The sequence below is a fragment of the Quercus robur genome, chromosome 8, assembly GCF_932294415.1.
Source record: "Quercus robur chromosome 8, dhQueRobu3.1, whole genome shotgun sequence".
NCBI lineage: Eukaryota > Viridiplantae > Streptophyta > Magnoliopsida > Fagales > Fagaceae > Quercus > Quercus robur.
In genome coordinates, this window is record NC_065541.1 from 29,409,637 (window position 1) to 29,481,725 (window position 72,089).

Below are 72,089 nucleotides of genomic sequence, written 5' to 3' on the forward strand. Positions count from 1 at the left end.
GTGGAACTCGAGTTCCATGTGGATTTTTTTCCATGTCAGATTACTACTACTTGCAACTCGAGTTTTAGAAATTTGAGTTCCATCTTTGAACTTGAGGTTTAGATACTCGAGATGCTAGAGGGAATTTGCAGACTAGCATAGTGAGGAGAAATAATATCATAAGTTAACATGCAGTTGAATGAAAATTGCAAACTAGCATCTTGAGCTTCATAGACTCGATTTCAGTCTAAAACTCGAGGATTAAAGACTCGATTCCCACTTGGTGAGGTGGAAATATGATGCCAGATAGATTTCGAGTCTTATAGACTTGAGTTATAAGAAGCAAAACTGAGTCTCTGAGACTCAATTTTGGTACTTGAAGAACAACAGACCTGAAGAAGAACAGGAAGAACAATCTAACGAAGAATAGAGGAAGAATAGATCTGAAAGGGGAACGATAAACAGACGAACAACGAAGAACGCTGGAGCTCCGATTGGACGATTGAACGAAGACCTAAAGAAGAACAGGAAGAACCAATGACAGACCTACAGTAGGGCAGGGGGGCCATTGGCCCCCCCCCCCCCCCCCAAAAAAAAGGTAGTATATGAAATTTTCGTCCTAATAGAGCCCCCCCCCCCCTCCCCCCCAATTAAAAAAAAAAAAAGACTACTGGTATACAAATCAATCTAAAAAAATCACCAACAAACTCTCATACAAAAAAAAAAAAAAAAAAAAAACCGACAAACTAAAAACTACAAAATAAAAAATAAATATGGATTGAAAACCTAAATTACAATTCTCAAATTTTTACCCTAATCTCACTCTTCCTCCACTCAACCTCATCAAGCATCATCACCTCAACAAAAAAAAAAAAAAAAAAAAAAAAAAAAAAAAAAAAAAAAAAAACCTCATCAAGCATCAACGCCTCTTCCATCACTGCTGCTGCTGCTATTCTTTTCCTCAGATCATATTCGGAATGTTGGTACTGTTGCTCCTCCGCTCCTCAGATCCTTAGGGTCTGTTTGGATAGAACTTATTTTGCTGAAACTGAAAACTGAAAACACTGTAGCAAAATAATTTTTAAATGTGTGAATAGTATCGTGGGACCCATTTTTAATGAAAAAAGTTGTTAAAAAGTGAAATTTGTGGGTCCATGAACAGTGCACGAATGCACTGTTCACTGACAAAAAGTCAACAAGTGTGGCTACCCAAAAAAAAAAAAAAAAAAAAAAAGAGCTAAAACGCGTTGTGAACAAAACGTAGACGCAGGCAGCTGAATCCAAACAGCTAGTTAATCACAGTCACACATGGTAATCTAAGAAATTTCTCTCCTCTCTCAAGTTCTTATTTTTGTTCTTTTGTCTTTGCTATATTACTCTGCCCCTCTGCGTTTTTTTATGAACTGTGGTGGTTGTGTTAGCTGTTGTATTTGTGAGTTGTGGCTTTTTATGGACTGATGTGTTGTGTTATGTGTGGACTGTAGACTAGTGTAGCTTTGTATTGACTACTGTGTAATTGTTTATGGCTTTTTGTGATTGTGTGGATCGATTTAATTGTATTGATTATTGTGTAATTGTTTGTGGCTTTTTGTGATTGTGTGGATCGGTTTAATTGTATTGACTACTATGTAATTGTTTGTGGCTTTTTGTGATTGTGTGGATTGGTTTAATTGTTTATGGCTTTTTGTGATTGTATTGACTGCTGTGTAATTGTTTGTAACTTTTTTTTTTTTTTTTTTTTGTTTTGGTTTTATCTATAAAAAAACATAGTGGGACTAGGATAGTAGGATGTGAGTATTGTATTGTGATAGTGAATTTGTAAGAGTAGTTTTTGTTAGTCACCGTTTTGTCATTTGTGAGTACTGTTAACTATGAAGACTAGTCTTTGGTAAGTCATAAGACTTTTTTGTGAGACCAATTGACTAAGAAACACCTATTTTATATGTAGTATTTTGTTGAATATGAAATAGGTGTTAATTTTTATTTTCATTAAAAAAAAAAATTGTTTTAAGCTTTGGCCCCCCCCAGGTTCAAATCCTAGTTCCGTCCCTGGGAAGAAAGATCTGACGAAGAACAGAGACGAAGAACAGATTTGAAGAGGAATGATGAACAGAGGAAGAATGAAGAACGTTGGAGCTCCGATTGGACGATTGAATGCCGGGTGGGCGATTGGACGATCTGGTTTTTAGATCTGCACGAAGAAGAACGCTGGTTTAGAAGAACACAAGGAAGAAGAAGGAAAATAAAATGGTGAAACTCTAGTTCCACATGGATTTTTTTCCACGTCATATGCCACCACTTACAAATTGAGACTTAGAAACTCGAGTTTTATCTTGGAACTCGAGATGCTAGTTTCTCGCATTGTTTTGAAACGTGACAACTAACTAAATTTTTTTATATTTAAGGTTATTTGGAAAAGAAATTCTGAGATGCTAGTTTGTTGACTAGTTTCGCAAACTTGACATATAATGGCATAATAAGGAGGCAAATGGATGAGAACTGAGAAAGAATGGAACATCGACCGTAATTTATACCCGCCTTATATCCACGCACAACGGTACTAGCTCCTCAATTCAGAGAGCAGAAGAAGCCTCTAGACTCTAGAGAGTAAAGAGTAGAGTGTAGAGTTTTATTTTTATTTTTTTAATTAAAAAAAAAAGGAAAAGAAAATGGCATTACTACTACGAATACCATTAATAGTACCACCACGTCAGTTGGGCATAATTCCTTCTCGCATAACAACACTACGCTTAGCACACCGCAATAGTAATACAATCCCTTCTTCTTCTTCTCTCCACAACAATCGCTTATTCGTCTCCGTTTCACCGACCATGGCTTCCACTGCTCAAAAAGTAAAAAACACATTTCAAACATTCTCAATTAATTTGTTGTTGTTGATTCAGTTTTTTGTTTGTTTGTTTGTTTATAGGTTCTGGTTCCAGTTGCGAATGGCACTGAACCTATGGAGGCGGTGATTACCATTGACGTTCTGCGACGAGCTGGAGCTGATGTTACTGTGGGTTCAGTGGAGAATCAACCCCGCGTCGATGCTGCCCACGCTGTCAACATCCTCGCCGATGCTTTGGTTTCCGATTGCGCCAACACAGTCTTCGATCTCATCGCTCTGCCCGTACATCTCTGTCTCTCTCTCTCTCTAGCATTTTATCAAACACATGATTTGCATTGACCAATAAAACAAACACTTGGTTATTTATTTATTATTCTTTCCAACAACAATTATTACTGTCGATTTCATAGGGTTTTGGTTTGCAAATGATTAAGGGCGCGTTTCACCATTCCATTGAAAATTATATGATTTCTTTTTTTTTCTTTTTTCTTCTTTTAACTTGAGATCAGTTTAGCTGTCATTTGTTTTGATGGCTGCTAAGCTCTTTGATGATCCCTGTTGGCAAGATAATGAAGTAAATGATGTGCTAATGCAATGGACTAATGGGCCTCTTTTTTTTTTCATTGGGCTTAAATTTTTCTCATAACCATTGGGAGATTCCAATTGAGACTTCAATATAAGATATTGGGACGCCACTTAGCTTTAAAGCTAAAGCTTTTGGCCTCAAATCTTTGTTTGAATAGATGTCATTGTTAGGATTTTTTTTTTTTTCCCTTTTCGACCGTTTTTGATTTGATTGATTATTGCACCCTAGTCACTTTGTCGCTGCAAAATCTTTTGGCAAACTCCAAAACACAATTTATAATAAAAAAAGTAGTAAAAAGCAATGTTCAACTTGAAGGATATGGTCGGCTGTAGATTCTTACATACATTGTTTTATATTAATTTCATAGGAATGGGGGGTGCTCTTGGCACGGCATTGTTTGTTATGTTTCACTAGAACCCTCCTTTTGGAGCTTAATTTTGATGTACCCACAGAGCATACATTCTAAATACTTGGGCTGCATGCCTTTTTGATTTACTAAAAAATGTTATTTATTTATTTTCTTGAAATTGCTTTTATCTGTCTGCTCCACCTTTTTTCTAGTTACCAAGTAGAGGGTTACCTATTTCTAGTGGGTTACTCTAAGTCAAAATATATTGACAGGTGGAAGTGTTTTCATTCCTTTCTCCCTCTGCTTGTATAAGCCATTCACTCTTTACAAGGTTCTACTAACGCTGTAAATTGATTAATCTTCGAGTTTTGTGGAAGCTTATTGATATTTTCAATTATTTTGTTTATTATGCTATAGGGGGGCATGCCAGGTGCTACCAATCTTAGAGATTGTGCTGTTCTGGAAAGCTTGGTGAAGAAGCAGGCAGCAGACGGGAGGCTTTATGCGGCAGTATGTGCTTCACCTGCAGTGGCGCTTGGGCCATGGGGTGTGCTGAAGGGCTTGAAAGTAAGTTAGCTAACCACTTGCTACAGTTTCATTCTCAGCAGTTACATTATCTATTTGTAACTAGTTATCAGTGTTGATGGTTATGTTCTTGCTTAGAATGACTTAAGTTGGAAGGTTTGGGTATGTTGGTTTTGATAGGCAACCTGTTATCCATCATTTATGGAGCAATTAGCTCCTACTGCAACTGCTGTTGAATCAAGAGTGCAAGTGGATGGCAGAGTTGTAACAAGTCGGGGACCTGGCACTACCATGGAGTTTGCTGTTGCATTGGTTGAGCAATTGTACGGGAAAGAGAAAGCTAAAGAAGTTTCTGTGCCATTGGTATTTACTTTTTCTCCAGTACATACATTTTTTTCAGTTAATATCTCCCTCCTTTTTCTTTAATGGAAAGGGAATGCATTGATTTTTATTCAAAAACAGTTGACTAGGGTAGCTGATCAAAGTTTGATATGCTCCGCATTTATTGTAATGGAAACTTATACCTGTCATAAATTTACTCTTAAGACATTTGCATTAGCTAGTTATTTTTCTTCTGGGTTTAAATGTAATGAGATTGAATAGAGGTTGATTATAAAAATAAATAAATAAAGGTTGATGACTGTCCTCTTGTTGAGGAAGTAATACCCTTTGAGATCAAAAGGAATAATCATGAAGAATGAGGATGGCATTATCTGGAGCAAAGTCTTTGGATCCATTTTAAAGAATGGCTAAAGAGATTATTGGGGAAGCTGACAAAAAGATTATTTGCAGGCATCAACTTCATGGAGGAGCACTAAAATTTGAGTGCCATTAGCAAGTGGCCTAGAATGCTGGATTCAGTTTTGATGCGGAAAATATCAAGTCTGAATTTGGTTAAAGAATCTCTTATATATTTAAAGAAAGCTGATGAGTGGAGCATAAGGCCTGATGGTTTGTAATTTATAGCTACATGTTGGTACTAGAGGAAACTATCAATTAAGAGTTGGGGCAAAACACTATATTAGTTTGTAGTGAGGGAAACTCCATTAATATTAATGATAATTAGTTTATTGATGGACTAACAGATCTGGATGGGTTATTAACCAAGACAGAAGGCAAGCAGAAGAGAATGGATATGGATCACACCCCCCCCCCCCCCCCCCCCCCAAAAAAAACGAGAGAATAAACAATGGATTCTTGAATTTATCCATGTCTCTGTTCTATACTTTTTAGTGTAGCAGGGTCCCCTTGATGATTTCTTTACTTACATGACAAGCACATATAAATATTTTGGGTAGAAGAAAGCCTAGTACATTTAATGTTACATGGCTGAAAGACATCTTTGAGTCAGCCGAATCACAAACTTAGTTGTGATCTTTACATATGCTCTGTACTCTTCTTCTTTCAGTTACTCTTTTATCAATCTGAGTGGCTTATTTTCTTAAGCTCCATGATTAGTGTTTTTATTTAACGAATATAAGTCTTAGTTTCCATTATTAGTTACAAACATATTTATTTCAATATGTTATCCAAAGAGGATCCAAGAGGTTGGCTACAGCTACATTTTGCTTATAGGTTGATGAATTTGTGATCAAGTAAAACATATATGGTTGAGTTATGTGGACCACGTTGTCATAATATTAGTTTATTATTTATTCCTAGAATAAAGACAGGTCAATTAAGTGTTACCTGCATGCTATAACAGTAATCAACTCAAAATACAGCCTCTATGGGATGGAAAATTGACAGGACAAAATCAAAATTTGATGCAACACGAAAATTAAAGAACAAAAACAATATAACATCACCTAGGGCTAGGAGTCGGCACTTAGGATTGCTTGGAGTCAGCACCTAGTGGGATTGAAAATCTAGGAGTCAACCTAGGTTGGTTGGACTTTACACCAGATCATTGGAAAATTTTAAGAGAAATTTTATTAGCCAATCAAACTGTAAATTATCTCCATAGGAGTACAATATTGTGCTTATATAAACTAGGACTTAATCCTAATTAACTTGGGAAATTCTAATTATTGAATTACAAAAATAACTTGAATCTAGGAAATAAAATAAAATATTGATTAACCTAATTAACTAATAAGACCTAAAATAAAATACAATGGACTTCCAACTTTTTAAATAAGTAATAGCTGACTTCCAAAATTAAAATAAATATTTCTTTATGCGTCACCCATAAAAATGCTTCCCATTTTCCTTCTTTTTTTCATGCAGCAAAAATTTCTTAGTTGTTGACTCTTGTAAATTTTGAAAAATGCTATGGTGCTTGTGCATTTTTTGAACTTCATGCTTTGGCTGTTTTAAAGAACTTCTTGTTTTAGTTCTCTTTTTGCATTATGATACCTCTCCCCCTCTTTTTCCTTCTTTGGGCTTGTGTTTCACTGTTCTCTCACATTCAGGTTATGCGTTCCAACCATGGGGATGAATATGCCATAACTGAGCTAAATCCAGTGGAGTGGACGTTTGATGATTGCCCCAAGGTGAAGCTTTGGCTTTGATGTATACCTCTAGCTGTCTCTTTAAGACAGTACATGTTTCTAGTTACTTCTCTCTCACTTGCTCTTTTCAATTTATACTTGTGCTCTTTATATAATATTAGCATTGATTACAGGTAACATTTTAGACAAGATTTGCATAGCTATATTATCAGGTCCTGTGGGGTAAGATGGAATTATGAAGAGATGTTTTAAGATAATTTTAACCTTAAATAGACATTTATATTGATATAAATTCAAGGATTTTTATGGCTAACAAAATTGTAAATATGACTCTATTTGCCTCCAAATAATAAAATAATATGCTACAGTAGTGGTCCTAGGAATTCTTGTTAGGGTGGTTATTAAGAAATTTAAATTATACAAAATTAAATAAAGTGATAACTTGAATATTTGTTACAACTATGAGTCGAGTCGCTAAGGAGGGCAAAATTTTTGCACCTGCAAAGCCAAAAAGAGCATAACTGTTGTCATTATCAAGAACTCACAATCACAATATTTTTCTTGGTACCATTTTCTTAGGAAAAATGAAATTAAAGATTATATTTATTAAATAGGTTGAACAAGCTACAAATTTGAATGATTAGCGATTTTTATCTTTTTGTTTTGTAATAGGCTTTTTGTTGAATAATTTGTTGACTTGTTATTTGGTCTTTTTTTTTTTTTTGGTTTGGTTTATGTTTGTTATTATTTGGGCCAATATATTATTGTTGTTATTTAAGCTTTATTTATGTATTTATTTATAAAAGGGATTAAGGATTATATTTCGAGGTAGAATTAATTTTGGAGTAATAATATGTCTACAACATTTTTACAATAAATCTTATGAAAAAAGCTGTTATTGGGGGTTAAAAAAATAATATCAGTATTGGGCTCAAATTAGAATCAGTAACAGCTTATCACATTGGATTTGTTGTGAAATTATTTTGAAAATTAAGAGTGTGCATGAGTTGGGTTGAGGAGTTTTTTCAACCCAACCCACCATGGTGGGTTTAAAAAAAATCCAATCCAACCCAACCCATCACAGGGGTCTAACCCAATGCATGTGGATCGGTTCGGTTGGACCCATGGATTGGATAGTTTTTTTTTTTTTTTTAATTACTATTATTATTATTAAATTGAACATTAGAACAACACCATTACAAATAAGAGCAAATTTATAATTAAATAATCATGAGCATAATACCAAAGAAACACAGACTATATGAGGAGAACTTAACTTAGGGTTTGAGTTTTATTTAGGAAGAGGGGCAAAAAAGTAAATAAAAAATTTGTATAATATATATCTTTAATATATTTTTAAAATTTTAAATATATATAAAATATAGGTGAGTCGGGTTGGGTTAGGTGAATTTGTGAATCTTATGACCTGAACCCAACCCAACCTACTATTAAAAAAAAATTCATAAACCAAGCCAGCCCACCAACCCTTAAAAACCAACCCAACCCGCTGGGTTGGGTTGGATCAGGTTGGTGGGTTTGCTGTATACTCCTATTGAAAATTTTGTGAATATAGCATTACTCTTATTTATGTTGAAGTTGAACCCAAATTTTTGTAATTCTCAAGTCGGGTGTTCAACATTTTTATTAGGGTGATCACAATAGGTTAGTTTAGCCTATAGTATTTTTTTTGGGAAGTGTATACATTTTTTTGTGCAAGTCAGGGTGGTCTTGTGACCACCCTGGCTTGCATGTGGAGCCACCAGTGATATGCTATATAATTAAGAAAGCAAAGAAATTAGATGTTGGTGCGTAGAACTGGCAATTGCAACTGTGAGTGACTAGATGTGCAAATATATCTGAAACTAAGTTTGATTCCATGCAATCAACCCGAGCTACTTATTGTAGTTGTATCACTTGACCTTGTAATATGAGTTGTGTTATATTCTAATAAATTTTTAATTAAGTGTCCTTTTAGAAAAAATTAAAGTGTAATTTGAACATCAATTTGGTTGGATTACCAATTAATTAATGGTAGGGATCCAACTTTCCTTTTGTCATAATCCTCCCATTTACAGTCAACTTATTGAGCATGTGGGGTAGATGGAAATTTATTCCCTCCTGCGATTGTTTGAGGTTTTCACATAGTAAAAATCAAACTTGTAAAGCATTTTTGTATTTAGTAGTTTTAATATATTTAAGTAATGACTCTATCCTTGTTTGCAGTTTCCTTGTTATAATCCCTTGCCCTTAATAATGCAGAGAACTTGGTTGAGATATTTCTTTATAAAAGCACTGATATCTTGTCTCTCATATCTTGTCTTTACGAAGAATTTGTGATGTGCCTTATTGCTTGCATCTTTCTTTTTAAAATCTTGTTAGGAAAAATGTTTTTGACGAATTATGAGCATCTGCATTTGCTTTTTGTTTCAGATTCTTGTACCTATTGCTAATGGCACTGAGGAAATGGAAGCTGTGATGATCATTGATATTCTTCGACGAGCGAAAGCAAATGTTGTGGTGGCCTCTGTTGAGGATAAACTAGAAATTCTTGCTTCTCGTAATGTAAAACTAGTGGCAGATGTGCTCCTTGATGAGGCTGCTAATCTTTCATATGATCTAATAGTCTTGCCAGTAAGTTGGAGGATTTAGATTCTAATTGGCAATAAACAATTGTTTAGCATAACTACATTCTGCATATTTGTAGGGTGGACTTGGTGGTGCTCAAGCATTTGCAAACTCTGAAAAACTGACGAACCTGCTAAAGCAGCAGAGGGAATCAAATAGACCTTATGGAGCAATATGTGCCTCCCCAGCTTTAGTCCTGGAGCCCCTTGGCTTACTCAAGGTATTGCCTTTAAGGTGTCTGGATCAAACTTACCTTATTATCCAAACCACTTTCTCTACAATGTCAAAGAAAGATAATAAATTTTGCAAATAATATGCATGACTCTATCTATGTTGCACAACCTGATATTATCTTATGCAATCAAATAACACATTTATTCTTTTTCTTTTTTTTTTTGAGAAACAAATAACACATTTATTCAATTACAAGATTTGGAAGCAAATTATTTACTTGAATAAGTGCCGCTGTATAGACCGTAAAGCCCAAGTTCATCAGAAACACTAATCCCTATATCGTTATTGAATTTCCTGTGATCTATATTGTGATCCAATGCCTTTTTAATGATATCACCTACATGTTTCTTCCATTCATATTTTCTGCATTTTGGTGCTTACTACTTTGATCCAGGGTAAAAAGGCTACAGCTTTTCCTGCATTGTGCAACAAGCTGTCAGATCAGAGTGAAGTTGAAAACAGGGTTGTGGTTGATGGCAATCTCATCACGAGCCGAGGTCCAGGAACTGCCATGGAATTTGCACTTGGAATTGTGGAGAAGCTATTTGGGCGCGAGAAAGCACTAGAGCTTGCAAGAGCAATGCTTTTCATTCGCCCATAGACCTTGTGCAAGTGTATGTTGTCTGTACTTGTATTAACGTCTGCAGAGACAAAATATGGTGAGATGAATTCATATATATATATATATATATATATATATATATTTTTTTTTTTTTTTTTCAGAACCCAGACTTGAAAGCCTGGAAAAGATGAATTCATATTTGAATATGAATTCACTTTGCAGTTATGTACGGCAGTTTTGTGTATAAATAAAAATATGAATTCACTTTGCAGTTATGTACGGCAGTTTTGTGTATGAATAAATGAGTTTCCTATGGCATTCGTTATAAGAATGGGAAACCCAACGTTGTCGAACCACTTTTTCTTGAAAGTTTAGTCAAAAATTAAGTTCATATTTTAATTTACTTTTGCTCCCTCTGTTACTTCCCATGCAGGTGGGATTTAATTGATGCTTCTTTAACTAATGATGCCTAAGTAAGGACACCGGTTAACAAAAGCTTGCTTTGGTTATGTTTCCATAACAGCATCCCAGTTAAGAAAGTCCTTGAATAGAGGGGTATTATTCTTGATGCTTGCTGCCCCTTATGTAGAAATCATGAGGAATCTATCTTACACACTCTAAGGGACTGCCCGATTGCTATGAATTTTTGGCAAAAGTTTTGAACTCCCCAAAGCATGTCCAATTTCATGCATCTGAGCTTAACAGATTGGTTAAGCACAAACTGTTTGGACAGCAAGCTGAACCGAATCAATGGAATTCCTTGGTCCATTATTTTTCCTTTGGCTGTGTGGAATTTGTGGAAACATAGAAATAGCATGGTTTTCCAAAACTCTCCTTTAAATCTAAACCTCCATTCCCTCTGTATGAAAGTTGCCACTGAATATTTTTGTTGTGTGGGAAAAGGGCCGGCTTCCAAAAGGCATTTTGTCATTCCAGTTTGTTGGGATAAGCCACAAGAAGGGTGGTTTAAACTCAATTCAGATGGTGCTTCTTCCTTGGGCAATCCAGGGAAGGCAGGAGGGGGAGGGTTCATACGTGACTCCTGTGGCAGATGGATTAAAGGATATATGAGATATATTGGTATTAGTACAAGCATTGTTGCTGAATTTTGGGCTCTTAGGGATGGTCTCACGCTTGCCTCACAGCTAGGAATCACACACTTGGCTGTGGAGTTGGATGCCAAGGTGGATGTGGATCTTATCCTCTCAAACAGATCATATACATCACTCCTTAATGACTGCAGGTACTTACTCGGGCAGTTTCAGTAGACCGTGATCAGGCATGTGTTTAGGGAGGTTAACAGAGGAGCATACAACCTTGCTAAAGGAGCTTGTTCCTTAACTTCTGATTTTGTTGTACTTGATGTTCCCCCTACCCCTGATCTAAATGTAATTGTAAATTCGGATGCAAATGGTTTGTACTCCTTAAGGCGGCCAAAATGGCCAACTAGCCCTAAAATCGTAAGTATATAGTTAGTTGGCTTTGTTTAGAAACATAATAGCATACTAGCATCTCGAGTCTAAAAGACTCGATTTTGGCGTTCAAAATCGAGTCTTTCAGACTCGGTTTGCAGCTTGGATCAACTCTGATGTGGCAGAGCTGCCACCTGGCATCCACATGGAAATCGAGTCTCTAAGACTCGATTTCCAATCCAAAATTTTTTAAAAAAATTCTAAGTCTGTACATGCCAGAAATACCCAAAACAAATTTAACAAACTTTGCCACTACGCAGATCAGAGGGAGAGAAAGAGAAACTCACCGCTACTCAGATCAGATCAGAGGGAGAGAAAGAGAGAACCTCACCAGCGCGACCTGGGGCTCGCGCCGGCCAGCGCCGCGCGCGGCCCGGGGCTCGCGCGAGCCCCAGGCCGCGCGCGAGCCCCTGGCCGCGCGCGACCCAGGCTCGCGCGAGACCCAGGCGGTTTCTGTTTCTGGTCATGCCGCGCGCCTGGTTCTCCGATCTCGATCTTCTCTCCCTTTCTGTTTCTGATTTTCTTTTCTTTTTTTCTTTTCTCTGGTTTTTCTCTGATGCTCTTCTTTTTTTTCTCTGGGTTTTTCCTCTTATGCTCTGGTGTTTGGTCTGAGTTGGTGCTATTTGTAGGCGTTAGAAATCGAGTCTTAGAGACTCGATTTCCATGTGGATGCCAAGTCTCGCCTTTGCCACATCAGAGCTGATCCAAGCTACAAACCGAGTCTGAAAGACTCGATTTTGAACGCCAAAATCGAGTCTTTTAGACACGAGATGCTAGTATGCTATTATGTTTCTAAACAAAACCAACTAACTATATACTTACGATTTTAGGGCTAGTTGGCCATTTTGGCCCCTTAAGGCTGATAGCGAATACTTCACCTTTTGTGGCTAGCTAATATATTATCTCCTCTATTGACAAAAAAAAAAAAAAAAAAAAAAAAAAACTTGCTTTCAAAGAGTAGCCATTTACCATTTCTGATTAATGTTATTTTCGTTATGTACTCTTCCTAATCCATTTACCATTTCTGTCACATCACGCGGTCGGCACTTATTTAATTTTAATAGGACATAGCAATCAGTACCTGATTTTTAAAATAAACAGCAAGGTACCCAGGAAGGTTTCATTTGATAGACATAGACATAGGGGCTGTAATATGTACAGGAGCATGAGCGTAGCCTGAAGTCAAGTCGGAGTAATATTTTGTGAGCAAAGACAACAAAATATGTATCTAGAAAACGTTTCTAGTGACGTTAAATTTAAGAAAAGTATATATAATCCTCAAAAAGGCTGAACTTGAGATGAAATTCAAGCTCAAAAATCTGAAATATTTCAGTGTTGATTATTACCATATTAGAGGGGAGGTTGTGCCTGATGTATCTTTTTGGAGTTATCACTATTTATATACTTACATACATTATATTTATTTAATTATAAGTTTGTAAACATATAATTCAAAATCCACAATTTTATAAGTCCAAATATTACCCGAAGTACATTAAGCCAATTAGGTCATCGATGCAACCTACGACTCAATCGGAACTAAAATAAAATAAGCAAGAACAAATTGGTGATCATAGTGGAAAATTGGAAATATACCAATAACGAGGAGTATGAAAACCTAAAAAGTACTAGCAATGTGGCTCAAAATCAAGAAGAAAATCAATTCAGATGTCCTTTTGTGGACTAATGCCATCCTCGTAGTGTTAAAGCATTCGCAGCAAACAACTTAAAATTTTAGTTTTTAACAATTTAAAACACTACTTTATCTATTTTAACACCTCATTTTATAATTGACAAAACTTAGGTACAGTACCTTAAGTGTTGTTCTTTAGATTTCTCTCTTAAGATTTAGCTGTGTGACTATTTAAGTAAAAAATATATTTCCATCCCATGAGAAAAAATCCACATGACAGAATATTAAAAAGGGAACTTTAGGTTCCCCTTTTAAGATTTAGTCATGTGGCTATTTAACTAAAAAAATACATTTTCATCCCATGAGAAAAAATCCACATGGTAGAATGTTAAAAAAGGAACCTAAGGAACAACACCTAAGTACTGTACCTAAGTCTTGCTCCTTTATAATATACTCAACATCAAAGGTTCTATTTTTTTTTTTTTACTACTTCATTTAAATATTCTTTTTTTACTCTTTTTTGTAATCTACATAAATGGTCTATATCTAATTTGGTCCCAAACCTTTCAGTATCGTGTCAATTTGGTTCCGTTGTTATCCTTTGAATGAAAAAGTTTGATGTGTCAAACAAAAAAATAAAAAATTTATTTACTTGCCACATCAACTGCTAACTATGCAACCACATCATATTAAAATAATAAAATAATAAAAAATAAATAACCAAATTTCAGTTCTCACAAGTTAAAGTTTTGTGAAAAAAACTAAAATCTATTGACCCTCCCCTTAAGAGGGAATTTGCAAGATAGCATTAGTGAGGGAAAGAATATAATAAGTTGACATGGGTGAGGAACAATACTGCACACTAGCATCTCGAGTTTTAGAGGCTCGATTTCAATCTAAATATCGAGTTTCAAATGCTCGAATTCTACTTGCTGATCTGGGTACTTTTTGCCACATAGATCTCGAGTCTATAGACTCGAGTTTGTAAATAGTAAATCCAAGTCTACAAGACTCGATTTCTATAGTGAGACAGACCAAAACAAATCAGATCGAGCAGGAACAGAGAAACATAGAACAAAGGGATAGAGGCAAAGAACGAAGGAACAGATCAGGAAGGAAGGAAGGAAGAAGAAGAAGAAGAAGAAGAAGAGGAAGAATAGAGGACCAGATCGAGAACAAAGGACCAGATTGGGTAGGAAGAAGAAGAGTCAGATTTGAAAGGAAGACTCAAATGTGGAAGGAAGATGAAAAGAATTGAGGAAGAGGAAGACTTAGATGTGGAAGAAGAACGGGAACTCGAGTTTTAAATACTTGATTCCCACATGGATTTTTTTCCACCTCATCCTCCCATCACATGCAATTCGAGTCTTAAAAACTCGAGTTCAGATTTGAACTCAGGTTTTAGAGTCTCGAGATGCTAGTTTGCTGTAGATGCTAGTTTGCTGTATAGTTTGTAAACCTGACAACTAACTAAAATATTTAAAAAATAATGTTAAAAGAAAAAAAAATTCCTCCCCTCAATAGCAAGTAGCAACCCTCTACAACAAAGTCAACACCGCAAACTCCTTCCCCTTCACCAGCAACCCTTTGCCTCCTTCCTTCCTTAACACTACCATTGCCTTCTCTGTTATCTCCAATCCTTGCTCCACCACTAGCGGTGAATAGCTTCACCACATTGGCACCACCGCCCTCTCCTTATTCTGCTTTATTGAACAAAGCTTGTAAATCGTCATCAACACATATTTCTTCCCTCTATTGGACCCATTTAGTAACAACAAAACCAACGGTTAGATGGCCCCACAAGCCCCAATTAAACCCTTGTTCTCCGTCATAGCCTTGCTAAATCTCTCTCTACTTGAGGGGAACAAGATGGTAATTACTGATGTTGGAGCTATAAAGTTGCTAAGCTTGGCTTTGGTGTTGTTGGATTTGAAATCATCCTCATTCTAGTTAGATTAGATGTTGGCTTCCTGGAAAAATATCAACTACTCACCACTGCAAATAAGAAACCTCCTTAGAGACCAGGCTTTAGTTTTAAGTCCTTACATTGTCTTTTAATGGCGTTTTAGTGCCTGCTTATCTGTATGCTTAGTTCTTTTCCTGTGTGATTGTGTTTAGACCAGTTTGTATACTTTCTCTTTACATATAACTATGTTTTCTATCTTTTCACTCAAAAAAAAAAAAAAAAATTGTAGGTGATGGAGTCAAATTGTCAAACTTAAACTCATGTGCTGACATTTGGTTTTTTATTTATTTAAAATATGATGTGGCCACATAGTTGGTAGTTAATGCGACAGGTAAATCAATTTTTTTATTTTTTCATTTGACATGTCAGACCTTTTCATTTAAGGGATAACGATAGGGACCAAATTGACACGAAATTGAAAGTTTAGGGTCCAAATTTACACAATTGAATGGTTAAGGATTAAATTAAAATATGGTGTAAATGATAGGAACCATTTTTTTAGTTTACAATTCTTTTTTTATTCATCATCTATTTCTCTTCCTTTCTCTTCCTATCTATCTCTCTCTCTTCTTGGTAGCAATAACAATCATAACAACCACCTACCGCCACCACGCACAACCATCACCAGCAAAACCAGTCACCACAACCCATGGCCATAAACCCACCAACCATACAATAAACCCACACCCACAAACCCAACAAACCACCAAAAACCCACCACCCATACCACAACCACCACAAACCCCACCACCTACAAACCTACCACCCATACCACAACCACACCACCACCAACCACATCATAACACATCGGCCTAAATCAATCAAAAACCATTGCACAAGTCACTGCCACCACAAGCAACTACCACAATCGTAACCCACTCCCACCACCACCCCTACCACCCAACTGAAACAACTAAGCACCCACCATTGTCCCTGCCAAACCAACATCGTCACCCACTCCCACAACCCACCATCATCCCTGCCAAATGATCTACAAAACCCAGCTGCCAAAAATCACAAAACCCACAACCCAAACCCATGATGTGACAAAAGAGAAGTGAGAGGAGAGAGAAGAGATTGAGAGTTACTAGTAGCAACTTACCTGAACAAGTTGCTAAAAAAAATTTAAATTTGGCACCATTGATGTAGGGACTTTTTTGTGATTGAGTTGTTAAAATAACTTAAAACAATTTTAGTGTGAATGCTCTTAGCAAACAAATTAAAGCGAGGATTGCAAGCAATGCTAGAAAATGTGTCTAACAAACCAAACTAATAAGGACAACCTCAAAATATGCTATCGAGAAAAGCAACAAGGAAGATTGTAGTTGTCTCATTTTATATGGTCCGACTCCTCTCCCATTTTTGTCAAGATGGACACGTGGCAAATAAATAATCTAATGGTAAAAAAAAAATGCTTTGTCATATGCAATTTACTTCTCATTCCATTCAACCTCTTCTCTTTACAACATCACCACACTAGTGCCATTCTCCTCCTCCTCCTTTTAGCAACATCTTAGCTATGTCACTATCTCCTTCTTCTTTTAGCAATATCATAGCTATGACACTATCGTTAGAAAAGGTGATCCATCAAGCCGATGTCGTCATTTTTTACGAACGAGGGTCTATTAGGGAAGATGTCTCTACAACATAGGGGCTTTCAAATAGTTTAGAGAACTGAAAAAAACGGAGGTCGAACTGACGACCCTCTGATCCAGTCACAATTTTGCGATTCATGGCATTGCCATTTTAAATGCTAAAAAGTGCAAATGAAAATATGATGAGGTAGAACCAGAGATTTTTCACATTTTGATAATACTATCCTGACACACTAACCATCAAGTTGACACGCTAAATGTTTCTATAGATGTCCATTCTCATTAAATCACTTTTATGTTCTTTTTGGAAGATCAGATAAGAGACCACCTAGATCTGGATTCACTTCCCCAAATCAAACAATTTTTTATAGATCACAATCTCTCTCTCTCTCTCTCTCTCTCTCTCTTTCTAACTACATGACTCTTCCTTTCCCTTATTCTTCATAACCATGTCAGTGCCCCTAAAAATTCAGGGAAATGATTTCAACCCATACATCAAAAATCCTCTCTCTCAATCGGAAGCGACCACGGAAGATACTCTTTATTGGTTTAATTTTCTTGATCGAACTGTTGGATAATGAGAAGTCATTTTTTTATTTAGAGTGTACAAACCTCTTTCTTTATTTTTTTTCCCAGGTTGATTAGGATTTACATGTACGAGATGATGAGTAGGCTACAATTTACTTTGGCTGTTTTGTAACATTTACAAAGACAACTTCAATCTCACCTCCAATTCCAACCTCGTCCATTGCTTGATTGAATATGTTCCTAATTTATTTATTTTTATGTTTAAAAACTCATATTTTAAGATTTAGTACAAAATTGATGTAGCATTAGATGGATTACTGGCTATGGGCGAATTTGATAGCACCAAAATCGGAGAGGCTTTTGAAGAATGTGGTAAGGGTTGATAGGCAGGAAGAGACAAGCCTATTTTAAATACCATGATAAGCTTTTTCATGCCGGAGAAACAACAATGCAAAGCATTTCACCGGGTATTAGTGCTCTTCCAAGGTTTTACTTTATTGCTCTACAATCTTTCTAATATTTTTCTAATGAAATATATTGATTTGTATATATATATATATATATATATGGCTTTAATGTTCTCAATGAAAAAAATAGTGGTATTAGATAGTCTCAATTTGCAAAACCTCTTCTTTTTTTTAAAATTTTTTTTAACCATTGTTTTCACGAAGACTTTTTTCATTGGTTTTAGAAAAGCAAAAGGATTATTATTTTTAATGCTAACACAAAACAATAATCCTCTAATATCCTTGGAATGAAAGTATATTATGATAGGAAAATTGTGAGTGAAGAAATAGAACCTATGAATGTGATCCTCCCATTATGGAACCATTCTTCTTCACCACAATGCTCAGAGCACCTAATTGAGGAAGCGAGAATTTGTCTCCAATTAATTTTTTTGGTTGATTTGTAATTCACACTTGTAGGGAAGTTAATTTTGTAGCCTATAACATTGCTATATATTCTCTTTTTAATTTTTTGGGATTGATCCCCATCTCATCCATTCCAGACTTTTATATTTTGCTCTCATGGTGTTGAGGTCCACAATATCACGAGTAATGTGTCAAGGCCCAAAATATTACAAATTTGAAGAAAAGAGCCCATTTGAGCCTTCAAAGAAGGGACAAGGCCCGTATTTGTTAATCAAGGCCCACTCGAAATGAGTGAAAGGAGGTCCAAACCCATGAATGGGCAAGCTCTAGGCCTTAGAAAATAAAGAAAAAGGAAAAAAGGGAGTTCAGCCCAGCCTTTGTGAAGAAAACTTGCTGGGGAGCCCAGAAAGGGACCAGACCAGGATACTTGGGGATTCCCAGAAGCCTGGGATCCTCTAGTTATGCAGAAAGAAGTCAGTTGGGATTAGGAAAGCTTAATGGAGCATGCTTATAGACACAAAGAACGAAGGTGGATGTGTCCCATCAGCCACCCATGGTTTAGAAAAAGGCTGATGGCTTAGGAATCGGCACTCCAAAAGAAAAAGCTTGGTACCTCAGGGAATGCAGGAAGGTGGACCATGAAAAAAGGTGGTTAAGGATCTTTCAGTTTGACAGAGAAGAATCTACCAATTTAGAGAAAATGACAAAAGGTGAAGCAGCCCAAAAGGTGGATTTGAAAAGTAGCATCTAAGAGCTTTGGAAAAAGGGATTAAAAGTCAGCCCCTAGGACTCCCCCAAAAGGGGAAGGTCAGCTGGGAACTTTTAGGAGCGAAATCTCAAAAGGGGAAATAATGAGAAAATGAGGAATGGATCAACCACCAATGTTGCTGACACAACATTGGTTCTAGTACCCAAGGCAGTAAATGGAGGGAATTAGTGATACCCCAAAAACCCTAGGGAGGCACTATAAAAGGGAATGGAGTCAACAGCAAAAACCAATCAGCAATAGTGAATGAGAGTGAAAAGATACCTTAGAAAACTCCTTTAGAATTCAAAAAAGGGAAAAAGAGGGAAGACTCCATGAGGGATCTTAAGACAGACACTAGAGGATATACTTGAATTCAAAGGGATTCAAACCTCACAAGTCTTAAAAGCCTTAAAGGGCTATCTAAGTCTGTGACTTTTGAACTTATTTAGACCTTGTAACACATCCCAGTGGAAAGAGAACCTAATGTATTTAAAAACTCAAGAAATAATGAAGTATTATTCATCATTCTAAGAATCCCTAACGTTTCAAATTATCTTTTGCTATTCCTTTACTATTCCTTATTGTACAATATATATTTTGTATATATGGATGTGTATGTGTTGTAGGATCCATATTTTGTGCACAACTTGGTTCGTAATCAGTCCAATATAGTTGCGATGAACCAAGCCCAGTCCACCAATCCACAAGCATAAGGCCTAGGATCCCTATCTCTACTTGGGCCTGAGCATTGTCAAAAAAAAAAAAAAAAAAAAGAACCCACTCATGGTTAATCCTATCCTCTGTAATCCTCTTTCCTTTCCTTCTCTTTGTTTTTATTTTTATTTTTTATTTTTAATCTCATTTGAATGAAAGTATTATTTAGAAAAGAAAAGAAAAAAAAAACAAGAGAAAAAAGTGAGTGGAGAAAGAGAAGTGGATTTGTTAGAAATGATGGAGGAAATTAAAAAAGATTCCCTCCCTTGGGAGTGGGACCTGAGAAGGTTCTTTAAAAATCAAATTTTATATTGTTAAGTAACTAATTGAAAATGGGGAGTAGATAAAATGTCGATGTAGATTGTCCAAACTATATTATAGTAGTTAAAACCTTAGTTAGGACCAAGCATAACTTACAAAGTGAGGAGGGGAAGAATAATTTATTTCTAATTAGTATTTGTCAAAAAAAGGCCACCTGCTGGTCAAAAGTAGCTCCAACAAAATTGCTATCCTTATCATTATGTCATCGGGTTGCTGTCTGAAAATTCAACTCAAGAGTTGTGGGTTCCTATTGATGTGGATGAATAGCTGGCAATAGAAAAATTACAATTATTGACATGAATCAAAGTTCCACGTTCACATTTGATGTCTCATTTGCTTTAACTCGCCATAATTTCCAAATCTGTCCATAAAAAAAAGGGCCATGCTAACTTAGGGCACTCATTAACAATTCATTTTAGGAAAATTTTGATATCATTTTTATGGGAAATGAAAAAAACTGTCAAAACATTAATTGTTTTTTTTTTTTTTTTTCATAAAAACTTTCTTTAACTGGATTAAGGCACTCGTTAACATTTCCCTAAAAAAAATAGTAATTCCAAAGATAAAATTCTTTTTACAAATTGTTGATGTGGTAAGTGGTTATTCGTAAATGAAAAAGTGATATTAATGGTGGACCTAAATAAAAATTAGTAAAAAGTTGACTACATTAATGGTTTATAAAAATGTTATTAAATAGTCTTTCCTTGTAGCATTACTCATAGAAAATTGCAATGATGGGCATGAAAAAGAGTTTAACATAGTACACATTTGAATTTGATGTCAGCATGGAAAAGAGTTTGACATTCACATTTGATGTCTCGGTTGTATTATCTTGTCCACAAATTCCAGATCAATGATGGCTCATTAAATTCAGCGTGTAAAATGCTAGTATGGTTATGTTTAGATTGTTAAATTACTTTCAGTCCCTTCCTCCTATTTTTTTATTCAATAAAGAGAATAAATTAATGACAAAAAACACTAATTTTTATTTTTTGGTTAACCAAGCAGATAGCATAAACTAAGCAACAACTAGTCTATTACAAAAAAGCTCAGCTTTATCAAAAGTTAGCATATTATCCACCACAGGCGATAGTTCATACAACAAAAGGAAATCAAAAAGCTGGATTGCTTCCATGTTAGCAAGCTTATCAGCACATCTATGAGCTTCCCTAAATATGTGGGTCACTGTGCAGTTAGGGAAGGCTTTGATCAGGTTCCTACAATCATTCAAAAGGGGTTCTAACATGAGATTGAGAGAGGAGGGGTTAGTAAGTAAATGTACAAGAACATCAGCATCAAGTTCTATATTAATATGTGGGCACTTCTCTTTTTGAGTAAGTGGTGTGAAGTCGCCACTTATTTTTTATACAAAAAAATAAGAAAAAAATAAATACATGATTGAATTGTTCCATTCATTGATTGAATAAAAAATTACATATTTGAAAAATTGAAAAATTACATAGCTTTGGGTCCTAGTTACAAACTAACAAATAATTACATAGCTTTTTGTCCTAGTTACATTCTACCCAAAATAAAATAAAAACAAGGCTAGATCTACTTAGCCAAAGACTTAAATCCAGAAGCTAGGTTACGGAATGGGAAGGTGTTAGGCACCCATTCCGCCCAAAAAAGTCTGGTCTTCTAGACTCTTGTGACCAATGTACCTTTTTATACATGTCATGAATGATATGTTGAACATGTGATGCCAAAATTAAATCACACAAATTTATTTATAAGTGAAGTCTCTTCTTTTGAAAAGAATCAGATCTACTTTAATTGGTAAAATAAAAATTGATTTTGATTTGCCAAAATACCAGATCTGTTTTGTGGTATGTGGAGAAAAGTGGTTTCCGGAGATAAAAAATTTAGATCTGTGTTTATTACATAAAACAAAGTCTTTTGATTTGAAAAATATTAGATCTATTTTCAAGAATTAAAAAAAAAATGGTTTTTTTGATTTATAAAAGATTAGATCTATTTTTATGATAATAAAAAAAAAGGGTTTTTGACAATAGAAAAATCAGATCTATTTTTTATATGTTTTAAAATAATGAAAAAAAAAAATTTAAGAAGAGAGTTTCACTAATAATTTAAATTCATGCAACATGAATTAAATAAACCAAACACAAACACAATCATGTTTTATCCTTTTCTTTATTTCAAAAATCTGCATGCATTAAAAAAAAATCAAATCTATATCTAAGGAAGATACAAATCAATTTTTTTGATAAAAAATGTTCGGATTTGCATCTAATGAAGACACAAACCAGTTTTGATTAAGAGAAATCCATATCTACATCTAAGAAAGATGCAAATCTGTTGTTTTTTAAAGAAAAATTCAGATCTACATTTAAGGAAGATGTAGATATGTTTTATTATGAAGAAAAATTCAGATCTACATCTAAGGAAGATGCAGATCTATTTTATTGTGAAGAAAAATTCAAATCTACATCTAAGGAAGATGCAAATCTGTTTTTATTTTAAGAAAAAGAGTTGTTCACATGCAGATTATTGATATTCAAGAAAGAGATTATAACAATTGCATAAAAACAATCATGCTTTAAACAAAACAATGATTAATAATTCATAGATTAAAAAAAAAAAAACATTCATCATTATAAACAAGAAGCATAAGAAAAAGAAAGAGTGATTGATAACAACCTCTTGCATGAGCACTCCTTGTTCTTGAGAGGATGTTTTACGGTTCAAAGAAACTTATTCAGTTATCTTTGAAACCTAAAAACCTTAATTTTTGTAGCAAATCTTAAAAAGGATCAGCAAATATCAACAATTTGAAAGCCTCAAAACGTGTGCCTCCCAGAGCGTAAAAAAAGTGCTGAATTATAAGGTTCGGTCTCTATTTATAGAGGTCAGAGGACTTTAAAAAATAGGCACGGACGATTAGGATGTGAATCCGGACGCATCCTTTTGTGAAAGATCGAAAAGGATGTGCCTTATCGTCACCTGAATGGCCAAAGCCCAAAACATGGAAATTTGGCCCTTTTAGAGTGCCATTCGGCACTCCAAAATTGCCGAATTGGCCTTTGGACACCAAACACTCTTTCGTGTTCGAGTGCCATTTGGACTCATTTTTTAGGGTTTTTTGACCGGTCCTTGTACCTAGACGTGTTTTCATTCTTCATCTATGATTTTTATCTCTTTTTTTTTGGATAATTCAAGCTATTTAAGAACAATTATATTGTAGATAAATACCTTAAAATAAATCTTGATAAAGTTCAGATTATCCACAATTTTATTGTTATTCAATCATCCATTGTATTCCTATGCATGCAATCCTACTTTAAACACTAATTATCAACCAATCACAGAATTATTTAAATAATTTTAATGGTTTAACCAATCAGAATTAATTTAAACTAATCATGTGTGGTCAACCTTACCTAGACGCAATGCATGTTGACCGTGCAAACTTGATCATGTGATATCTTTCAATCCGATGGTGCAATTTGAAAACCGGAAACACCGTTGCGACCATTAGAATCTCATGATCATTTTTATGATATGTAATGAATGACATGATGCATGTAATACAAAGACAAAATGATGCATGTAATGCAAGAACAAATTGACGCATGTGATGCAATTATGATTTTTGGGGTATATGGATGGTTATTCAAGTCATTCTCCTTGATTAAATCATGGGTGCAAATTGAGTGTCTACACTAGTCCAGTTTGATATAAAGTACTTGAGAAAGACTAGTCACATTCTAAGAATTAAACTTTGTTAAAATTCAGAAATTAGGATGTTGGATCTATCTCAAAATGCTTAAATAGATTAGATTCTAACCAAGTATAGCTTCAAGAAATGATTCTTTCCTTTTAAGTTTGAAGTTCCTTTATAAAGGACTATAGTCCTAAGACATATAAAAGGAAGAGCATATTAAGACGGTTCCTTATACCAAATCGATAGGAAGTCTTTATGCTATGCTAAATACTAAGCTAAATGTCTATTTTGCGGTGAGCATGGTAAGCAAATATCAATTGAATCAAAGATCACATAATTTAGTAGGACTAAATCATATATCAAATATCTTAGGAGAATGAGGGTTATATGCTTGTCCACCAAAGTGAAGCTTTGATGGCTACTGGATGTACAAATATTGACTTGTAGTTTGATTGTGATTTATGAAGTTGGACTTCAAGATATGTATTCATCCTAGGTGGTGAAGATACACATTAAGTGTAAGTATTCTCTCATTAGAGAAATATGAGTACGTAAAAAGTAGTAGTAGAAAAGATAATTTATGCAATAAATCCGGTTGAAACTTGTTTCTAAACCTTGCCTTAGAGTGACTATGAATTACTTTAAAGGGAGATAGGTGTTGGATATATGGTAAATTGTCTTTAAGAGTAAGTGGGAGATTGTTGGGGTTTATGCCCTAAAATCTAATTTATTGGCATGTCATAAATAATTAAATTATTTAATTATATGAAACTATTTATAAATGAACTAATGAGACATTATCTTTATCCATGAGATGTATAGTATGTGATTTAGTCACAGAAGATATAAATCACAAGTTCTTTGTAAATTCAGAATTTTAGTTCATAGTAGGTGATGAAATTGGGCATTTCATCTGTGAAAACTATAACATATCAACTAAGATAATTTTGTCTTAATCATGGAAGTGGATACTTCTAGTTGATATGTTGATATGTTTTAAGAGTTAAGACATATTGAATTAGACCGCTGTAAGATATATTATTCTCCTAACGACTGTCAAATAAATAATAAATCTCACGACTTCTATTTACATCAACTCTAAATCATGAGAGAATAATGAACCTGATCATGAGGTGTAGGTTGCTTTGTTATATCAATAGTGAGATCTATAGTCATGATCAAAATCTCAGTATGTTAGGTAGTCACATTTAATGTTGATGGAACATATATTAAACTGGGTACTCAAGGATTAAGATGTAATAATCTTCAAAGTGGCAGTCAACATTCGTGACTTTGTATTACTACGAATATTTTAATGAAGGGGTTGCATGTACAATAAAATTTTGGGATATAATTTATTAATAAGACCTAGAGTGTAATTATAGGAAGCTTAAATTGCAATTTACACCCTTAAAGTTTGTGATAATTTTGATTTTGTCTTCTAAAGTTTCAAATTTTGGCTCCACACCTTTATCTTTACGCAATGTTTGGATTTATTTCTTTCTAGCCAAAAAAAAAAAAAAAGAGAGTAATGTTTGGATTTAACCCTTCCATCCATTTCCATTGAAGAGGTAGTCGTTAAGTGCCATATAAGCCTATAAAATTTACAAATGGTCTAATTAAGGAAAAAGTATTTTATATCAAATGATATCATGTCATCCTATCAAAATCTAATAAATAAGAGATATGTGTGCAAATTAACTACCGACTAACACATATCTTTCATTTGTTAGCGGGTTATTGGGTTAGTTATTTTTTATTGACATATCTCATACTTATTGGATTTTGATACCGCTGACATGGTATCATTTGATACCAAATACCTTCTCCTAATTAAGATAGGTTACCTCTTTAAAAAATACACATAAGTAAATAAAATAAAAATCAATATTTTCCTAATTAAAAAAAAAAAGATAAAATCTTCTCTCTCCTCTTATTTCACTCTCTCACTCTCTCGGAGAGCCTAGAGCAACTGTCACACCCACCGTGGAGATGCAGTTGGAATCTAAAGGAAAAAAATGCAAGTGAAAAACTATGTGGGAAGTGAACAACTAGAGCCCACAGTTTATATAAATCGGTGACCTCTATGATGTGTAGATAAATTATTAGGTTCGACCATTTGGAAATTACGTCAACCCACGTACAAATAGTGGTTGTTCTTAAATACAACTATAGCCTTCATAATGAAAAATTTAATGCCCTTTGCATATAATTGCATTTAAAAGAAAAAAAAAGAAAAGAAAAAAAAGAAGGTAAAATACAAAAACCTCCTATGAGATTTGGGTTAATTCCAAGCACTTTCTAGACTTTTAAAAAATATCCAATTTGTTCCCTAAGCACAAATCACACTTGACACTATTTGTGCTCCTGTATCCAAAAACTAATTTATAATAAGTTTGATTGTCACAATGCAGTTCCACAATGATTATAATGTAGTAATCATATGCATGAGAGAGTGTTTTGGTAGTAAATAATAGATGAATAATAGCCAAAAATGGAGAATAAAGTAGAAAAAACTAGAGATAGAGAATGAAGTAGAAAAATACTTCGAATAGCAGAGAAACTTTCAAACATCGTTAAGTACATTTATGTTTAGGGGGTAAATTAGATATTTTTGAAAAGTTTGGGTAGGTCATTAGCCCAAACTTCAAAGGTAGTTTTTGTATTTTACCCAAACACACACTAAGTGTTTATCCTTCGTCTATGTGCTTTTTCCTTAGATGATTTGTTTTCCTTTAGACGAGCTTATCTTCTCTCTTGGATCCATCTTCTTCATTCTCTCTTAGACAACTCTTATGGACGATGACTCATTTTCTGGTTACCCATCAAAACCCATTAGGTTAAATAGGGTCAATTGGATGAGCAAGTTCTACACGTATATGATTAATTTTAGTGGGAATTATGGTGATGATGATAACTTGATAGTAGGAAGAGTAGTAACTATGGGGGGAAATTATTGTGTACTTCCGGAATACTATAAATGTATATTCTCTACTCTCACATGAATGGTAGGTCTCACTAATTAAATTCATGGTAGGACCCATCATTTATGTAAGAGAGGGAATATGCATTTATGGTATTCTGGGAGTACATAACTATAAGTGATATGACAATAATAATATTATATAATTATGATGGGAAAACTTAATGGATTCCCTACGAGTATTTATTAGAATACATTTTTAGAAATTTTTTATAGGAAAATATAAAAATATTTATTTTTTTGGCTCCTTTTTTATATTTCTAATAAAAGTGGTAATAAAAGTGGTGTCAAAATTTTTCTAAAATGGTTTATTAACAATTTTTTTAAGAGCACCTGTTAACATGATTTAATTATAATTTGTAAAATGACATTTTCATTCATAAAATTTGAACTAAAAACTTGGATGCATAAAAATCCAAGTTCAAAATTATAGGAAAACTTTGAATTACCTTACTTTATTAAGAACTCATAAATTTCAACGTTGAAGAAAATTGTTGCTCAAAGTATCTTTCCGAGATACAGCATACAGTAATTTATTTTACACTAGTTTCGTTTTGCTGATAAAAGGGTGTGAGGAAATTTAAATTGATCGATCTTTACGTTTCCTAAAAGTTGTCCCGCGTGGAGCCCGTTTGCTCATAGCTGCTGATGTCCAAACTGTATACAAAAAGAAAAAAAAAAGCCGAAAAGCATCACATCATAAATCGTTGGACTTAAAAATTTCTGGGTCAAACTCAAACAAACAACACATTGTATAAATTTAATAATAATAATATTACTACAACGAATGAGACGGTGATATTATTATTATTGATTCCAGTTTGAGTTGGTTCCTTACAGAATCGGGTGTTATTTTAGTTTTACAACGCCAGAATAGCATTGAACTCTTGTTTGAAAGAAAGAAATAATAATATCACAAACTTATCGTACTGTTGGAAAGTAAAACCAAGCCTTTTCACCAAACCAGGAATTCTCTCTCCTGCTCTTTACAGTTCCTAAGGTAAAGCTTCTTCAATCTTCAATCTTCACATCTTTCCATTTTGAATGAAATGGTGCTATTTTGTCTGTTTGTTTTCTCTAAATGAAGTAAGACTATTATATAAGATCAAATTCTGGGTCTTCTCTTTTTTTGTTGTTTTCTTTGCATAAAATCAATAGCTTAAGTCAAAGATTTTATATTTTGGGGTTTTTCTTCATTTTTCTCAACAACCAAACTAAGTAATTAGTTTCTTGATACTATATTACCTTCATTCTTATGTTGTGTTCTGTGCTTCTTTTAATTGTGACATCTAAATTCTCTATGTCAATTGTGTATTTCACTAATTGTAGTCTTAAGAGGTTGCTCATGCAGCTTGAGAAGCAATTATGGGTGTTTCATAGCTTAGATTACATGTAGTGTGCTGGTTTTGGTAAGTGTGAGGAAAGGAACAGTTTCAATTTCTGAATCTTGGTCAACCCCCCCGCCGCCCCCCCCCCCCCCCCCCCCCCCCCCAAAAAAAAAAAGCTCAAATAATGTGATAAAAAATCCCATGGTTGTTTAATATTTACAATTGTTCTTCATCATCATGGTTGTATTTATTATTAATTGGTCTAATTATAGATTAAGCTGTTCTTGTATGCTATAATATGACAACCTTGTCCACCATCTGGATAGGACTATTTGAAGTCTATTGTTTAAAATTCATAATTTTTTAGTGAAAATCATACCATGGGTTTGGGTATTAATTTCAATTATTTGATTACATGGACTTTTGATAATTTTTTAAAAAGTTCACATGGAATGGGGTGCCTTTGCAATTATACATGTAAGGATTGTAATGTGAACTTGTTCCATAGCTCACACCATGTTTTCCAAAAACTGTATCTCTTTGTGTCTCATGGCTGTGTTGGGAAAGGGAATTCAGTTTATTGATCTCTGTTCTGCAAGATGTTTGAGGGTTTCTTACCTTTTTCCTAAAAGCACTCCCAAATATGCGTTTGTTTGTAGAAGTTACTTTGGGCAGTAATTGGAGAATTTGCATGAGTGGTGGATCTGGGTGGACGACGGTTATTGGGTTTGATTTTTCATGGGTCTGAGTTGGGAAGAAGTGTAAAAAAAAGATGGAAAAAACGTTTTTTGGGTTTGATTTTGTTGTGGGTCTGAGTTGGCAAGAATGAGTTTTGGATTTGATTTTGGCGTGGGTCTGATTTCTGATGATCTGTGGGGTGAGTGATTTGTTGGAGCGGCTGTTTGTGGTGGTGCATAAACTGGGCTTGTAATGTATAATAATCAAAGGCATTAGTGTTGAGCATGTGGTTGAATGAGCTTCCAGACCCTGTTGCTAATATATTTGTAAAATGCATATCCTGTATTAATACAGAATGTTAGCTTCCAATGTGTTTGAAGTATTTAACTCAAAGACTACTGGATGAATAAGATTCCAAATTCCTGGAAAGGGTGATTCTTAAGTGGATTTTGGATATAGCTTACTTGTGCTCTGAACATATTCAGTTCCAAAAAATAAACCCTAAGGTTCTCAATGGTTTATATTTGACATCTCCTGGTACATCATCCTCCATGCTGATATATATGTTTTTCTTTTGTAGTAAATATTGGTTGAGAACAGACATGATGATGAGGCTATAGGTTAAAGGATTATATGTTTAGATAAATATGTGTGCATGTTAAACCCCAACATTCTTTAACAGATAGACTGTAGTTAGGAAGTGGCTATTTGCAATGTCGTGGGCAGCCATTTTATAATTCTTTTTGCTAGATAGATATACACATAAAAGGAATAGCAGGACTATTGATGGTGCTGAATGTCCTATTCACATTATCAAACAGTCTGTGTTACTTTCTTTGTATGATTTGATGAATGCCTTAGGCAACATCCTTATTGTATCCTTTTAAGATTTCCTAGATTTGTTGAATTTCAGATTGTAATTGGAAATGGTTACACATCCTGTATTATTTAACTTGTCCTTTATTTTTAATAGATTATTTTTATTCATTAAAAAAGTATATGCTGATTAAAGAACCATGCATTTTAGACATTTCATAACTCTAGTCCTTGCTTAGGGCTCTTGTTTATGTAGCAAATGACTTTTGCAATCCCTATTTTTCCTTCCTCGTAGCAGAAATATTCCTTACCAAGATTTTGGTAGTAAACAGTTACATGATGGCAGGTTTATGTTCAATGGTTTATTTGACATGGCAGGGGTTTGATTGATTGGAGGTATTGATAGACGTAAGCAGTTTGTGATGACTTGTTTCTCTTTCTGTTTTACAAAAAAAAAAGCGTCCTCAGCTAAACAAACATTCGAAGCTGATGAAGGTACACATTTTAATAATTTTATTCTTTTGTTCCTATAATCAATTTAGCTGAGAAAGCCATATATACATGGCTAACTTGTACATATACTTGTTCGACTGGTTTCTATCCAGATATGGTCTGTGCCAATGTTGGTTACTTGGACAAAATTCCTTTTATTATATTTGCTGCTCTCTACCATGATATAGTGTAAGACTTATCTTAAATTCATAAAGTAGATTTTTAAAATCCCAAGGAGTAATATTTTGTGCTCTGGTAGAGGCTCTCTTCTTATAAGTTCCACTTTGATTTCTAAACCTGTTTACAGTCTAAAACAACTCAAAGGCAACCATAGCGACTCACTGTTCAGATGCTCAATAGTCAATAGTTGTTCTCCTATTGTTTGTGTATAGTAGACCTCTTTCTAACATCTTGACAATCTCTGACCTCTCACCAAGATCATATAATCAGACAAAATGGAGTTGCATTCTTTTTGTCAGATGGACTGCTTTGCTTGTTGGAGCTTGACTTTGGCTCTAAAATAGGGTATGGAACAGCAGTTTTGACTTTTACCTCAAATATTTCTAGCTGGGATTATGTACAAAGAGGTTTACATTTGTTTGAATTATTATAAATTTATGCCTTAAGTAGCCCTTAACATATGTTTTTTAAGATAAATATTTTTGTAATTTGTTAAACTCACCTGCTGCTCAGCTGGCTTGATAGTTAGTCTTTGATTCCAGTCATGTCAGTTTTTTTCTAGGATAAATTAAGCAAAATCTTCTGAATTTTTAAACTATCTAAATTTCTTATACCATGTCTTTGACTATCTCATGTGTTCTCTGGAGCATGAGCATAAATTCATGCAAAACAGACACGCAATTTGACATCCTACTTATTCTTTGTGTATATATTTGGAAATGCTTTTCTATGCCAAAACTTCTAATTGGTTTATATGTCTATAGGGCTTTCGGACATCAAGAATATTAATCTGTACAGTTACAAGGAATTGCGGGTTGCCACTGAAGATTTTAGTCCAGCAAATAAAATTGGGGAGGGAGGTTTTGGTTCTGTCTATAAGGTGATTGCACATTTTATATGATTATCGATGTTGTTTAAAGGAATATACCTGGTCATACCAATTTACTATGTTATTTATGCTTTTAATGATTGATTTCCTTTTCCAAAATTCTTATAAATGAGTAGGGAACTCTAAAAGATGGCACTGTGGCTGCTCTAAAGGTATTGTCAAGTGACTCAAGGCAAGGGGCTCGGGAATTTTTGACAGAAATAAAGGTGATCTCAGAAGTAGAGCATGATAACCTGGTTAAGTTGTATGGTTGCTGTGTGGAAGGAAACCATAGGATATTGGTATATGGCTATCTCGAGAATAATAGCCTTGCACAAACACTTCTTGGTAATTCACATCTATCTTTCATTGGAATCCATTAAATCTCCAGGTAATGACTAATCTTAGAACCCCTTTCTACTTTTTAGGTAGAGGCCACAGTAGCATCCATTTTAATTGGCAAACACGGTGTAAAATTTGCGTTGGTGTTGCCCGGGGGCTTGCATACCTTCATGAAGACATCCGCCCACATATTATTCATAGAGACATCAAAGCAAGCAATATTCTCCTTGATAAAGACTTAATGCCCAAAATTTCAGATTTTGGCCTTGCAAAGTTCATTCCACCTAACCTGACCCATGTTAGTACGCGCGTTGCTGGAACAGCGTAAGTTTGTAAATTCAATTTCTATCGTCTTAAATTGTGTATATAATCTTCAGCATGATATTGTGCCAAGAGAACTATGATTCTAGGCTGCTTGAATTGGGTTGTAGATGTTTAGTGTATAGACATTGTTGGGGTGGTTGTCCTATAATAAGGTCTGGTGTAGACTAAGTTTTTCCATGTGCTGTCATTAGGAGTTGAAAGGCAGGATGTTTTCACATGGTAGATCTAGCATGTCCAGTCAACGGACTGAACTACCGTAACAATCCCAGTCTCATCATTTCTAGGATTTTATGCTTACTATCCCTTTTTTTTGGGCCTATCATCTAATATATCTTCTTCTGGCCCCGAAAAAAAAAAAATATATATATATTTTTTATTTCTGCCTTGCCCTGTTTAAGACTACCTCCATTTGGCCTCCAAACTGAGGTTTAAAGATTAATTTGGATCTTTTGGCACATGAAGTTATACTGATGGCCTCTTTGGCTTAGATGTGTTAGTTGACTAAGTCCGTTTTCATTTTTTTAATATCAAATAATTTTGTGCTTAACCCAAAGACGAGATAAAAATTGTTTCCAGTGAAATCAATAGAATTACAATTAGGTGGGATAAATTTTATTTTATTTTATTTTTTATACTGAAGGCAGAATAATCAGACATGCTACATGAAAAAGTAATTTTGTTAACCTAAAGATAATATGAGAGAAAAATTGTTTCAAATGAAATTGATATAGTCACAATCAAGTGGGATAATGGTTTATTTATTAAACCAAAGGCAGGATAGCAAGACATGTTACATGATTTTTTTTTTTTTTTTAAATTGAGCAATGCCAAAACATATCTATATTGTATGAGATAAAAGGTTTTTATTTGTATAACTGTCACACATGTAATTGCTAACAATATGGAAACTCTTTGTTTTCTTTTGTAGATTTTTTTATTTGTTTTTCCCCAAATTTATCGATTTTCTGTAGATTATGTTCAAACATTCAAGTGCCTTTGTTTGGTTTTTGTAGAGGTTATCTGGCACCTGAATATGCGATTCGAGGTCAAGTGACAAGGAAAGCTGATATTTATAGTTTTGGTGTTCTGCTCTTGGAAATTGTTACTGGGAGGTGTAACACAAACAGGCGGTTACCTGCTGAAGAACAATATCTTCTTGAAAAAGTAAGGACTTTGGGTTTTTCCTCCAATTATTTCCAGTATAATAGAGTCTTAAAGGATAAATTGATAGGCGTGATAAGTGGTAAACTGTTAATATATTTTATTTTAAAAAGTAGTCTTTTGCATGCATACAATGCATACATGCATGACTTCCTTCCAAAGCAACACATCTAATAAGAGTGAGGACTGAGGACTGAAGACGGTCAACTTTATCTGTGGATGTTTTATTGATTTTGTGTTGAGTTTAGGATTATATATGTAGATATATAATCTTCACCGACAAAATCTTCTAAACAGAAGTGCCTAGACATCTTAGATTATATAATACCTCTATGTAGGACTTCTATGCCATCTTGAGCACTGAGAGCCCACTCCATCCACTAACCTGTGGATGTTTTAAGATCATGTGTTGAATTTTACCTAGGTGTAGAAGTCCCATATGGAGATTGATAAATTACTAATTGTTCTGAAAGTTTAAGCCCTTAATAAGTGAGGCCATCATGTGAGATTTTTAGCTTTTTAAATGGGAGGTAGAGTGGAGATAGAGTTTGAACTCAAGACCTCCTCCTCAGATACCATAATAAATTTCCAATTGTCCCAAAATCTTATGCTATTGGGAAATTGTGAATTTAATCATTTAACCATTATTCTAACAAAGGTATTATATACTCTTTTCATTTAAGGAAGTCCCAAAGGGCTGGAAAGCACTCCACATCCTTTTGTGTCACTATAACAGATTTTCCAAAACTAAATTATGGAAATATTTTTACTTACGAGCTCTCTTCAAGACTTTTGTCCATGATTACCCCAGTTGTCTTTTTGTTCTGCTTTTAGCTGAAAGCCTCACTGTTAACTTTAAGGTTCATCCCTATATTTACTCTCTTTAGTGTTGTCGTTTTAATTTCAGAATAAAATATTTCATCTTTTTTCTGCATATTTATTTTTATTATTTAGTTAAATCCTTGGAACACCAAACATGAACCCATAACATCCATTTTGATGGACTGCAGTTACTTTCTTAAGATTTAGAATTTTCACAATCAGCTAGCTGGAAAGCCACATTCTTCCCATCAATTGCCAAACTTCCTAAGCGTTTTAGAGTTTACTGGCCTTCATCGTTTCTTATGGAACCAAATCATGCTCATTTCAGAATCCATTCTTCCATACTTTAATATGCTATGCCTTATATCAATTTACTTCAGAATTCTTAATTGAAGTTTCTCATTCAAAAGGTAAAAGAAAAATGAGTCGAATCAAACATTAGGAAAGACTAGCTTACCTGTTCAGCATGGATAGGCCCTTTATGACGAGGCTTCCTAACAAAAACTTACGAGAGTTGAGATTTCACTTGGAATATGGACCATATGCGTGTTTCATTTACTGTAACGAAAAGGATGAAATATAAAGTTATAAACATGTCAAAACAGCACATCAAGTTCCAGTATATGTTGTGTATAAGAACCGATTCACTGGCCACAAGTGGCCCAGGTCAACTATTTTTTTTGTAGTTCATCATCTGATTTTATGTCTAATTATATCGGTTTCTTGACTTTCTTCTTCTTTCATCCACCATCCAAATGGGGGTGTTGGTTTTTCAATTGATATCAGTTGAAGTTTTAAACAGAAAATGGGAGATCATCATTATCAAGTGTTGGCACATTCTGTCATGATAAAGAGAATGAATCCAGAACAGCAATTTCGTTCCTAAGTGAGAAAGGGAAACCAAGGGCTTAATTGGTTTCATATCTTTTTAGTCCTATTTTAGAACTCTGTTCTGTAATTCAACAACATTGTCCAAATAAATAGCTTAATGATTTTGTCTCTTTATCTCCAATCAAATTGCATAATGAATAGTTGTGGCTGTGAGAAAAATAAAAATACATCCATTCCTCGTTTTTGTTATCTGGAAGCAAAGTTAGAATTGTGACAAACTTATTAATGAGATACTACTTCTTTGCAGGCATGGTGGATGTTTGAGAAGGGAGAATTGCTGAGTTTGGTGGATGCATTACTGAATGATGATTTCAATGTTGAGGAGGCTTGCAGATTTCTCAAGATTGGTCTTCTTTGCACCCAAGACATGCCAAAACTTCGACCATCTATGTCCACTGTTGTCGGTATGCTACTGGGTGAAATACATGTAAATGACAAGGAGATAACAAAACCAGGCCTGCTTTCTGATCTCATGCATCCAAAAGCTAAAGCTGATAGAGGCCAGAAATATAAGGCTGAAATGAAGAATTCGACTGACATGGCATCTTCAGGCTTAGGAAAGCTGTATAATTCCTCTTCATCATCAGAAAACATTTCCTCCTCAATTGCTACCATGACCTTCAACTCAATATATGACCGAACCAATTAATTAGAGTACACAATTTTATTATTTATTGTTTCAATGTTCTTTTCTTGATTTGTTTTGAGAGAAAAAAAATCAATAAAAATATTCAAAATGAATGAAAGGCCTACTAAGAATCTATAGTGCTAACTAAACAACAACTCAATATTATTTTCTATGGGACTTTCTATGGTGTAAATATTTTCTTAAATAAATTGTTAGGGTCATATTTTTCATGTATTGGCATATTTTTTGACAAAACGTACTTTACTTGTAATTAGATAGTTCTTAAGTGATTTCTAGAATATCATGAAGTATGTTAAATAAACAAGACAAGTAGTATTATTGAAGACATGAAGACTGCACCAAGAAACAAGTGAAAAAAAGCTGAAAAGTGAACCTCGACACTAGTCTCGATACTAGCATCTATCGAGAATAAATGAAGAATCTTGATACTAGTCTCGACATCTCTCAATCATCGAGCTTCGTAGATCCAGAATTCTCAGATTTGTTTTTCGGCCCATGATAACTTAGATTACTAGAGTTTCATTTACTAAACCTCTAGGGGATATAAAAACTTGATTTTAAAGTCATCACAAGACACAAAAACTCAATTAGAGAACTCATACACTATTAGTGAAACTATTACGTTTTGTAACCAAGTGCTTCCAAATCTTCAACGTGTATTGAAGTGAAGAGCTTCGCATTCAAGAACAAACATTAGTTGCTAAGAGTTAGTCATGTATTGAGATCCGTGCAAAAGAAGTCTCTACAAAATCAAGTTCAATTGAGAATTGGTATAAAGGTTCAATTGTAGGTTCATACTTTCAGATAGTCCTGAGTAGTGGTAAAATTTCTTATACTTGTAACCGCTTGATTCTTAATTAGTGATTCTTGGGAGTGGTGATTTGAAAATCACTTAATGGGGTTTTTGCTTGTGAGAGGTTTTTCCTATTAGTCAACAAATCATCGTGTCAATTTAATTTCCACTGCAATTTAGTTTATTTGGTGATTTGTTTATGCATACACATTATTATTTGTAAGTTGATCTAATTAATCAACTTGAGTAATTAAATTAATTAACAGGGTCAATCTATTTTAACCCAATATAAATGATAGTACTGGTAACGTGAATTGGCAAGGTGTTGCAAGTAGTTCAATAGAATGATATCTTCTGGGAAGCTTTCATGTATTATACTATAGGTGAGTATTATTTCTTTTTTTATTTTTCATTTGAAGATTGGAATTCAAGATTGGTCCCAACCCTTGTCACTTGTTTGCATCTCACGGTTCTTGCTCCTGCTCTGATCACTTTTTACTTGGGTCTGTTAGGATAGGGAATTTTCAATTCCCCTCAAACTACTATGCTCCATTTCTTACATGTTCTCAAATATTAATTCGTCTCTTTAGCCTTATGGAAAATTTTGGTGTGAGCGTTGCTATCTTTGGTAATCCATTAAATTTCTAAACAACATCAACATAGAATTTAAATAAATAAAAAAAATTCTATAATCAGATGTTCAGAGTCAGACTCGGATGGTGGCAAGAAATGATGTCACCCTCAGCCCCACAAATCCTTCTTTCTTTAAGTAATAGTATTACCCTTAACCCGCACAAACCCCTGCACCTATGGAATCCAAGTCTCCACTTTTAAACAGAGTATTATTGGCTACAAGATCATTGGTAAAAGAATGATATTTGGACATTCGCACGTCAATATTCAAGAAAATACTCTAAACTTCAACTAGAAAATGAACTTTTAGGAACAAAAGCATCCAAATTTAGTTTTGACTACTGAAGCGCTTTTTCCTCCAAAAAAAAAAAAAAAAAAGGACTACTGAAGTGCTTTGGGAGAATATAAATCCTGTTTCATATATTAGCATTCAAGTACAAGTTATAGGGATCATAGATATGGAAGTGTTGGATTCTCAAAAAAAAAAAAAAAAAGATACGGAAATGTTCAGAACAGTTATTTTACTTGGATTGAAGCTGATAGTTTGTATTAGAGATGAAGTGATAGGAATCATATAAGTGATTCTCATATACAAATAATAAACATTATACGTATAAAGATGTACATTATTTTGACCATCCTAATGAAATGAGTAAAAGAATGGGAAACATAAGAGAAAAGAGCTGAAACAAGTTGTAGAGTTTATCTTTTTTTTTTTTTTGAAAAGAATTGTAGAGTATATCTAGCTTCTGATTTTGTAACATCTGAAACACAAAATGAAAAAGCAAAGCACTCTATACCCAATGATGAAACCCAACATCACAGCTAAATTGCTCCATTTCTGTGACTCTTTCAGATCTCGCTGTCTTAGGAACCCATTTCCATACAAATTGCATTGTCCTTCCACAAATTGTATGCACTTGGTCCTCCCTTGCTCTCCTCCATACTCATTTATCATAAAACACTCAAAAGGGTACTTGAACAAACTCAAGTAATGCATGAAAATCCAATAACTAGGTATGTTTTCCTTTGATATGAAATACCCAGAAAAGAGAAAGAAAGAGCCCATTAGCCCTGAAATCACTGAGTTACCCATGATGAAGTTTGGCACTAGAGCACTGAAACACGCTACAAAAGAATTGGACATTAATAGAACCATCCAAACCACCATAGAAAAGTAAAGGAATCCATTAAAGTCCTTCTTTAAACCAACTAGCCAATAAACTGGGGTTGTGTAGAGAAGACCAACCATTAAAAGGAAAGGAAGAAAGACAAGGGTGTTCGCTATAATGTAAGAAGATACTCTATAAGCTCCTCTTGAAATCTCATTCATCAAAATTCTTCGCTCTTGCAAGAAAATTGGTAGGCCTTCTGTTGTGGAAGATAGCAAGAAGGTGAGACTGAAGGCGAAAAACCCAATTCGGGTTTGTGAGGCCACTCCCCCTTGTTCTCTGCCTGCATTCATGAAAATGGTCCCCAGTACTAAACCGGCCACCAAAGCTTGTATGACTCTTGTGGCAAAGAGTTGCGTGGTTCTGAATATGTTGTTGCAAAATCTTTGTCCTAATATCAAAACCTCCTCAAGTCGAGAATTCGGGTAGAAGAGAAGGTTTTCTTCTCCATTAATGTTGGGGTAGGCAACATTCCTCATTTTAAGAACTTCATCTTTATGTTCTTCAATATTACTTTGGTCAATGAGAGTTTCTGAAGTTTGAATAACCAAGCTTTCTATGACATCAATAGCGAACTCAAGCACATTGACGTGTGGGGGAATGCCATGACTAGCCAACTTAAGCCTCTCCTCAAGAAGATCCAGCGATCCGTTATGCATGACAAATCCATTTGAAAGCAAAACAATGCGATCAAGCAACTCGAGGATTCGAAAACCAGGTTGGTGGATGGTTAAAACAATTGTCTTACCCTGATTTACCACCATTGCTCTAAGCAATGAGAGCACATGAAGAGCTGAGGCTGAATCCAACCCTGAAGTTGGTTCATCGATCAAAATAACAGCCGGATCATGAACTAAATCAACTCCAATCGAAACTCTACGCCTTTCCCCACCTGAAATGCCTCGATTTGATTTTCCGCCAATCCTGGAACCTGCAACATGATCCAACCCAAGCTCCTTCATTAGCTCTTTGACTCTAAGGGCAGCCTCACCTCTCCCACCCCTTAGCCTTAGCAGAGCACTACACATGAGTGTTTCTTCTACTGTAAGTAATGGAAACAAAGCATCATCTTGGGTGACATATCCTGATATTCTCCGAAAAATTTTAGCTTCGATAGGCCAATCATTCACCAATACCTGACCTGAAACTTTCCTTGGTGATATCTTTCCGGCTAGAATCTCTAGCAGTGTGGTTTTTCCAGCTCCACTAGGACCAGCAATTGCTGTGATCTCTCCAGGCCTAGCTTCACAATTTACACCCTTCAAAATGAACTTATTAGGGGCTCTCTTTGGAGTTTCAAAACCACACACCCAATTTAGTTCATCAAAGAGGCCACATAATTTGTAGGACACATTTTTGGTTTCTATTCTATATGGGATTCTCCGGCCACCGGAAACTGGCAACTCCATTGAGAGAGACAAAGGGGAGTGAGAGAAAGAAAGTGTAAGATGTGATATGTTAAGATGGGATATGTGAAGAAGAGGAGATGAACTAACACACCAAACTAGTTGTGGTTGTTGCAAACGTACAAATTAAAAAGCAGGAGAAGCCAATATAGATATTTGGCATGCTTGCTTTGAGCTTAAACAGCTCTTTGGGATGGGCTTGCCTTGATTTTGCAAACTAATGGGACTTTTGGTGGGGTTTGGAAAGTTGGGAGGGTGCTTCAAGAAAACTAAAGAAGGAAGGAAAATGGGGTTACTTGGAATGGAAAGCTTTTCCAGGTGAACCTAATATTGACTGAGCAGGGTTGGTGTTGGTTGCCTCACCATCTTCCCTACTCTTAAAACTCACAGCTCAGCAGTTAATTAGGTTGGAAACCGATAAGATGACCTATATGCATAGGAAATTTGTGTGCTCCAGACTCCAAAGCTCAAAATGGCATAGTTGTTTTTATTACTTCTATGGAAAAGTGCTATCAAGGATCATGATAATCTGACATTATAATATTATGGAACTCGATAAGTAAGTTGATTTTTTTATTTATATGATAAAGCTTAGAAGAAGAATGTTTGGGTCCATATATATATATATATATATTATATAATATTTAAGAAATCGTATTATAAAATTCAAAGTTAAGCAAGTTGACTTTTACCAAAATTTATGTACTTCCAAACTCATGGATTTAAATCTTGTACTAATACATGGTTGCTTTATTGAAACTTGGAAAACTTTCACCTAAAGAAGTTGATCATCTGCCTTGTATTTTCATGTTTCAACCAAACCTTCCTTTAACTGGAGTGCGTCAAAATTACGAACCATAGAAGTAGTTTTGCTTAGCCCCAGGAGTAGGTATCCTCATTTTATAATTTACTATCCGACATCAATTAATTTCTAGTGTAGACATGATAAAATTCAAACTTAAATCTCTTTAACCATTAATGATTTTATCAATTTAACTAATCCTACAACAATCGTATTTTTAAATAAGGAGTAGTTGATTAGATATTAATAAGTCTGTTATAAACATGTTCGGCCTTATCAAAGGCCAACAAATGCTCCACCACATCTGGTAGTTCAACAAAAGATGCATAACGAGACAGTAAAGTAATTCCTAGATTTGCAAGAGCGTATGTACAATCATTTGCTTCGTGGTACGCATGCTTAGGGTCTGTTTGGATAGAACTTATTTTGCTGAAATTGAAAACTGAAAACACTGTAGCAAAATAATTTTTAAATGTGTGAATAGTGCCGTGGAACCCATTTTTAATGAAAAAGTTGTTAAAAAGTGAAATTTGTGGTTCCATGAACAGTGCACGGATGCACTGTTCACGGACAAAAAGTCAACAAGTGCGGCTACCAAAAAAAAAAAAAAAGAACTAAAACGCATTGAAAGCTAAACGTGGACGCAAGAAGTCGAATCCAAACAGTCACTTAATCTACGTAGCAAATATATATACACACACATGTTGGGAATGGTTTGATAGAGGTTCTAGTAGTCGGTCAATAAAGGTTCCATAATAGCATTGGATGGGGAATTAAGTATAAGTTCAACCACAACACAGAGTCAAGTTCAACAATTAAGTTTACAATTCCAAAGCTTTGGCAAAATATTCAGTTTTGGGTTTTTCAAAGACATGTAGGGTCTGTTTGGGATTTTCTTATTTTGCTAAAATTGAAAACTTTTTACTAAAAGTACTGTATATAAAGGTAAAAGTTAGCTAAAATAGTACAGTGTGACCTATGAATAGTACTAAAAAGTGTAGTCAGGCTCATGAATAATAGCAAAAATAAGTTGAATAGAAAAATAAGCTAGCAAAAAATAAGTTATCCAAACAGACATGTGGTTGGAGTTTGCAAAGGTGATTCTTTTTTCTTTTTTCTTTTAGAATTAGGTTTGCAAAGTGAATTGTGTAGAATTTACAATTTAGTTTTTTTTTTTTTTTTTAAATTAAAAACTTAAGAATGATTTGGAAAATTGTGGAGGCTCCAAGGTTTAAGTAGCACAACATGAGGAAGCCAACTAATGGTCAAACGTCTTCAATCTTATAGTATTTATAGATAGATATTGGATGTGTTTGGTTGGAGTGAAAATAAGGAGGATGAAAAATAGGGGTGAGAAAATAAAAGTGATTTTGGGTGAGAGGGGTGTTTGGTTGGGGTGATTTTGTGCGAGAGAAAATGGTGGGCCTCGATTGTTTTCTTTGCAAGCCCACCACTTTTCAATCCCCCCAAATTGGAGAGAAAATGGAGAGGAGAAAAGGTTGGATGAAAATTACACATCTAATCCTTCTCCTCCCAAAACTAAAATCAACGTTGACTTTTTTTTTTTCTTTCTTTTAATGGGTTCTTTTTTTTTCTTTCTTTCTTTTAATGGGTTCTTTTAATGGGTTCTTTGTTGAATGCTTTGGCTATTTTATTTTATTCCAAAACAAAACTTTTTTTCCTCTATAAAATATTTATATAAAAAAGTTATGTAATAGGAGCATGAGAGTAAATTTATACAAATTCTATTTTTTTATTCAGAGAAATTACACTTTATCACCCTAAATTATACCTCGTGTTACACTTTGCACCCTAAACTTTTCGAATGCACGTTATGCACCCTAAACTATGACTTTGGTTACACTTTGCACCTTACCGTTAAGTTTACTGTTAACTTCGATGAAAATTCAAAGTTTAGGGTGCAAAGTGTAATAAAGAGTATAGTTTAAAATGATAAAGTGTAAACTTAACATCAGGGTGTAAAGTATAACAAGGGTCATAATTTAGGGTGCAAAAAGTGCATTCGATAAGTTTAGAGTGCAAAGTGTAACATGAGGTATAGTTTAGGGTGGTAAAGTGTAATTTCTCCTTTTTATTCTTCCATTTTTTTTACCCTCTAACCAAACACAAATGAGGGAAACTAAAATCTCTTTAATCCTCCCACTTTTCCATCCCCTTCCCATTTTCTATCCTCCCACTTTTTCTATCCCCCAACCAAATGGACCCTTATAAATATAAAATATAGACTAAGTTGTGACCATGAAGTTGTCGAAGAATAGAAAGATGGGTTGGGCAGAAAATTAAGAAATTAAAAAATAATAAAATAATAAAAAAATGAGGTGGAAAAATGTTAGGCCTTTGAAGCTTATGTGTCAACATATTATGAGTTCAACAAAAAGTTAGACACTTTGGTTTTATAGTATATATAAATATAGTCATATAGATATAAACTAGTCGTTAACCAATATAATGCATTGGAAAGTCTGACAAAAAATATTTATATATGATAACTTCCCTACAATTCAATGAAGTTGGAGAGGAGAGAAGTGGAGGGTAGGGGATGTATGACGAGTGTTCAGGGGAAAGTTGTGCGAGTTGGTAAGTTTGTAAAAATATTTTAAGAAGTTTTTTTGGTAAAATGTTTTAAATTTTTTTTAAAGGGTTTTACAAAGGCTCTTTTGTTTTTTGAGCAAGCAAAGGCAATAAACCTCAATGAAGATGCCGATCAACCACCCATAGTTGTTAAAATGTGAATCGCATTGTGAATCCTTTTTTTTTTTTTTTTTTTTTTTTTGTATCGTGTATTGTAAGATACATAAACACTTAATAGAATTTATACAAAAATTATAGATATACATATATAAATAGTATATTCATTATAAATTTGGAATATATTCAACTTTTTTTTAGAGAGTTTCAACCTATGGCGCGTCCACTCCTCATGATAGCTCTCTCTCATCAAACCAAGAAACTAATTGGTTTTTGGTGTAGACGGGAATTGAACTTATATTTCTTAATCAACCATCAGAGACTTTACTAGTTGAACTAACTTGAACCAACAAAATATATTTAACTAATGACTAATTTAATATAACTTATGTAATAATATTTAACAGGTAAATAAATCAAATTAACATGGGTTTATAATATACATTGAAGGGGATAAAATATGGCTTGACGGGCCTAATTTAATGGGCCTAACGGATCCGATTTCATGGGCCGACGAGGAGCTGGCCCAACTTTCGCCAAGGCCCATCGCTAGTAGATACAGTAACAACCTTGGATGAAGAGTGCTTGCTACCTACGACTGGATCATCCTAGAATCCCAAAGAAAATAGGAATCCTAGCACAAAAGGGATTCCAGAAGATACGCGCACTGAAGGAAGATCTTCTCTACAAGGAAAGATCTTGCTCACCACATTTGGAAATATTCAAGTAGAGTCCTATAAGGAAAAGACTTCAATACCAAGGAAGAGAGGCCAACCTTCTACTACTATAAAAACCCCAATACCCTCAGAAATCGAGGTACGCATAATTTACCCTCTCTAGCACTCTAGAGTTGTGAGAATAGTTCTAACTTGACCTTCGGAGGGTATTTGGCCGGCACCACACCAGTGCTCTCTGTTGGGTCTCCTCTCTTTTTTGTTGTGCAGGTGCTACTTCGAGCGCGCGAGTACTATGTGGCTTGTTGGTGATTTTTTCAGCATCATCAGTTGGCATCGTCTGTGGGGAACACGGATTATAAGCCATATTATCGCTTCCCAGATAAAAGAGTTGCATGGTGCTCACTCGCTCAATGGCAACCACTAACGACGTTCAAGAAGAAGAACCCCCCACGACCGCACTTAAGAAACAGGTCAAGACTCTCGCCACGGCTGTGGAGCGCCTTACCAAACAAAATCGCGACCTGGAAGAATAGCTGAACCAGAAAAACGCAGTACCAAATAACCAAGGAGCGGATCAAGAAGGAACCAGCGCTGAAAGGAGGAATCAAGAGGGACCACAGGCCAGTAACGCCCCAAGTAGACCGGAGCGACAAAACATGAGCCTTCCCTCCCTTGCAGATACGGCTCTGCCACCAATTATTGTGGAGATACAGGCAACGAAGGAACAGATGGAAGTAATGATGAACGCTCTCAAGGGAAGAGTGTTCAGCGATCTTGACGACCTTGTTAACCGAACTAACTCGCCATTCACCGCTTCCATCAACTCCTTCCCCCTGCCGAGTAAGTTCTGCATGCCACATATGGATAGTTATGACGGGGTCAAGGATCCTCTAGACCACCTAGAGACCTTTAAGACCTTAATGCACCTTCAAGGAGTAGTAGATGCAATTATGTGTAGGGCCTTCCCTACAACGCTGAAGGGTGCGGCAAGAGTTTAGTTCAGCAGGTTGACACCCAACTCTATCAGTACCTTCAAGGAGTTGAGCACTCAATTTACTACGTACTTCATCGGGGGACATAGATACAAAAAGTCTACGACTTGCTTGATGAGCATTAAGCAGTGAGAGGAGGAGACGTTGAGATCTTACATATCCTGCTTCAATAAGGAGGCACTCTTGATCGACGAAGTTGACGACAAGATACTTGTAGCGGCATTCACTAATGGGCTTAAGACGGGGAAGTTTTTGTTCTCCTTGTACAAAAACAACCTGAAGACCATGTCAGAAGTTCTTTACAAGGCCACCAAGTATATGAACGCTGAAGACGTGCCGCTAGCCTGAAAAGAAAAACCCAAGAAAAGAGAAAGGCAAGAAGACACACGGCAGGACCAAGGCCTGAAGAAGGCAAGGACAGGAGACCAAAGGGATGAAAGGCGCCCTAAGCCCTTGGGAGGAAGATTGACAAGCTTCACCCCATTGATCACCCCAATAGACCAAGTCCTAATGCAAATCAAGGACAAAGGAGCTTTGACGTTCCTTGGGAGGCTGAAAGGTGATCCCAACAAGCGATCTAGGGATAAATATTGCCGCTTCCACCGTGACCATGGTCATGACACGGCTGATTGCGATGACCTGAAACAGCAGGTCGAGGCCCTCATTAGACAAGGAAAATTGCAGAAGTTCGTCAGTAAGGAGAGAACAGATCCACCCCCACAAGACCAGTACCCCCGATGGGAGAATGAGCGACCGAGAACCCTCATAGGGGACATAAGGATGATAATGGGAGGAACAGCTGTAGCCGAGTCATAAAAAAAGGCTAGCAAAACCTACCTTAGGATGGTACAAAATGTTCAGCTGACGGGGACCGTGCCAAAGATAGCACAGAAAAAAGGCCCCATTATCGGATTCTCAGAAGAAGATGCGCGACGTCTTCACCACCCACATAATGATGCGCTCGTCGTCAGCATACGGGTAGGAGACTACAACATGCATCGGGTGCTGGTTGACAACGGCAGCTAAGCAGATATCCTATACTACCCAGCGTTCCAGCAGATGAGGATCAACAAGGAATGATTGATTCCAACAAATGCCCCGCTCGTTGGTTTCGGAGGGAGCCGGGTATTCCCCCTGGGCGCGGTCACATTGTCTGTTGTGGTAGGCGATTACCCCCAGTAAATCATCAAGGACGTAACATTCCTAGTGGTCGATTGCTCGTCTGCCTACAACGCTATTCTCAGACGACCCATGCTCAATTCGTGGAAGGCTGTAACTTTAACCTACCACTTGATGATTAAGTTCCCTATCGACTATGGAGTGGGAGAGTTGCGTGGAAGTCAGGTGGCCGCACGTGAATGCTATATAGCCATTATGTAAATGGAGGATCAGGTCCAGGCCCTGAATATAGAAGAGCACTGGATGGTGATGGAGTCGGTAGAGAAACTTGAAGAGATACCCCTTGACAATTCCGATCTAGACTGAACGACCAAAATCGGAACCCTCACTAATCCCGCAATCCGTTAAGAGCTCATAGCCTTTCTCAGAAGTAATCGAGACGTATTCGCCTGGAGCCATGAAGACATGCCAGGAATAGACCCTTTGGTCATGGTACACAGACTGAATGTATCGCTCTCCTTTCCACCCGTCCGACAAAAGAAGTGAGTGTTCGCCCCCGAGTGAGATCGAGCCATAGTGGAAGAAGTCCACAAACTACAGGAGGCGAGCTTCATTAGGGAGGTTTATTACCCCTACTGGCTTGCAAACGTGGTGATGGTTAAGAAAGCTAGCGGGAAGTGGAGAATGTGCGCGGATTTCATTGACCTGAACAAAGCCTGCCCCAAGGACAGCTATCCTCTCCTGCGGGTCGACATTCTGGTGAACTCTACGGCTCAGCATCAGCTATTAAGCTTCATGGACACCTTTTCAGGTTACAACCAAATCCAAATGCACGAAGATGATTAGGAGAAAACTTCATTCATAACCAGCCAAGGCCTTTTTTGTTATAAGGTGATGCCATTCGGCCTAAAAAATGCAGGCGCAACATATCAGAGGCTTATGAACAAGATGTTCGCGCAACAAATCGGGAGAAATGTTCAAGTCTATGTTGATGACATGCTAGTGAAAAGCTGAAGGGAGGAAGATCACTTGGAAGACCTTAGAGAAACATTCAACACCCTTCACTCCTACAACATGAAGCTCAATTCGGGAAAGTGCGCCTTCGGGATGACGGCAGGAAAATTCCTAGGATTTATGGTGTCTCAAAGGGGGATTGAGGCCAACTCGGACAAGATCCGAGCCATAATGGAGATGGCGCCCCCAAAAAATGTGAAGGAGGTATAAAGCCTCAACGGCAAAATAGCGGCATTGAATAGATTCGTGTCAAGAGCAACAGACAGGTGCTTACCCTTCTTTCGCACATTGAAGAAATCCTTCGAGTGGACTGCCAAGTGTTAGTAAGCATTCGAGGAGTTACAAGCCTATCTATCTTCCCCACCGCTGCTGAGTCCCTCGCAACCAGGTGAAGAGCTTTTCCTCTACTTGGCCATCTCCCCCGCTGCCATCAGCGCTGCCTTGATCAGAGAAGAGGATAGGGTGCAGAAGCCCATATACTACGCTAGTCGGGCGCTTCGCAGAGCTAAGGAAAGATACCCGCCCATGGAAAAACTCACTTTCGCATTAGTCACGGCAACCCGTAAGCTTAAACCATATTTTCAAGCCCACACGGTGATCGTCCTAACCGATAAACCTTTGAGACGGGCAATGAGTAGTCCTGAAGCCGCTGGTCGATTGGCACTATGGGCCATCGAGCTGAGCGAGTTTGACATCCAGTATCGACCAAGAACTGCTATCAAGGGACAGATCATCGCGGACTTTATAGCCGAATTTACGAGCGACGGGTGCAAGGGGGCAGATGATGTTCCCTAGTGGAGCATACATACAGATGGATCATCCAACAGACAGGACGGAAGGGCCGGCATCGTACTACTATCACCCGAAGGGGACACGGTTGAGTGTATGGTCCGTCTAGACTTCCCCACTACCAACAATGAGGCGGAATATGAAGCACTCGTAGCGGGGCTCAATCTTGCCAAAGCAGCAGGGGCCGAGAGCGTGATCATTTATTGCGACTTACAGGTCGTTACTAATCAAGTGAATGGAGACTATGAATGCAAGAACGAGAGGATGCGGAGGTATCTTGATCAAGTAAGACAAAGAGTAAGCGACTTGAAAGCCAAAGTCGTCCAGAACCCCAAAGGAGAAAATGAGCAAGCCAGGGCTGAGAGCGTGATCATTTATTGCAACTTACAGGTCGTTACTAATCAAGTGAATGGAGACTATGAATGCAAGAACGAGAGGATGCAGAGGTATCTTGATCAAGTAAGACAAAGAGTAAGCGACTTGAAAGCCAAAGTCGTCCAAATCCCCAAAGGAGAAAATGAGCAAGCCGATCGCTTTGCCAAAGCCGCTTCAGGAGAACATATGATCACCCCCAATAACGTACTCTCTTTTGTTCAGTTCTATCCATTAATAGATCACGACAATGTACAGGAAATTGGCTTCGAGAACAACTAGACCACACCACTGGTTTCCTACTTAAAGAACGGTGTCCTGCCAGACGAGAAGGAAGCCGCAAGAAAACTGAAGGTCCAAGCAGCAAGATTCGTCTTGATGAAAGATGTCCTGTATAAAAGAGGTTTCTCCCGTCCATATCTGAGATGCTTAGGAACGAAAGAAGCGGACTATGCCATGAGAGAAATCCATGAGGGTATCTACGGAAACCATTCAGGGGCACGGTTGTTAGTACACAAGTTGATTCGAGCTGGATACTACTGGCCTACAATGCTGAAGGACGCATAAGCTTATGTCAAGTCATACGACAAGTGTCAGAGGTTCAACAACTTCATCAAGCAACCGTTCGAAGAGTTAACCCCGATGACGGCACCTTGGCCATACGCTCAATGAGGACTAGACATCATGGGCCCATTCCCAACAGCGGTCAGGCAGCTAAAATTTCTGGTAGTTGGCATAGACTATTTCACTAAGTGGGTAGAAGCAGAGGCCTTAGCCACTATCACGGAGAAAAACATTCGAAGCTTTGTTTGGAGGAATATCATATGCAGGTACGGGATACCTAGAGTACTGGTCTCTGACAACGGTAAACAATTCGATGACAGCACTTTTAGAGATTTCTGTTCGGAGCTAGGAATCAAGAACCACTACTCGTCACTCGCGCACCCACAGGCTAATGGGCAGGTCGAAGTCATGAACCGGTCCTTGCTCAAGATAATCAAGACCCGGTTTGAGGGGGCAAAGGGTATCTGGCTAGACGAGTTACCAAGTGTTCTGTGGGCATACCAGACTACAACAAGAACACCTACTGGAGAAACGCCATTCCGTCTAGCATACGGAAGTGAAGCTGTCATTCCCGCAGAAGTGGGGCTTACAAGCTATCGGGTGGAGAACTACGACAAGGATGAGAATGAGCAGCTCATCTTGGTGGATGAAGTCAGAGCGGCTGCAGAGCAAAGGTTGGCGCGTTATCAAAGTCTCATGGCAAAACACTACAACTCTAGCGTCAGGCATAGAGACTTTCAGGTCGGTGATCTGGTACTACGGAAGGTAATGGGCGCCACTAGAGATCCATCTCAGGGGAAGCTCGGCCCCAATTGGGAAGGACCCTACAGGATCACATCGTGGCAAAGGAAGGGCACCTACCACTTGGAAACGCTGGATGGAAAAAAGCTGCAGCACCCATGGAACGCGGAACACCTACGAAAGTACTACCGGTAGAAGTAATATGGAGAACAGCAACGATCCCAATTGACCAGTTTATTTAATATTTAGCTACAATTACTAGTTTTTCCTGAACTATTCTTGCTACAATCTTTTTGTGCCTTTTTAAGCCCAAGGGAGCAGGTACTTTCTTCTACAAACGCATTTTCTTTTAAGAGGAATATTCAGATACAACTTTGGTTTTCCATATAGATTTTTTATGAATGGATAGGTTACACAAGGTCCACAAAGTGGACGGATCATCCTAGGAGGATGAAAATTTGAAGTCCAAAATGGACGAATACAAACAAGTCCACAAAGTGGACGGATCATCCCAGGATGATGAAAATTTGAAGTCCAAAATGGACGAATACAAACAAGTCCACAAAGTGGACGGATCATCCCAAGATGATGAAAATTTGAAGTCCAAAATGGACGAATACAAAAAAGTCAACAAAGTGGACGGATCATCTCAGGAGGATGAAAATTTGAAGTCCAAAATGGACGAATACAAACAAGTCCACAAAGTGGACGGATCATCCCAGGAGGATGAAAATTTGAAGTCCGACATGGATGGATATTGACCCAAAGTCCACAAAGTGGACGGAGTATCTCTGAGAAAGTGAACGGATAAATCTAAACACCCACAAAACACGACGGATCATAAAAGCTTCTTCAACTCAAGTGGACGGATAAAACGTCCGCAAACATGACGGATCTTAAATATTCTTCAGATCAAAGAATGAACGAACAGAAACAACGTCCTCAAGGTGGACGGATCATCCAAAGAGGGTGAAAATTTTAAAAAGAAACCCAATAAGGGGACGGATGCAAACAAGGTCCGCAATAATATGGACGAACCGCCATTAAAAAGTTCAGAGTTGACAGTTTAGCTCGAAAATATCAGAATACAAGGTGCAAATCTAAAATGCCAAAAAAATTAAAATACTCGGCAGGACGGCCATCACAAGTAGAACAAAATGAACGGATGCATTCAATAGAAACAACAAAGCTAAATAATGTTAAGCCCTTGGAAGGAAATGTTTACATATTATCCACAACGGATGAAAATTGTTCTCCAAATATATATAAAAATAAATAAATAAATTATCTAACTACGGCAACTGTTGGACTTGAGTGTCAATCGTCTGCCCTACAACGTTTTCCAGATGAGGGGCTTCATTGGCAACGGACTGATGGGCCGCCTCCACAACGGGCTGTACTTGTGCATTTTGGGCTTATACTGACTCCCCGTCGCCAAGAACTTCGTCATCAGCAAAGAGGTCGTTAGTGTCCTCTGAGGCGACGGGCATAACGGAGGTTTAAGCTTGGTCCTCAACCTTGATGTTTGAAACGTCCAAGTCTGGGTAGGCCTTCTTAATCTGACGGATGGCGTCGTCGAAGCCTTGAAGGAAGGAGTCTCCTAGCTTTAAAAACAGGGCGTCGGAGTCACGGTACTCACGTATCGCAACCTCCTTAGCCTGACGGACCTTATCCTTCAGGACTTGTATCTCCTTGTCCTTGCCTTCAAGGGCCTTCTTCGCCTCCTCCGTACTCTGGTCAAGACTTTTACTCACCTTTTATGAAAGTTCAAGCTTTTTCTCCATCTTGGGTTTCCAACTTCGCAGTTGGTTCAGCTCACCCTCCGTCTGCTTTGATTTCGCTCGTACACGTTCTAGGGTTGTCTCGTGGCTGAGGCATTGTCCCATCAGCCCTTTCGTCATGACCATTGTCTGAAATAAAAAAAGGGGAGTTAGATTGAAAGCTAAGTAATGGACGGTGGTAAAGGAGACGGGTAGGGTTACCTGAGTAATTGCAAAAAGGCCCGTCTCCCCCATGGCCTCCGTAGAGTGATTCCCTAAGTCCTCATAGTCCTCCGAGGAAATAATGGACGAGATCTGCTCCAACGCATGTTTAGAATCCTCCCGAAGAAGGACGGGTGGCTTCTCTTGGTCTGTCGATGGACCCTTCATGAGGCCTTTGTCGACCCCGTGTTTTGCTAGGGTGGCCATCTTCGCAGCCTCAACCATAAGTCCTATGACGGGCTCCAAGGATACTTTGGCCTTTTTGGTAGGATGATTCCCCTTAGGCAGCGGTTTCCTCTTTACGGACGGGATACTTGGGCCCGTCCTAGTGGGAGCCACGTCACCTGTTTCTTTCTTCTTTGTGGCCTTTGACCTGATCAATGCTCTCCTCATAGCATCGTCCATTTCTGAAAAGGAAGACGGGAAATGTTAGCTACCAAAATGAAAATAAAGACCGTTCAAATAAGAGTAAAGACGACGGACTTACGTCTTCGAGTCTTTTCCTCATACTTGACGGCTGCTGGCATTGGCTCTGGTCCGTCGCAATACCAGTGGATGGTACTAAGTGTAACCAATTTCACCCAAGTTCTTTCTTCCGGTAGGATCTTAGAAAAAAAAATTTCGAGGAAGGCAAACTCCTTGATATCAACTTGGGGACGTCGTCTGACTGCAAAGAAAGGAAGAACGGTTAAAATTGTTAAAGAAGTTATGAAATGAACGGTAAAAAAATTTTTACACATTAGGATGGATGCATACTGGATGGGTGTAATATGCCCCAAGTCGTGTCGACGGGCATATGCTCCGTGTCCCCTGGGCGGCACATCCAACCGTCACCTTCCAGGAAGAAGTAACGGCTTTTCCAATCCCTATTTGAGTCCCGAGTGTCGTAAATAACCTTCAACAGTGGACTCCTAGGTACAAAACTATACATCCCTCTGGACCTATCAATCTCATCCGGACGGTAGCAGTGAAGGAACTCCCTCACCGTCAGCCTCTTGGCACCGTCGGTCATAGCGCCATACAAGACCTCCATTGCTATGAAGACCCTTCAGGCATTGGGGGAAACTTGGTTGACAGATAGTCCCAGGTATTTGAGGAGCTCACAGTGAAGGGAACTTAGTGGAAACCTAAGTCCTGCCTTCAACATCTGCTCATATACTCCGACACCCTTTACTCCGTTGTAATAGCATTTCTCGGACTTAAAGGGCAGACGGATGGGGATGCTATCTGGAATTTGGTAGTTATCTCTAAATGTTTTGAAGTGGTTTTCCTTGATGATGGACATGAAGTTATTCACCGTCCATTCTGGTAGCATGGCGAACTCCCTAAGTCCATCAGCACCTATGACAGATCTTACTATCTGTTCCTCACCGTCATCGGAAGCCTCTTCTTGTTCAACCACCTCCACGTCCTCATTTGTTGAGGACGAGGATGAGGCAGACGGACTCCTATCTTCGCCTGGACTCTCTTGGTTTTTATGACCGGACGGATATACTTCCTCGTAATCCACCCCGTCACGGACAACTGATTGATTACTCGATGCACTAGACATTTCCTACACGTAATGACAAAACCTAAGACTTTGATGGATCTAGATATTATGACGGGTGTGTAAAGTTTAGAAGAATGAACTAAAACGAAAGGGGGCAAAAGTATATCTGTAGGATTTATGGGAAGAAAGCACTTACCAATCTTGTGAATGAACGGAGGTAGTATGGCGATGACGGACGTAGCAACTAGACGAGGTGGTCTCTGACAGGTATGACGGGTGCGCTCTGACAAGTGAGTTTTAGCTGAAAATGGAGAAATGAGAAAGGAAGACTCTGTTATTTATAGGGGAGGTGCATGGAAGATGAAGCGACGCTTCAATCCGAGATAAAATCCAATCAAAGGGCGACGCATGTCATGCCTCATAATGGCTTCCGAACAGCCTGTCAGATGTTGGCGTAGTTGACGGTGTCCGCGACTCTGTCAACCTTTTAGCATTGCTCCCTCAATTCTTTGGCTTTACTTAGTCAACCCTTTGGTTTCACCCCGTCATCCCTTTAAGACGAACCGTCATCTACCGAGCTTGGGATCGTCACCCTATGAGTCCTTCCACTCATCTATAACGGACCCATAGGGTGAAGGGGGCAACTGAAGGGGATAAAATATGGCTTGATGAGCTTGATTTAATGGGCCTGACGGATCCGGTTTCATGGGCCGACGAGGAGCTGGCCCAACTTTCGCTAAGGCCCATCGCTGGTAGATACAGTAACAACCCTGGATGAAGAGTGCTTGCTGCCTACGACTGGATCATCCTAGAATCCCAAAGAAAATAGGAATCCCAGTGCAAAAGGGATTCCAGAAGATACGCGCGCTGAAGGAAGATCTTCTCTACAAGGAAAGATCTTGCTCACCACGTTTGGAAATATTCAAGTAGAGTCCTATAAGGAAAAGACTTCAACACCAAGGAAGAGAGGCCAACCTTCTACTACTATAAAAGCCCCGATACCCTCAGAAATTGAGGTACGCATAATTTACCCTCTCTAGCACTTTAGAGTTGTGAGAATAGTTCTAACTTGACCTTCGGAGGGTATTGTCCAGCACCACACCGGTGCTCTCTGTTGGGTCTCCTCTCTTTTTTGTTGTGCAGGTGCTACTTCGAGCGCGTGAGTATTGTGTGGCTTATTGGTGATTTTTTCGGCATCATCATACATAAATTGATTATACTCAAAAATGATAATCCATGACAAATAACTCAAAATAATATTTGCATAATCTTGTCTAATCAACTCCATTCAAGTCAGTTTTATAATTATGTTCATTTTGTAAATTTATTTCTTCATTAAAATTTTCTTTATCATCATCAACATTGATTATCTCTTCTTATTCTTATATTTTAATAAATTTAAAAAAAAAATATTTCTTCTCGGCATTCTAGCTTTTTATACTTATAAGTATAGCAATAATGAAACAAAATAAAAACAAAAATAATTATATTGTCAATTATTACCCTATTCATAGTAATAATATAGAAAAGAAATTTGCAAATATGAAAGTAAAGTGTAATCAATGGTGGAACTAGAATTTTTACTTTGGGGAGGGGGGGGGGGGGGGTGAGACTAAACTATTACATTTATTCACAATTCAAGAAAAACTCTAAGTACCACACACACACCCATAAACGCACATAAGTCTTGGATTTTTAATTCCAAAGTGAGTCATAACTCATATATATTGCATACAAAAGTTATATTTCTACAAAATTATCTTATATGAAAGCTTTACATCTTTCTTTTACTATCCATTTTGCAAATAATCCAAACAAGGTCAATATCTCCTTTTATGGTGAATAGTGAAGTGTCATATTTTGTTAATGTCTTGCTGAGATCAATGGTTTATTAACGTCATTGCATGCGTGTCAGATATGCAGCCATTGTCAGTCATGGAGCCTAGACTTGAGGATGTCAGACTCTTGAGGTGGCGAGCAGATCATCGATCCACTTCGCTATGGGAAAGCCCTATCAATGTTCAGGTACGTAGTTGTACTAAAATTCGGGCATTTGGTTGTTATTTTGATGGTGAATGATCCTGTAAACACCGCATTTTGTACCCCTTACGGCTCAGGCCCCCGTTCCCCAATGATGTTGAAATTCTAAGACCTAAGGTTGGTTTAGGGCCCAATCAGACGTTAAATTGACTAAAGAAATGTTAAAATAAAAAAATATAACTTTTAATGAGTAAATAAATATATTTTTGGAAAATAAGGACCAAGGGAACACTTGGCCTGCGCATGCAGGAATCAACCTGCGCGCGTTGCCACGGTGCATGCGTATGTAGGCTCAAACCTGCGCACGCATGGCGAATTCTAGAAACATAAAAAAGCAAGTTTTCTGTATTAATGTTGAGGCTTTGAATGAATCTCACATCGTCTGGAAGTCTTTCCAAACCCCCATTTTCACAATATAAATAGCCATACATGATACCTTTTCAAAAACACCCAGAAATCCTAAGGGAAAACACTAAGATTCACTAGAAATAGTGAATCAAAGAGGGAGTTTTTTACAAAACATCTTCAAGTCAATTTTCTTTTAATTAGGGCCTTTTCTAGCCTTAATCTTTGAAGTTTAAGATTACTAATCATGTTTCTTATTGATTTTGAATAGATTTGATTGAGGGGAACGATCAAAAATCAAGCTCGGAAAGCTGTGTTTGAGGTATTAGTCTAAACTTTCTTTTTCTTTTCTTTTCCTTTTTATACTTTAATCTTTCTACTTGCTTTAGTTCTTTGTCAATATATGTTTTGTTATGCTTATGTAGTTTTTATGTTTGGATGTTAGACTTATCGTTTTGAAGCCTTGCTCTATTTTCTAGGTTTCTAGGGTTTTTGGGGTAGATTCCACGTGCACATAATCCTGCCTACGCACTCAGGCTTGTCCATGCGTGCGCATGATCCTGCCCAAAAACCCTAACCCTAATTTTTCTGAATCTGTTTCTTATTTCACATATAATGCTTTTGTTTTAGATCCTTTTATATATATATATATATATTTGTTGTTTTGAGCTCTTGTTTCACATGTTTATTGTTTGTTTGCTTTTCACATGTTAAAATTAGGGTTTATTTTCTTTTTCTTGCTTTGATGTTATGAACATGCATTCACGTGCCCTTTCATTGATGCCATAGGTGCTGAGATGCAGTAAGGTAAGTAAGGTAAGTCATGTATTCACATGAACATGCATCTTTGAATATGATCTTGCTTTGACAATAGAGATGAACATGCTTGTTTGGATGAGTTTTTCTTAAAGTATTGAGATGAACATACTTGTTTGGGTTGTGATTTGCCATGCTAGATGAATGCAAGGTTGATATGATATGTATGCTAGATGTATGTTAGGGTATGCCATGATAGATGAATGATTAGGTCTTTTTGGGATGATTGATGCCATGTTGTATGCTTAGATGTATGCTAGTGTATGTGTGAGTTAGAATGAAATATTGAGTGTGCCTTTAATAGAGTTAAGACATAAGACACAACGAGAGGAAGCCAACCCTAGGGTTGGACGGTTTTGGGTGCCTAACACTTTCCCAAAATCATACCTAAACTCCGAATTTTTAGGAAACTATAGACACCGCATTTTGTACCCCTTACGACTCAGACCCCTGTTACCCAATGATACTGAAATTCTAAGAAATGCTAAATTGCTTAAGAAATGCTAATATGAAAAATATAATTTTTAATGAGAAAACACTATTTTTAGAAAAATAAAGCTAAGGAAGCCCTCGACCTGCGCACGCAAGAATTAGCCTAGACGCGCGGCCATGATGCATGCGCACGCAAGCCCGAGCCTACGCACGCATGTAGGGTTCTAGAAACTATAAAAAACAAGTTTTCTGCACTAAATACTAAGGTTTGGAATGAATCCCACATCGTCTGAGAATCGTTCCATACCCTAATTTTCACAATATAAATAGCCATACATGGTACCTTTTTAAAACACACAGAAAACCTAAAGGAAAACACTAAGATTCACCAGAAATAGTGAATGAAAGAGGGAATTTTTCACAAAATATCCTCAAGTCAATTTTATTTTGATTAGGGTCTTTTCTGGCCTTGATCTTCGAGTTTAAGAATACTAATCACTTTTTTATTGATTGTGAATAGATTTAACTGAGGGGAACGGTCAAAAATCAAGCTTGAAGAACTTTTGTTTTGAGGTATTGAGTTCTAAACTCTTTTCTCTTTTTTTATTTATTTAATCTTGTTGTTAATCTTGTTTCTTTGCCTGTTTCTATTTTTTAAATGTTTGTACAGCTTAGTTTTTAGATAGCCTTTGTATTTCTGAGCATGTTAGGTTGTTAGTCTCTTTATTATGTTTGCTTTTCTGTTTTCTGTGCTTGTTGCATTTTTGGGCTAGGGTTCCTGAGCAAGCCTGTGCACGCATGCATCTTACATGCACGCGCAAGTCAAAGTATGCACACACATGCAGCTGACCTGTGCACACAGGCCTCTACATAGGTGTGGACACAACGAAAAGTGTGTTGGAGTCGCCACCTAGTTTTTGCAATGATCTAGGAACCATGAATATAGCGTCTTCTCAAGAAAGGATCATTGATCTTACTACCAGAGATATGGTTTCAGAGTTAAGGTACGTTCTTGGGAAGGTGTTAGGCACCCAAGACCACCCAACCCGAAGGTTAGCCTCCCATCATTGTGTCTTACGTCTTAACCTTGATAAAATCATGTTCAACACTTGTATTCTAACTCACACACACACTAGCATACATCAAAACATACAACATGGCATCATTCATCCCAAAACACATGCATATCTATCCATAAAGCATAAAGAACCAAACCACACACATATACAAACCCTAGCATTCATCTAGCACGTGAAGACCTTATCATATCATACATCTAAAATGAGGCAGCAACTTAATCATGGTAGCAAGGTATCATGGCAATCACGAAATTATATAAAGCATGTAATTGGAATTAAAAGACATAAAACAAATATTCAAACAACATACATCATCAAATGCATGTTCATACCAATGCATGACTTACCTTTACTTACCTTTCAGCAACACAGCACCTATGGCATTATGTATGAGCATGTGAATGCATGTAAATGTTATCAAAAAAAGGAAAATAATAAACAAACCCTAACTCTAACATGTGATAGCAAACCAAGCAAACAAACATGTGAAATAGAAACTTTGGAAGCATAAAAACATTGAAAGGAAGCTAAACAACATGTGAAAGCAGAATCAAAACAAACAAAACAAAAATTAGGATTTCTAAGCAGTGGTTTGCGCACGCAAGAACAAGCCCGCGTACACATAATCAAGTCCGCGTATGTAGGCAAGATTATGCGTATGTAGTTTCTTGCCCAAAAGCCCTAAAAACATAAAAACAAGGCAGAACCTCAAAACGGAAATTCTAACAACCTAACATGCATTTTAAACATACAAACCTAAACTAGAAAAGCATATTAAAACATATTATAACAAACAAACAAAGCAAACAGATAGATTTAAAAGCAGAAATTGAAGTAAAGGAAAAAGAAAAGTTTAGACTAGATTCCTCAAAGAAAACCTCTTTAAGCTTGATTTTGACCGTTCTCCTCAGTTAAGTCTATTCACAAACCAATAAGAAAGTGATCAGCAATGTTAAACTAAAAGGATTGGGGGCCAGAAAAGGTCCCAATCAAACAAAATTGACATAAGGGTGTTTTGTGAAAAACTCCCTTTTGATTCACTGTTTTCTAGTGAATCTTGTATTTTTCCCGTGAGATTTCTGTGTGTTTCGAAAATATACCATGTAAGGCTTTATATAGTGGAAAAAATGAGGTTTATAATGGCTCCCAGACGATGTGGGATTCATTTCAAACCTCAATCATTATTGTAGAAAACTTGCATTTTTTATGTTTCTGAAACCTTAGCTAGATACGCAAGAGTGTGCCTACATACGCATGCTTTGGCCCACATAAGCAAGCTGCTACCCACGTATGTGGGCCAAGGGCCACTTTGGTCATTTTATTTCCAAAAATAGATTTTTGCTCATTTAAAAAGTTATATTTTCCATTTTAACACTTCTCAAGTCAATTTAATATCTGATTGTGCTCTAAACTGGCCTTAGGCCTTAGAGTTTGGGCATCATTGGGGAACGAGGGTTAGAGTCCTAAGGAGTACAAAATGCGATGTCTACAATGGGCACGCATATGTTGTCCAGAACCCTTATTCAGATTTCTGCTTCATTTTCTTTGCTTTTGAACATGCTATACCTTTGTTTTGATTCCTTTTTTTTTTTTTATAGATATAAGTCTCTGCTCTATGTTTTATGCATTAATGCCATAGGTGCTAAGATGCAGCAAGGTAAGTAAAGGTAAGTCAAGCATTCATATGTACATTCATTTTGTTTGTAATCTTGTTTAGGATTGACGAACATGATATGGTGGTTTGAATAAGCATGTTTGTGTTCTTAATATTTTCCAATGATCCCTTGATGATACCATGATTATTTGCTGCCTATTTTATGCCTTGACTTAATGTTTAAATGCTTATGCCTTGGATATGATATGATGACATGATGCTAGATGAATGCTAGGTTGATATGAGATGCCATGATAGATGTATGTTAGGGTATGTTGTGATATGCCATGATAGATGAATGATTAGGTTTTGGGATGATTGATGCCATGATTATATGCTTAGATGTATGTTAGTGTGTGTGTGTGTAGATACAATATTGAATATGCCTTTAAAATGGTTAAGACATAAGACACAATAAGAGGAAGCCAACCTTAGAGTTGGGCGGTTTTGGGTGCCTAAACACCTTCCCAAAACCGTATCTAAACTCCGAACCCATACTCTGATAGTAAAATAAAAAAAAAGGTTCTTCCTCGAGAAGACGCTATATGTATGTGATAGGCCAAAAACGAATTGACCCCTTGTGATTAATTAACCAATTAATTTAGCCAAGTGAATTAATTAAGTTAATTAACATGCAAACACGTGGTAGCACAAATAAATTACCGATAAACTAAGTATGCAGCAGAAAATAAATTTGACACGGTGATTTGTTTACGAATGGGGAAAACCAACACGGCAAAAACCCTATCGGGTGATTTTCAAGTCACCACTCCTAAAATTCCACTATTATCACAACAAGCGGTTACAAGTAAAGGAATCCCAGTACCTTATACCAACCTACAGTTGAACCCTTACCCCAATACCCAATTGGACTTGTTTTGTAGTGACAATTTCTCACTTTGATGCATGGCTCCCAAGTACGTGACTAACCAATTGTGCGGATCCCAATACGCGACTTCAATCACCAACTAGAGAAGGTTGTTAGCTACAAAGTTCTTCAGTTCATCCCAACGATGAAGAGCAAGAAGATGCTTGGTTACAAAATCCTACGGTGCACAAACATAGCAACTTCTTCAAGAATGATAAACTAGGGCAAATTCTGTCTTTGGTCACAATTTGCTTGAACAAACTTTGCTCAACACTTGTGCAACTTGTGAACACTTTGACGGCCCTTAAAATAATCATTTTATATGTCTAAGGTTGTGAGAAAAGAAAGTCCAAACACATAAAACCAGATTGGAGTCAAAATAGAACTAGAATTCTGTTTTTCATAAAGCTCGACAGATACCTGTCTGTCGAGATGCTGTCGAGTAGCTGTCGAGCCACAGAGCTGGAACAGCTTCTGAAGCTCGATGGATAGCTAGCTATCAAGCTTTAATGACAAGCACTTCTTCAGCTTGTTTCTTGGACGAACTTGCATGTCTTCAACACTTGATCTTGAAACACAGTTTCTTCAAGTATTAAACACATCCTAGATCTACCCAAATACAAGTAAATGTGTTTTGTCAAAAGATTAGCCAATTACATAAAATAGTGACATATGTTCCTAACAAGTGAATCACTGTCCTAACAATCTCCCTCTTTGGCAATTCGTGACAAAACCACAACAAACAAATGGGATATGAGAAAAGTCATAAATCACTCAACTCATATTCACTTGTTGAATACAATAAAATCTATCCTAATACAAACTCTTGAAAAACTTTGCAAGAAGAGAGTTTATGGCAAGTAGACTTTGACAACTTGTATTTCTGAAACACTTTAAACAATACTCATCAAGGCATTTTTGGATGAAATAGAAATAATAGATTGCATACAAGTAATAAGAACCATATGTATTAAGAAAGAAAAGAAACAACACATGCAAGGAAAGGTGAAAAAAACATACATCATCATATAAAGAAAATAAGTACAATGTATGTCAATAATAGTCACAAGACCCATGTACAAGAATAAATGTATCTAAAATAGAGAAAAGAAAAAGATACATGTAATCCTCACTACATCCCTCAATAATATCAACACTCCCAAAAAAATGTCCTATACTAACTCTCCCCCTAAGAATGACTACTCTCATATCCCAAAACTACTCCCTTTTTTTGTCACGGGTGACAAAGGGTAAGAGTGTTAAGTAGACATCTCATCGGTAGAGCTAGCATCTCCATCATCATCATCAGAAGCATCATCGTCATCACCATCATCATCATCCTCATCCTTAAAAACAGAAGCCACTGGAGGAGGTGAAAGAGACACCTCAGGAGCAAAGCCACCCATGGCCGCCTGCCATCATGCAATACAACCGACACGAACGTTCACCTGATATAGCTTTGCAGAGAGTGTATCAAGGCAAGCATCCACTCGCTGTAGCTGCGCCATGGTGTCCCCTAGTGTCACATCGCTCGAAGAAAAGAAGGGAGCGGATGTGGATGGAGCAGATTGAGATGGAGCCGAACGGGAGGGAGGAGCTACTGAATCCGACTGTCATGACCTAAACTGCACCTCGTTACATTTAACGGTAGTGTTGTCTATGGCACACATGATAGAAAAATGGTCAAAAGAGGGAAAAGGAACAGAAAAGTGGCATAAAATCCACATGATAACCAAAGGGAAAATGAGATTATCGCGGGTAGCCGTATCCCTAAACACATCTATAATGGAAATAATAAAATGTGAATGAAAATCTATAGTGAGGTGCTCTAACAAAGAAAGTAAAAATCGAGCACGAGGCTCTATGATAGAGTTATAGTGAGAGAGTGGGTGCAAAACAAAATTCATCACCATGTTAATAAATCTAGGACCTTTAGCAAAGGCCTTACATGGTGTAAACTGACGATCACCCCAATTAGAAGGGCGCTCGCAGAAAGTAGAGATCATCTCGTCTTTCGACACAGTCCTCAGACGATCACATCTAGAGTAGCTAGAATGCTCTACCTATGGAACATGGAGCACATCCGCAACAAGCTACGGTGTGACACAAATGCGCGTACCTCGAACGCGAGTAGAAAAGAGAGGTACTGAAGAATCAATTCCATGTATGTTGGAGTAAAAATCCTGAATCAGCACGAAAGGACATGTAATTGGGACGTCACATAGTGACTCCCAACCCCGACTGTGAATGACATCGGGTAGGTCAATGTCGGCGAAGTCCGCCAAAATGACTCGGCATTCCGAATGAACACCTCGTCAAGAAAAGTTCTCCAAGAAGTCCTTTCGGGCATCCTCATCACGGAACCGAATAGAAGAAGGGGTAGGATCAGAAGATGAAGTGGAGGCCCAAGAACGCAAAGGGTTTTGGGACGGAGCAGATTTACGTTTTGGTGCCATAGACACAACTAACGTAAACAAGAGAGAGAGGGGGAAGAAAGAGACAATCAGAAAAGCTCCAAATAGTTCAAATATAGCAAGTATATTAAAAAAAATTACGTATGCATGGGGAATGCATGAACATGTGACATGCAAAAGAAATTGCATCATGGGCACAACCCAATCCAAACCTACCAGCACACAAGCAGTTCAACATGTATAACACATAACTAAATGCATGAAAATACAGTTATAATGCACATGGAATGCAATGCATGAAGTTTTTTAAGATTGAATCTTCAAAACCCATCCAAAAATTGAACAAAAACCTCTTTGATTTTGAAAAATCCCAAATTTTGCAAAAATCCCTAAAACTTAGGTTTCAAAGAATGAAGTGCATGAGAATGAGAGAATCGAAGCTTACCAAGTGAAGAAAAACTTGATTTATCTCGAAAAATGCTTGAGGAAAAGGTGTTAAAGAGAGAATGTTTAGGAGATGAACAAGTGTAGACAGATCGAGAGAGATCGAGGAAATGAGAACCGGATCACAAAGAACATATATATAGATCCTCAGTAATTCTCGACAGATAGAGATGTCGAGAGGTGTCAAGACATCTGTCAAGGATGGTGTCGAGAAAAACAACATCGACAGATGCAGCTGTCAAGAAGGTATCGAAGAACAAAGCAAAAACACAAGAAGAAAGGCTCGATCGATCCACCAGTTGTCGAGAAGCTATCGAGGGTCCAGGAACTTTCCTGATTGATCCACCTAGCCGTCGAGGATCTGTCGAGATTGCGATAAGAAAAAGCTTAAGAGCTCGACAGATAGCCAGGTATCGAGGAGGTATTGAGGAGGTGTCGAAATTGCTTAAAAACCGTTTTTCAAGAAGGGAAAAACACAGATGTGAATGCAATCAAGCATGCAACTCAACCAAGGATCCAATCAACATTTTAAGCTCTCAAAGTCATCTCTCAACAACAATTTTAAGCACAATGATCCCAAAAACACATACACATACTAAACACGTCTAACCAATTTTACATTTCAAAAAAAAAAGTTAAGACAGTTTAGTGAGCATACATTAACACATGTAAAATCTTGTGATGGCCAAATCATATTGTACCTACACATGTATCAAGAGTAGCAAAGAATATTGCTTGTTGTATGTGAAAAACATCGCAAGATTGCAAATGTGTCAACATGTTATGACGATTTGAGATATGAGAAAATCATTTTAACTTACACACAATCATAACTATTTGATGGAGACTATCACCTTCAAAGTACATCCTATAACTCCCACATCTCCTAGAATATACGCTTGCAATTATATTTAAAGCATTTGATCTTTTTGCTTTTTATTTTCTTTGCATATTTTTCTTTTTAAGCAAAACATGCATGAGCATATAAGAGATAGAAAAGAAATACCCAATTATGTTAAGCATTTGACATTCCAATTTTGCTATGTCGAAGCACACAAATGTCATTGACATCACACTTTTGCCATGCCGAAGCATACAAATGTCATTTCAGGATTGGCGGGCAACAGTGGTGAGATGATTATTTATGCCTTTCTCTTAGGATTTTCTAGTCCTTTCCTTCAAAAAGAGTGATACGAGTGTTAAGTACAATAGATAACTTAATCTTACTCATCACAAACAAGAGCCACAAAGCTCATTTGCTTAGTTGTGCATAGAGATGCTCATTTAAACTACAAAAGATACAAAGTTTAGAAAACTTTGTTTCTGATAGGCCACAAACTGAATGACCTCTTGTGATAGAAATTAATTAATTAATTAGTCAAGTTATTAATTAATCAATTTATTATGCAAACGCATGGTAGCATAAACAAATCACCAATAAACTAATTATGCAGCGGAAAAAAAAATACGGTGATTTGTTTACCAATGGGGATAACCTAACGGCAAAAACCCCACTGGGTGATTTTCAGGTCACCACTCCCGAAACTCCACTATTATCACAACAAGCGGTTACAAGTAAAGGAATCCCAAGTACCTTACCAACTTACAATTGAACCCTTATCCCAATACCCAATTGGACTTGTTCTATAGTGACAGTTCCCCTTTCTGATGCACGACTCCCAAGTACGTGACTAACCAATTGCACGGATCCTAGTACGCGACTTCATTCACCAACTAAGAAGATTGTTGGTTGCAAAGTTCTTCAGGTCATCCACACAATGGAGATCAAGAAGATGTTTGGTCACAAAACCCTACGGTGCACATACACAGCAACTTCTTCAAGAGAAAGAGATGAACTAGGGCAAGAACTTCGTCTCCGGTCACAATTTGCTTGAATAGAGTTTGCTCAATGCTTGTGCAACTTGTAAACTGTTTGACGGCCCTGAAAACAATCCTTTTATATGTCTAGGGTTAGGAGAAAAGAAAGCCCAAAGACATATTCACGGATCCCAAGAAAATCATATTAGAATTCTAAAATTCTTAAATCTCGATAGATAGGAGGTGTTGAGCAGCTGTCGAGCAGGTGTCGAGCACACCAGGCTTTGAACAGCTTTCTTAAGCTCGATAGATGCAACTGTCGAGCTTTAATAAATTTGCACTATCAGCTTGTTTTCTTAGACAAACTTGAAGACTTCAACACTTGATCTTGAAACATGGTTTTTTGAAGTATTTAAACACATCCTAAATCTACCCAAATTCAAGTAAAGTGCGTTTTGTCAAAAGATAAGTCAATTACATAAAGTAGTGACATATGTTCCTAACAAGTGAAACACATATGTCATAACAATCTCCCCATTTGGCAATCCGTGACAAAACCACAACAAACAAGTGAGCATATGAGAGAAGTCATAAATCACTCAACTCATATTCACTTGTTGAATACAATAAAATCTATCCTAACACAAACTCTTGAAAAACTTTGCAAGAAGAGAGTTTATGGCAAGTAGACTTTGACAACCTGTATTTCTGAAACACTTTAAACAAAACTCATCAAGGCATCTTTGTGTGAAACAGAAATAATAGATTGCATACAAGTAATAAGAAACATGTGTATAAAGGGAAGAAAAAAAAAACAACACATGAAAGGGTAGGTGAAAAAAAAAATACATCAATATAAAGAAGATAAGTACAATGAATGTCAATAAATGGTCACAAGACCTCGTGTACAAGAATAATGTATCTAAAAAGAAAGAAAAGAAAAGATACATACTATCCTCACTACATCCATCAAAAACATATCAGCACTCCCCCTAACAAAATGGTTCTATACTAACTCTCCCCCTAAGAATGACTACTCTCATATCAAAACTACTCCCCCTTTTTGTCACGAGGGACAAAGGATAAGAGTGTCAAGTAGACATCTCATCAGTAGAGCTAGCATCTCCATCAGCATCATCTGAAGCATCATCGTCATTACCATCATCATCATCCTCATCCTTAGAATCAGAAGTCACGAGAGAAGGTGGTGAAGGAGTAGCCTCAGGAGCAAAACCACCCATGGACGCTTGTCGTCGTGCAATACGATCGACACGAATGTTCACCTGATACAACTCCGTAAAGAGTGTATCTAGGCAAGCATCCATGCGCTGCAGCTGCGTCATGATGTCTCTTAATGTCACATCGCCCGAAGAAGAGGGAGGAGTGGATGTAGATGGAGCAGAACGGTATAGAGCTGAACGAGAGGGAGGAGTTGCTAAATCCGATTGCCGCAACCGAAACTGGGCCTCACTACATTTAACGGTAGTATAATCTACGGCACACATGACGGTGAAATGGTCGGAAGAGGGAAAAGGAACAAAAAAATGGCGTAAGATCCTCGTGATAGTGGAAGGAAAGATGAGCTTATTACGAGACGCCGAATCTAGATGAACATCTATAATAGAAAGAATGAAATGAGAAGGGAAATCTATAGTAAGATGCTAAAGAAGAGATAACAAAAATCGAACACGAGGCTTTATAATGGAGTTATAGTGAGAGAGTGGATGCAAAACAAAGTTCATCACCATGTTCATGAATCTAGGACCTTTAGCAAAAGGTCGACATGGTGTAAACTGACGCTCACCCCAAACAGAAGGGCGCTCACAGAAAGCAGACATGAGCTCATTCTTGGACACAATCGTTAGACGCTCACAACTAGGATAGTCAGGAAACTCTATCCTAGGGACCCGAAGCACATCCGCAACAAGTTGTGGTGTGATAGGAATGCGCGTACCTCGAACGCGAGTGAAGAAAAGAGGTACTGAACGATCAATCTCATGCATGTTGGAGTAAAACTCCTGAATAAGCACGAGAGGACAGGTGACTGGGACGTCACACAGTGACTCCCATCCCCTACTGTGAATGACAGAGGGAAGGTCGGTGTCGGCAAAGTCTGACAAAATGACTTGGCGTTCCAAATGAATGCCTCGTTTAGAAAAGTTCTCTGAAAATGCCTTGAAGGCATCATTATCACGAAACCAAATGTGAGACAGAGTAGGATTAGAGGATGAAGAAGCTCCAGAACGAAGAGGGTTCCGGGCTGGAGTGGATTTACACTTATGTGCCATCGACACGACTAACGTAAACAGAAAGAGAGGGAGAAAAAAAAAAGAAAGACAATAAAAAAAGTCTCAAGCAATTTCAAATATAAAAATTATATTGAAAAGAGAGTACGTATGCATGGGAAATGCATGAACATGTGACATGCAAAAGAAATTTCATCATGGGCTCAGCCCAATCCAAACCTATTAGCACACAAACAGATAGCACACATCTAAATGCATGACAATACCATTATAATGCTAATGTGATGCAATGTATGAGGTTTTAAACTTATTTAAGTGAAAACCCATCCCAAAATTTCAATAAAAACTCATCAATTTTGAAAAACCCCAAAAAATTTTCAAAAACCCCAAAACCTAGGTTTCAAAACATGAAATGCATGAATGTGAAAGGATTAGAAGCTTACCAAGTGAAGAAAAACTTGAAAAAGCTTGAAGAAACCTTGAGGAACAATTATTGGAGTGAGATGAGAGAGTTTGGGAGAGAAATCAGAGAAGTATCGAGGGAGAGATCGAGCGAAATGAGTTCCGGATCGCACAGGGAGCTTAAATAGTGTACCGGTAAATCTCGACAGATGAAGGTGTCGAGAGGTGTCGAGACATCTGTCGAGGAAGGTGTCGAGAAAATGGTCGTCGACAGATACAGGTATCAAGGAATAAATCATCAGATACCAGATCAGAATCTCGATCGATCCAGCAGGTGTCGAGAAGCTATTGAAGAGGCAGAAGCATTCTCGATCGATCCACCAGGTGTCGAGAAGCTATCGAGGTGGCAGAAGCATTCTCGATTGATCCACCAGGTGTCGAGGAGCAGTCAGGATTACGATAAGAAAAAGCTAAAGAAGCTCGACAGACAGCAAGGTATCGAGGAGGTGTCGAGCAAGCTTTAAAAACCAGTTTTTTGAGATATGAATAACACAGACATGAATGCAATCCAACATGCAACTCAACCAATGATCCAATCAACCTATTAAGCTTTCAAAATTATCTCTCAATAAAAATTTTAAGCACATGGATCCTCAAAAACACACACAAACACACTAAACAAGTCTAACCAATTTTATATTTCAAAAACAAGTCAAGACAGTTAGTGAACATACATTAACACATGTAAAACCTTGTGATGGCCAAATCACATTGTACTTGCACATGTATCAAGAATAGCAAAGAATATTGCGTGTTGTGTGTGAAAAACATCGCAAGATTGCATATGTGTATACAAGTTATGACGATTTGAGATATGAGAAAATCACTTTAACTCACACACAATCATAACTGCTTGATGGGGACTATCATCTTCGAGGTACATCCTATAACTCCCATATCTCCTATAATACACACTTGCAATCATTTTTAAAGCGTTTTTGATCTTTTTGCTTTTATTTTTTTTTCTTTTGCATATTTTTTTTTTCTTTTAAGAATATCATGCATAGACATGTTAGAGAGAAAAAAGAAATACCCAGTAATATTTGACATTCCAATTTTGCTATGCCTAAGCACATAAATGTCATTGACACGGCACTTTTGCTATGCCGAAGCATACAGGTGTCATATTATGATTGGTAGGCAACAGTGGTGAGATGGTTATTTATGCCTTTCTCTTAGGATTTTCTAATCCTTCCCGTCAAAAAGAGTGATATGAGTGTTAAGTACAAGAGACAACTTAATCTTACTCTTCACTAACAAGAGCCACAAAGCTCACTTGCTTAGTTGTGCATAGAGATGCTCATCTAAGCTACAAATGATATAAAGTTTAGAAGACTTTGTTTCAATGGCCATCCAAGGTACACAAGTACCAATGTACACAAAACACACACTGTTTTTGTATTTTTCTGATTTTTCAAATTTTTTTATTTATTTTTATATGAAAAATAAAACAAAGCAAAACTGAAAAATAAACAAACAAAAACATGTTAAACAACCAAAGCATAAAAACTAGACTGACTCATAAGTAATGCACACACAAAAACAAGAAGAGAGAGAGAAAAGTGACAGAATCACTTGGAGCCCTTTTCCTTCCACAACCTGGAAGAACCTTTCCTTTGATTAAACCCTTGAACCGGCGGTAAAGGGGAAAAACCGTTCAAGTTCGAAAGGAACATGAAGGCTTTGAGAAGATCTTCAAGGGGAGCAAGAGAGGATTGAAGCTGATTCTGGTTCCCATATGCTATCATGCCGTTGCTTTGTTGAGTGGCAAGCCACTTGTAGTAATTTGGTCGAGTATGACCAGCAGCTCCACAATGATGACAGAGATGTTGCTTCTTTTATTTAGGCTTTTAAGAGTTAGCCTTCTTAGCCCTAGGGTTTTTAACATCTTTCTTCTCAAGCATAGGGGGTGCTCCTAAGATAGATTTACCCTTGTCTATGTTCTCATTAGCTAATTCAGTTTTAATCTCATTGTTCTCAATTTTAACATTATTAGCAGGAGGAACAAAAATAGTAGTACTAGAAGAAGCAATATTAGAGGAAGAGAGACCATACCCTAAGCCTGTTCGATCTGAAGCAGATTTCTGAATGCTTAGCATCTCATCCAGCTTTGCGCTTGAAGTCCTTTCCAGTTGAGCTTTGACTTGACACAACTCTATTTCAAGCTTCTTGGTCTTCTTAGCCAAGAAATTGTTCTCAAACCTCAGTGCTCCAATGGTCTGATTAGCTTCATCAAACTTTGTGCAAAGCTCCTTGCGGTCAAGTTCCACTGAGCTTCATTGTGGTTAGCCTATACAGTTTCTCATGCTTGTACAGTTTTTCATAGGCTGTATGAATGTCATCTTGATCATCCATCTTCTCAAACTTAGATTCCACCAATTCCTCTTCTTCAACCACTTCTTCAACAATCCCATCAGTAGGATTAACAGTGGCCGTGAAGGCATTTAAGATTTCGTCATCCTCATTGTCGGAATCATCCTTAGGCTCGGTGTCACTCAGGGTAACAGCAAGTGCCTTTCTCTTTCCAATGCTCTTGAGATATGTAGGACACTCATGCTTCATGTGACCGAAGCCTTGACAGCCAAAACACTTAGGTCCTGCGGGAACAGTGTACTGACCACCTTCCTTAGCATCCTTCTTCCCTTTTTCTTGGCCTTTAAACTGAGAAGAACTAGATTGCCTGCAGTCCTTGTTGAAACCCTTTCCATTTGCGTTCTTCATAAACTTCTTGAATTGCCTGGTGATGTAGGACTTCATCTTGGAATCTTCATCATCAAAAGACTCATCTGTCTCACTGCTCTTGGTCTTCAGTGCCATGCTCTTGCCTTTACCTGTCTTGTCAACCCTAGCTCGTAGGTCTACAAGTTTCCAACCAGCTCAGTCAAAGGAATCTTATCAATATCCTTTGATTCCTCTATTGTCGTGATCTTGGCATGAAATCTCTCAGGTAGAGATCTGAGCACCTTCCTTACAATTTTGGGTTCAGGAATGGTTTCCCCAAGATTGAAGGCTGAGTTCACTATGTCCTTTAGTTTGGCAAAGAACTCATCGAATGACTCATCCTCCTCCATTTTTATCTCTTCAAAGCTTGTAGTGAGCCTCTGAAACTTTGAATCTTTTACAGCCTTTGTACCCTCATAGGTTGTCTGGAGGATGGTCCAAGCCTCCTTGGCAGTTTCAGTTGAGGATATCTTCTTGAACTCCTCATTGGTGACTGCACTGAACAATGCATTCAATGCTTTGCTGTTGAAGTTTGCCGCCTTAATCTTGGCATTATCCCAGTCAGCTGGTGCTTCTGTAGGCTTAGTCTAGCCTATCTCCACAGCTTGCCACATTTTCTCATCTAAAGACTGCAAGAAAGCTCTCATGCGTACGTTCTAGTATGCATAGTTAGTGTCATCGAATAAAGGAGGTATGATTAATGACTATCCTCTATCCATGACAAACAGGGGTCAATGGATCAATACAACAAAGATTAAACCCTAATCAGAGTGTGCTTGCTCTAATACCACTTGATAGGCCACAAACTGAATGACCCTTTGTGATAGGAATTAATTAATTAATTAGTCAAGTTATTAATTAATCAATTTATCATGCAAACGCGTGGTAGCACAAACAAATCACCAATAAACTAATTATGCAGAGGAAAATAAAAAAATACGGTGATTTGTTTACGAATGGGGAAAACCTAACCACAAAATCCCCACCGGGTGATTTTCAGGTCACCACTCCCGAAACTCCACTATTATCACAACAAGTGGTTATAAGTAAAGGAATCCCAAGTACCTTACCAACCTACAGTTGAACCCTTACCCCAAAACCCAATTGGACTTGTTCTGTAGTGACAGTTCCCTTTTCTGATGCACGACTCCCCAGTACGTGACTAACCAATTGCACGGGTCCCAATACGCGACTTCAATCACCAACTAAGAAGATTGTTGGTTGCTAAGTTCTTCAGTTCATTCACACGATGAAGATCAAGAAGATGCTTGTTCACAAAATCCTACGGTGCACATACACAACAACTTCTTCAAGAGAAAGAAATGAACTAGGGCAAGAACTTCGTCTCCGATCACAATTTGTTTGAACAAAGTTTGCTCAATGCTTGTGCAACTTGTGAACTGTTTGACGGCCGTTAAAAAAATTCTTTTATATGTCTAGGGTTAGGAGAAAAGAAAGCCCAAAGACATATTTACGGATCCCAAGAAAATCTTATTAGAATTCCGAAATTCTTAAACCTCGACAGATAGGAGGTGTCGAGCACACCTGTCTTTGAACAGCTTTCTTAAGCTCGATAGATGCAGCTGTCGAGCTTTAACGAATTTGCGCTATTAACTTGTTTTCTTGGACAGACTTGAAGGCTTCAACACTTGATCTTAAAACATGGTTTCTTGAAGTATTTAAACATATCCTAAATCTACCCAAATACAAGTAAAGTGCGTTTTGTCAAATGATAAGTCAATTACATAAAGTAGTGACATATGTTCCTAACAAATGAAACACATATGTCCTAACAGTTTCAATGGCCATCCTAGGTACACAAGTACCAATGTACAAAAAACACACACTATTTTTGTATTTTTCAATTTTTTTATTTATTTATTTTTATATGAAAAACAAAATAAAACAAAACTGAAAGTAAGCAAATAAAAATATGTTAAGCAAAGCAAAGTATAAAACTAGACTGACTCAAAACGAAAGCAAAAACACACAAATTATGCAAACACAAACAAGAAGGGAGAGAGAGAAAAAGTGATAGAATCACTTGGAGCCCTTTTCCTTCCACACCTTGGAAGAACCTTTCCTTTGATTAAACCCTTGAATCGCTGGTAAAGGGGAAGAATTGAAACCGTTTAAGTTCGAAAGGAATATGAGGGCTTTGAGAAGATCTCCAAAGGGAGCAAGAGAGGATTGAAGCTGATTCTGGCTTCTAGATGCTATCATGTTGTTGTTCTATTGAGTGGCTAACCACTTATAGAAATTTG

The 72,089-nt window shown here is 37.1% G+C and overlaps 3 protein-coding genes across 5 annotated transcripts; 2 read left to right on the forward strand and 1 right to left on the reverse strand.

Moving 5' to 3' along the window:
• The first annotated feature begins 2,495 nt into the window (after nucleotides 1–2,495).
• Nucleotides 2,496–10,939, forward strand: LOC126695142 (protein DJ-1 homolog B). Of its 2 annotated transcripts, XR_007645977.1 has the most exons (9): nucleotides 2,496–2,831; nucleotides 2,909–3,109; nucleotides 4,180–4,329; nucleotides 4,468–4,650; nucleotides 6,702–6,782; nucleotides 9,171–9,371; nucleotides 9,445–9,585; nucleotides 9,994–10,258; nucleotides 10,595–10,939. XR_007645977.1 is itself a non-coding variant. In XM_050391785.1 (8 exons), exons 1-8 carry the CDS (start codon nucleotides 2,649–2,651, stop codon nucleotides 10,198–10,200), a joined length of 1,347 nt encoding a protein of 448 aa, XP_050247742.1. In that variant the 5' UTR covers nucleotides 2,496–2,648; the 3' UTR covers nucleotides 10,201–10,564. The 2 variants fall into 2 exon arrangements, 1 of the variants encoding a protein (XP_050247742.1); XM_050391785.1 differs by lacking the exon at nucleotides 10,595–10,939 and having other exon boundaries at nucleotides 9,994–10,564.
• Nucleotides 10,940–27,436: 16,497 nt separating this feature from the next.
• Nucleotides 27,437–35,250, forward strand: LOC126695143 (cold-responsive protein kinase 1-like). 2 transcript variants are annotated; one of them, XM_050391787.1, is made up of 7 exons: nucleotides 27,437–27,678; nucleotides 29,847–29,995; nucleotides 30,937–31,052; nucleotides 31,178–31,388; nucleotides 31,469–31,706; nucleotides 32,720–32,870; nucleotides 34,828–35,250. In XM_050391787.1, the coding sequence occupies exons 2-7, from the start codon at nucleotides 29,923–29,925 to the stop codon at nucleotides 35,227–35,229; spliced, it is 1,191 nt and encodes a 396-aa protein (XP_050247744.1). In that variant the 5' UTR covers nucleotides 27,437–27,678; nucleotides 29,847–29,922; the 3' UTR covers nucleotides 35,230–35,250. The 2 variants fall into 2 exon arrangements, with proteins under 2 accessions (XP_050247744.1, XP_050247743.1); XM_050391786.1 differs by having other exon boundaries at nucleotides 29,879–29,995.
• A 1,909-nt stretch (nucleotides 35,251–37,159) lies between these two features.
• LOC126695145 (ABC transporter G family member 10) lies at nucleotides 37,160–39,663 on the reverse strand. The gene has a single exon (XM_050391788.1). The coding sequence runs from the start codon at nucleotides 39,234–39,236 to the stop codon at nucleotides 37,398–37,400; it is 1,839 nt and encodes a 612-aa protein (XP_050247745.1). The 5' UTR covers nucleotides 39,237–39,663; the 3' UTR covers nucleotides 37,160–37,397.
• Nucleotides 39,664–72,089: the final 32,426 nt, after the last annotated feature.

What these genes read in the sequence shown, in the direction of transcription:
- LOC126695142 (XM_050391785.1), top strand. Translation starts at nt 2,649, where the DNA reads ATGGCATTACTACTACGAATACCATTAATAGTACCACCACGTCAGTTG. An exon ending in GTGTGCTGAAGGGCTTGAAA is followed by an intron (nt 4,330 to 4,467) that starts GTAAGTTAGCTA and finishes TGGTTTTGATAG; the next exon opens with GCAACCTGTTATCCATCATT. An exon ending in ATGATCTAATAGTCTTGCCA is followed by an intron (nt 9,372 to 9,444) that starts GTAAGTTGGAGG and finishes GCATATTTGTAG; the next exon opens with GGTGGACTTGGTGGTGCTCA.
- LOC126695143 (XM_050391787.1), top strand. Translation starts at nt 29,923, where the DNA reads ATGACTTGTTTCTCTTTCTGTTTTACAAAAAAAAAAGCGTCCTCAGCT. An exon ending in AACATTCGAAGCTGATGAAG is followed by an intron (nt 29,996 to 30,936) that starts GTACACATTTTA and finishes ATATGTCTATAG; the next exon opens with GGCTTTCGGACATCAAGAAT. An exon ending in CCTTGCACAAACACTTCTTG is followed by an intron (nt 31,389 to 31,468) that starts GTAATTCACATC and finishes TCTACTTTTTAG; the next exon opens with GTAGAGGCCACAGTAGCATC.
- LOC126695145 (XM_050391788.1), bottom strand. Translation starts at nt 39,236, where the DNA reads ATGGAGTTGCCAGTTTCCGGTGGCCGGAGAATCCCATATAGAATAGAA.